This window comes from Caretta caretta, chromosome 17 (genome assembly GCF_965140235.1).
Source record: "Caretta caretta isolate rCarCar2 chromosome 17, rCarCar1.hap1, whole genome shotgun sequence".
NCBI lineage: Eukaryota > Metazoa > Chordata > Testudines > Cheloniidae > Caretta > Caretta caretta.
Window position 1 is genome coordinate 6,276,090 of NC_134222.1, and position 71,028 is coordinate 6,347,117.

The 71,028-nt window shown below is 47.0% G+C and overlaps 2 protein-coding genes and 3 long non-coding RNA genes across 18 annotated transcripts in view; 2 read left to right on the plus strand and 3 right to left on the minus strand.

Moving 5' to 3' along the window:
- Positions 1–7,987: 7,987 nt before the first annotated feature.
- TBX2 (T-box transcription factor 2) lies at positions 7,988–23,502 on the minus strand. Its single transcript, XM_048824548.2, has 7 exons — positions 22,790–23,502; positions 21,086–21,353; positions 17,317–17,463; positions 15,276–15,352; positions 14,831–15,000; positions 12,358–12,917; positions 7,988–9,826 (listed from the first exon to the last, which is right to left on the minus strand). The coding sequence occupies exons 1-7, from the start codon at positions 23,152–23,154 to the stop codon at positions 9,380–9,382; spliced, it is 2,034 nt and encodes a 677-aa protein (XP_048680505.1). The 5' UTR covers positions 23,155–23,502; the 3' UTR covers positions 7,988–9,379.
- A 965-nt stretch (positions 23,503–24,467) lies between these two features.
- LOC125624157 (uncharacterized) lies at positions 24,468–41,743 on the plus strand. 3 transcript variants are annotated; one of them, XR_007353218.2, is made up of 4 exons: positions 24,468–24,749; positions 37,139–37,252; positions 39,852–40,037; positions 40,571–41,743. It is a non-coding gene; the product is annotated as an uncharacterized LOC125624157 (long non-coding RNA). The 3 variants fall into 3 exon arrangements; XR_007353219.2 differs by having other exon boundaries at positions 37,139–37,204; XR_007353217.2 differs by lacking the exon at positions 37,139–37,252.
- On the plus strand, positions 25,830–28,209 carry LOC142069461 (uncharacterized). The gene is made up of 2 exons (XR_012665299.1): positions 25,830–25,882; positions 26,418–28,209. It is a non-coding gene; the product is annotated as an uncharacterized LOC142069461 (long non-coding RNA).
- LOC142069460 (uncharacterized) lies at positions 27,590–30,442 on the minus strand. Its single transcript, XR_012665298.1, has 3 exons — positions 29,393–30,442; positions 28,839–29,013; positions 27,590–27,680 (listed from the first exon to the last, which is right to left on the minus strand). It is a non-coding gene; the product is annotated as an uncharacterized LOC142069460 (long non-coding RNA).
- A 10,482-nt stretch (positions 41,744–52,225) lies between the features above and the next one.
- BCAS3 (BCAS3 microtubule associated cell migration factor) overlaps positions 52,226–71,028 on the minus strand; it is a 510,082-nt gene continuing 491,279 nt past the window's right edge. For 11 of the 12 annotated variants that reach the window (XM_048824521.2, XM_048824531.2, XM_048824529.2 and 8 more), the window contains one exon: positions 52,226–53,156. In XM_048824521.2, the coding sequence (XP_048680478.1) occupies positions 53,008–53,156 (149 nt within the window). In that variant the 3' untranslated portion in view covers positions 52,226–53,007. The remainder of the gene's footprint in view (positions 53,157–71,028) is intronic. The other variant, XM_048824530.2, reaches the window with a different exon arrangement.

Below are 71,028 nucleotides of genomic sequence, written 5' to 3' on the forward strand. Positions count from 1 at the left end.
AACCTTAAAGCGTCTCGACCTACTGACCTTGTCCCTGGATTAGTAATTGGGGAACAAAAGGGGAGGGAGACTCTGCTTTAGCCAGGGGAGGCCACGGTGAAAACAAGTGCTGGGGTTGGGGGCGCTCTGGATCCCTGGAACAGCGGGTTTATGAGTAAAAAAGAAACAGCCCGGCAAAGCGTCTCAATCCGGCTAATGTGCCCACTGGTGTAAATAGCTTTCAAGTGAATTCTCTCCTTCAATCCAGTTTATTATTGTAGGGGTTTGAAAGGATTGCCGTCCCCGCAGAACCCCCCCCCAGGGAAATAAAAATAAAGGGGAGATCCCTAATACACCAGCAGGCCATGAACTTGCCAGCAGGAGGAAGGAGAATTATGACCGGTGGGTACCTCGAGTGCCTGTCATGAATTGGAGTTAAGGCAGTTTATGAACTAGCTGGCCTGCAGAGGTGATTATTGATCAGTTTCGCTCCACGAGGAAAGAACAGGCGTACTTGTGGCACCGGAAATAGCCACCGAAACACCGGCCTCCCTTTTATTCTAGCAGCCTTTACAAAAACAAGAATCCCAATCTCTCTCTGTTTCCCTTTACTCCGGATCGCACATGAGTTACTCCGGATCGCACATGAGTTACTGTTCATGCCGCTCTCTTGAAGCGGTGCCGGAGCGAAGGGAAAGAAAACGGAGCGGTCTCTAAGCCAGGGCACTGTTTAGTGCGTGTGTTATTGGTGATCTTCACTTGACTCCCCTCCCATCCCCCACGAGCTGTGATGTTTATAGGCCGGGTCATGGGGACTCGTGTGAGCAAATGCATGTGCACGCCACTATGCTGTGTGAAGTGCAAATTTTCACAGACAGGAGGAAGTGGATCCAAACCCCTTTTTGTGTGTGTCCATCTGCAGCCTGACCTTGGCGAGGCACGCGTGTGCAATACATACTGCGTGAGCACTAGATATTGCACCTAGATGCAGAAAACTTCTGATTCACGCACACACGTGCTGGAGTGAATGTGTACATCCACACACACACACATCCACACACACACGCGCGCTGGAGTGAATCAGAAGTTTTCAGGCCATAATTTGCCCTGCATCCCCTGGTGTACACACACACTGGGGGGCCCTCTCACATGCACCGACTTGACCTCGCAGCTTTCTGTACACCTATTTGCATTACACGTCCATACCGCCCCTATCCCACGGATCCCATTTTCATGCATAGGCAGGGAGGTGTCTGTCTGTCTAGAGGTGGGTGTCTACCCCTCTGCAAAGCAAGGAGTTATACAGGAAACATCTAAATGTGTCATCAGCCCTACAGCTACACCCCGTGTGTCACATAGGGCTGTGTTTAGGGGGCTGATGGCCCAGGTTCCCTATAATCTAGTGGGGAGCTCATCCCAAAGAAACCCCGTCCGACTGGGCTGTAACCAGGGGTTTGCCTGGCCCAGCAGGCCGGGCTCCCACCCGCCCCTGAAGGGTTAAAGTCAGTTGACTTGCCCTTTTATCCGCGGTCTCCCCGGCCCAGCCCTGGTTGTCTATTGATCAGCGATTGATCGCGGCAGACAAAGGGCTCTTCTCTCCCGGCGTGCGAGCCCCGGCGGCCCGCCTCGCTAATTGGGAGAGAGCCGGGGCTGGGACAATGGCCGGGCGACTCCAGCAGACCGGTGTGAGGAGGGCCCGGGGGAAGAGAGGCTTCCTAATTGGGGGCTGCCGCTGGAGGGATCGCCCCGCGCTGCCTTTGTCCCCGGCCCGGGGAGGCGGTGTGCCCGGCAGGCAGGCGTCAGGCGCCAGCCCTAGGACAAAGAGCTGTCTGCTGCCAGCTCCCACCCGGCCGGCTTCCCAGCAAACCTTAACCCCTTCGGCCCCCGGCGGCGAACAATGGGGAGACTCAGTCCGCTGGGACCCTCTGCAGGGGGGGGCAGGCACCCCCCCCCGCACTCGCCTCTTGATCCGCCCAGAGCCAGCGGTGAGGGGCTTGGTCCCCTTCAGAGCGGGGTGAGGGTGTGGGAAGCAACTCCCCCCCCCAACAGGTTTGTGATCGGCCCTTCGTGGCAGCCAAACCCCCTTTCCTATCCCGCCCCAGCTTCCCATAGGCTTCACACGGAAGTTTATTCTCCAGGGCTAAAAATACAGCCGAGCCCAGGGTAGCCACAGAATCGCTGCAATGCTAACAATATGCCGGCGACTGTGCCCCGATAACCTGCCCCGCTCATGCATTCAGAGCGGAGGGCTCTGCAGGACGCTGCCTAGTTCACCCACCCAGCACCCCTGGGAGGCAGATGGGTAAGTAGCAGCAGCAGGCTTGCCAGAAAACCTCCCACAAGTCATGGCCACAAAGGCAAAGTAACTTGGCCAAGGCCCTGCAGTGAGTCAGTGACAGAGGCAGAATTAGAACTCAGTACCACCTGACCCCCCCAAGCTACTTCTTCCAGACCCCCACTGCCTTCTGCAGGATTATAATTTTCAAGTGGGTAACTTTACCGGAGAGGTTATTAGAACCAGGTTAATCACTTGTAACTTACTCTCCTGGGTTTGTCCCTTGTGTTCACAATCACAAAGCAGGTATGATTTTCCTTTCATTCTTTATCATTCCAGATTACTCAGTGTATCTGGGGGCATTTCCTTGACTCCATGGGCTTGTGTTCAACATTTGAGCTTTTTGCTTTGTTGCCATGGGTTAGAAGTCATGTTCTAGGGTCTGTTGGGATGAGTGTGTCAATTAGATTTCTGGGATGAATACTCCAGGTGAAAAGCCTTTAAAACTCACTTTCCATAAGCAGGTGCAGTAATAAAACTTGATTACATAAGTGTTTGTGGAAAGGGAATAGAGAAAGGGGTGTAAACCAAGTGCCTCGGATTTGTTCCAACATTTGAATAAATATTCACAAAAAGATATTTTTGCAGCTTTTACCCAGTTCTTGTGAATAACTAAACAGCTTCAAAAAAATGAAATTAGGTTTTCAAGCAGGTATGGACAGATCTGCGCCATCTTTCAAATTGAGAGAGGATTGTTCATTTTCTGTTAGACTAGGCCCTGAGCGGAAAAGTCTAGCTCTCCCCCCTTCCCCCGGCAAAAATATACATATTATTCAGTTACAACAAAACTTCTGATTCTACTATTTTATGAAGGGGACCTCTGGCAACACTACCTATTATGGCCTGTCTAAAACCAGTTTACAGTCTCGGTTATGTATGCCTGCACCCTTTGTTCTAATACCACATATAAGTGCAGTCTTACATTAGGTCACTAAAGTTATAATGCTAGTAGATTGCATTTACTAACCACCCCAATCACATAACATTGTCCTCTCCCACGCATGGCCCCTCCCTGGGTTGGCAGCTCCTCCTCCAGGTTTTTGCCAGAATACAGGCCCTGAGTCTACCAACCTGCATGTGTAACTTCAGTCCCATGATGAATAGCTCTATTGAGTTCAATAGGCCTAGGACAGAGTTGCATGTACCGGTGCATAAGCATTTGCAGTGTCAAAGTGCTCGGATGATGGGGCTCTACAGGGATGCAGGAGGATTAGACAGCGAGACCTTCAGGGCAGGATTCTAGTTACATCTCTCTAGTAGAGTCCTGTGCACAGTCGAGTCCACCACTTTCAAGAGAGGTCAGTAATTTTAGGTGCCTCACTTGACACACATTAAATGAGCTTGATTTTCAGCAAGTGCTGAGCAGTCACCCTCTGGAGGGGGTGGGGAAAGGGGAGAAAAATCAGCCCCTTTAACATTTTTCAGGGTTGAGCACCCCAAAAAATTGACACATCCACAGTAACTTTGGAATTTTTCGACCGTATAGCGTGATGTATAGTAAGCATCAGACACAGTATTAACAACTACCAATGTGTCTTACAAATACCTAAATTGGTTAGTCTCTAAGGTGCCACAAGGACTCCTCGGTTTGGTTTTTTGAGGAAGAGGGGATGATCAGTGGAACATACAATGCTTCATTTCCAGGAGCAATGGAACTGCAGAGTTAAGACAAGCAGAGTTTTGCCATGGGCATTGTGATGTGCAGAATTACATGCGTCTCCAATGTCACTTCATCCCAAGATTACACCCACAGGGTGGGTCAGGCCAGAGTAATGTAAGTATCCATTTATAACAAAAAAGGCAGCATGTGGCCAACGGTTACTTATGTTGTTAGTTAAATTGCTTAACTATAGGCTCTATCGATGGCTTCAATGTCTGTCCGGCTGTGAGGGAGGCAGAATTGTTCTTGCTAAAACCCACACCCCCCTTTGGTAAGCAGGGAGCGTCAGGCTGCTCTGGGAGGTCCCGCTTTCAATCCCTGCACGCTCGGCTTCCACGGGAGTTTTGGCCGAGTACTGCGGAACTACTGAGCTCTTACACACCTGGGGTCCGGGTCTGCCTTCCGCGACACCAGCGTGAAAGGACAGATCCTCCTTTCGTTGTGGTCACTGAGAGCCCGGGCACGGATTTCAGCAGGAGGAAGACGCTGGGCGTTTGGATGCTGACACCACCAGACCCTACACCAGCATAGATCTGGCCCCCATTCTGCAGTGACATGGGCAGACAAACACCTGGGCCTATACAGAGCCCATTGGTTTCAGTGGGGCTTTTTTTGAGGCCTTTAACAGTAATGTCTCTCAGGCAGTGAAAGAGCACGGTTTCCTTTAGCTTGGCTCCAGTGGAATGGTTTCTTACAAGGAAAGTGTAAAAGACACCCTAGTCCTTTCCTAGCTGAAGGATATAGAGGAACTTCCTGATATACACAGGCAGTCTAGAAATAGTCTGTGCCTAGCCCTGGAGCTTCATACCCCAACAACAACTCACTGCAAGAAGGAAGCAAACATTTAAACATTTACCAGCCATAGCCTCAGAATAGGTCTGATGGCTCTATTCTTGAATCTGGGGATGTGAATAGGAGAGATTTCCCTATAGATATTTATTTTAAACCTAACTTCCTCCTCTCTCCCTCAAGCCAGCCCTCCTCTAATTAAACATCAATGTAAAGATTGCTTTCTTGCTAGGTATTTGTGAAATGTTTTTCCTTATACTTCCTAAAAAACAGACTCAAGATATTCGGAAATAATTCTGAGAGCCTGTTTCAGTAATTTCGTTTCCCTCCCCATATGAAAGTAGTTTCCAAACTGGGGGATCCATTACTCAGTTTTAGATATTATCCACTTTAGATTTATGTTAACACCATTGCACCAGTAACTTCACCGAGCTATTATCTTAGACCCCAAATAGTCACAGCATCCAGCTTCACCGTTTTAAATATTTTATTAGTTAAGCAACTAATATTTGTTTTAAATAAGAATTTAAGATTATCCCAAATTTAAACAGTTAAACATGACAATACACCAGCGATGGCCAGCACCTTCTGTTTGTGATAGTTAATGAGAGAATATTTTAACCATAATGCACAAGTTAAATTGAAATAAATGGGGGGGAGAATAACTACTTTTAAGGAAAAAGCACCAATTATATAAATGAAACAAATTTAACTAACAATTACCTAGAAACACGTCCCGTTTCCAAGCAGAAAGTTCACCCTTGTGCAAGACTGACCTCATGCGTGTTTGTTAACTCATTTCGCCAGCAGAGGGCCCCCGACACCCGACGCCGCTCTGCGAGTGACCCCGTAAACTCCGAAGTTTCCCCGAGCACAAACAATTTGGCTAATAAATCTTCCAAAGAATGAGAAAAGGGTAATTGGTGGAGAAAAGGGTTGTTTATGTCATCCTTGATTGCTTTACCATAAAGCCGGGACGTTCTCCTCAAGCCAGAGAGACATTAGGACCTCCCGACCTCTTTGGAGATGTAAGGACCGGGGTCGATTTAAACAGATTGCATAGGGGAGACCACGCTTCTGGAGGATGAAGCTGGGGGGGGGGTGGGGGGGCGTGTGCCTAATGCCCGAGGGAGACTAGATCCTTGACCGAAAGAGAGAGGGGAATTATTTGAAAGCCAATCGTGAGATCTCCAATGATCCTAGATCATAAAACCTCAGAAATTAACAGAAAAGCGAAAATGCTCGTGGGCCTCTTTACCTGGTAGCAGTTGGAAGCGTCTCTGGTTTTTTCAGCGTCTTGCCAAACAAGGAGACCTCTGGACAGCACTAGCGGTGTCCAAGCTGCACCAACCGCCTCCCTCTAGTCCCCTGGTCCTTCACACCTGTTAGCAAACTAGCTAAAATTAGCCTATTAAGACAAAGTGTAAGAACGAGTCCTATTTACTGCAGGGGACGGGGGGCGCTACCCGTCGCTCTTCCTGCCTAAAATAGAAGTCGCAACCCGCGTTAAAACAATTCGAACGAGGTATCTTTTGACCGAAAAACGCGAATTGGCTGGACGATTTACTAGAACGGAGCTTGTTCGCAGCTGTTGGAAGGGTTCTGGAACGGGGGGGGTGAGAAGTCACGTCCGGAACGCTTCAGGGGCCCCACTCTGCCATCCTTCACTGGATGCACCTGAGGAGGTTCGCTGGCCTTCCTTGCTCAGGTGAGCAGACTTTCGCTACTCGTGTGATTAAATGCGCGCAGAGCCTGCTGCTTTATGGGGGTCCTGGCTGCAAGAGTAGCAGAGGGGGTTTTGGTTATCCCCTAGGAACCTTGGTTTGATGCAGACTCGCACAAAACCACCCCTTTTTTTACCTTGTTCTCAAAACGTGGTAGCCACAGATTTCGCAGCAGGAACGTTTAGATAATAAGATCTGGCCCTTGGGACTTATTCTGGGGGCGGCAGGGGAATTCCAACAAACCACTGACAGATAAGATAGAAAAATCCAACGTCATAAAGCCAAGTTAAAATAAAAGGCTGTCTTTTCTCAGCCAAGATGATTTTCAAAGAGCAACCGTTTACATGGGCAATAAGGGGGGAATCCGATTTTATGTTATGTGTTTCAGAGTAACAGCCGTGTTAGTCTGTATTCGCAAAAAGAAAAGGAGTACTTGTGGCACCTTAGAGACTAACCAATTTAAATTGTGTGTGTTTTAAGCTTTAAAAAAAAAAAAACCATGCAGCAAAATGTTGCAACCCTGTCGCTGGAAACTGTATCGGTTGCTGTCGTTTTAAATCAAACTCTGTTTCTTTTCGTTTATATCCCAATAATACAAAACGGATGTTTATATGCATTGCAGCATTTTAATCTTTCCTGGTCGAAATTAAACACAGGCTCGCAGGATTTAGAACAGACTTTCTACACATCCTCTAATTGAAAATAATAACGAACATATAAAAAAAATCCGCCGAACCTAATAAAGTCTCCACGTTTAAGAATCCAAGTCTTCAGACGGTAATTGAACTCTCTCACGTCTTCTCCAGGAGCTGTTGGATCCACGAATCTGGGACAAGTACAGTAAGTTAATAGGCATGCCAGGATTTTCATATGTCGGGACTTAAATGCAACCGGTGCTTCATCGTAGACCTGCAGGGAATCGAGGACTACACAAAACACACACGTTTACCCCATTAGTTCGATTCCTTCTCCTGAGCTAATCATTTACTTAAAAACACACACAAACGCATCTGAAGTCAAAGGTGCAGAGAATGAGGGTGATATAGAATCAACTCCCCTGCCCCCCCCCACACCCTTTGGGTTAATTAAAGCAAAATAAAGCCACCTGGCCCTGCAACCAGTTACGCAGATGCTTAGAGTTTAGCAGGTGACTTGTCAGCACTGTTCACGTGCTAAAGTTAAGCTCGTGCCTACCTGCAAGCTCAGTGCAGGGACCTGCCCTACTGTAGTTAACTGAAGGCTCTCACGCTTACTCTTGGTAAGAATGATGCCATCCCAGTTATATTTAGTCCTGACATAAAACCCCCCCAAAAATTGTTCGTGATTTTAATTTCTTAGGGTGATCAGAAGCTCCCCTCAAAAATCGATATGCATGTAGGGCTATTCAAGTTTCGCTGGGGGGTTGGAATTCCCTACTCCCAGAAGTTAGAATAAAGTAAATAACCCCCATCGAATCATTCTGAAATGCAAGGAGAGATGAAAAACGCCAAACTGGCAAAGCTTCTTAGAATATTTTTTATTGAAAGATGTGAGAGAATTCATCAAAAAATGAACAGATAGATACCCGAATAACCAGCACATTTCAAATCCTGTATATTTTTATTTTAAAACAAATATAGCGCACAGTCCATGTGATATTTAAATTTATTATATTTCTTTTTTTTTTTTTTTTTTTTTGTTCTGGAGTGAAAAATAAAAACCTGAGGTTTATTCCTGCATTTCCTATACCCCGCACTGCAAAGATATTTTCATTACCATTTTGGATTTTTTTTCCTTGAAAGAGTTCCTTAACGAATTGAACTCTGGTTTTAATGACTGAAAAGTATATACTGATGGCACATGATTGTCCTAGAGAACAGGCGGGATAAACAACATTTTAAAACACAGATAAAGAAACCAATATCTCCTTCAATCACAAAGAGCTAAATATTTTTTTCATTTACAATATATATGCTCATGTAAAATGAAAAAAAATTAAATGCGATGAGTTAAACTCTAAATATTATGTACACACCAATGTACAACTGAATAAATTAATACCAATTTGCATATTCTGGGATCCTTACAGCTTATTTACACAAATTTTCATTTATTTCATAAATATTTTTTTCTGGTACACAGGTAGATTCCAAACCTGCCATGTCACACTGCCTGTACCAGCTCTGAGTGTCGGTGGCCTTTGAAATCAGTGGTGGATTCAATAGAGCTGACAACAGTTTATTTCCATTTCCCCCCTGACAAATCCGGTTACACACATGTTCGTAGTCACTTGGCTCGCCCAGAGTTATTATTTTCCTCTTAAAATTGTCTGTTTTAGGTGAGGGGGTGGGGTTGAAAGCATCTTCCACCCTTCAGAAATCAGTCCCTATAGAAAGCACCAGTCACCTTTCCCACAGTCTCTTTAAAGGAATGACTGGTTCATTCTTTCACCATCCCGGAAATCGTGTGTGTTCTGGGTAATCCATTGATCAAGAAAGTTACATGGCCGATTGGAGTCCTTTTGCTTTTCCAGATGTATTTTGAGTCCAAACCAGCGGGACTGAGGAGGGGAGGGAAGGAGACTCTCCGTATTTTCTGAACTGGGTTTAGGGAGGGGAGATCCTATCCATTATATTCTCCTGGGTCTGAGTGGAGAGTGGGGGGGGGGGAGGGAGGAATAGTCTCCCATAATTTCTCCTGGCTATGGGATATTTTGCTTGTGGATCATTCACTTGGCCTCTGCTTTGTCTGGGTGTCTGACTTGTATCCCTGTCTTTAACTGCCTGACCCCCTCCCCTTTTTTTCCCTTGTTTTTTTTTTTATTATTATTATTTAAATAAATATTTATACTGTGCTGTACAAAATCCCAGTGCTTCTCAGCCCTCCAGGCTGGCGTGTTGGCAGCTCAGCCAGTCACTTTGGGGACTCTCTGCCGGGTGACACCTCCCTTTGGCTCTCCAAGCAACTGACCAGTCTCTGAATATTCTGCAGTTCATTGATGGAATCTTTCAGGGAGCTTTTGGGAGAGAGGGAGCCCCTCTGGCTGCTGGATTTGTGCAAAGGAAGCTCTGGGAGGGGGCTGGATTCCCTGCTGCTGCCGGGTTTGGAGCCTTCCGAGCCTGGGTTCAGGCTGGCGGGCAGACCGGTGGTGAGGAGGTTGGTGCTGGGGGGGATGGTGACGGGGATCTGGTATGGGCTGAAGCGCAGGCGAGGGCGGGTGCTGCTCAGGAAGGGATTCCGGGACAGGGAGCTGGCCGCAGCCGCACTGGTCGCTGGCAGGGCTGAGGCGGCGGCCGCAGCTGCAGCCATGTAGGTGTACGGATAAGGGAAGAGTCCGCCAAAGGTGGGCATCGGAATTCCCTGCAAGAGAGAGACAAAGGAGGAGAGGTTGAAGAGCGCCTGGTGGTGGGAACTGGAAACATCGCAAGCTGGGGGGCAGGGGGCAGAATCCCAGGCAGCCAGAAAATCCAGGTGAGCCCCCTGAGACCTTTGAAATCAAGGGATTAGGAGAGAATCTACTGCCAAGGTAAGAGGCCAGGAGAGCAGACTCCAGGTGAAAGGGGTTGGCACCTGCGTCCAGTTCATTGGAAGGAAGGGGGGGGGAGCAGGGATGGGGAACCAACCAGTGCCCCACAGAAAGGACAGCAGGCCTGGGACCAGGGCATTTCATCCTTGGGACCCAGGAGGAAGTCGACCTCGCCAAGCTCCTGTGCATCTCTTCAAACGCAGAGCCCAGGAGACAGAGGCTTGCTTGTCTGTCAATTGTCTCTGTGCTGGCTGAGCCTCTCTGTCCTCTGGGAGCACAAATGACCTTCCACCAGCAGCGCGAAATCAAGTCAAACTCATTAACAAAAGGAATATTTTCCTCCAACACTCTCACCCAACCAGCTCAGCACTTTCCATCCCTCTGGGGCAGGAAAGATGCCACCAATGTGTGCCTCCTCTCTGCTAATAAATATATGCCACCTATCAGATCCTGCACTGCTTCATTCTGAATTTCCCACTGAAACAATACACCCCGTACGGGGCAAAAGAGATTTAAACATCAGGGAGCAGTGAAAGGAACCAACTTGCTGAAACAGACCTGGACACTGAAACAATGCCCTCTTAACTAGGCTGGGACATGCTCAAGGAACAGGTAGTGATGAGGAGAACCTGTTGAATTCTTAAAGGATCTTGTAATAAATGGGGAGAGGAGGAGGATCAGACCTGATAAATAGAAATAAAATTCACCAGCCCATCTGCTCCGCAGCCTGAACCCTCTACCAGAGAAAGGCCTGTTAAAAAGCTAGAGCTGGACCCCACAGTAAGCTTCTGCCTTTACCAGATCTCCACCGGCAGCATGTTCCCTCTCTGCATTCGCCTGTCTCCCAGTCTGTGCATCCTCTCACGAGTTTAATCACATTAAGCCACATAGTAAAGTAGGATCGATAAATTAGATGGTTTAAATCACACCTTGGTGTATTTGGGTTGGGCAAAACACACACGCACAAACTCAGGATGCAACAGAAGAAGCCATTTTGAAACCCTAGTTTTGGCCAATAGAAATAGGCTGGATCTTTCTCCCATTGAAGTCAGTGGGCAGAATCGGGCCCTTTCCACTTTTCAGACATGCTCCTTATGCCCCCCTCTAATGGGGGCCTTGAAGGCAGCTACCACCTATACACCCTCAAGCCCTGATCCTTAGTCTTCAGCAGTGCAAGCCTGCTGGGTTTGACTCAGGATCCCCCCTGTTCAAAGCCTGGGAAAGGCACAGAAGTGGATGGGCACGTGCACCATTCCCCCTTATCTCCTGTTTGCATCAGCAACAAGCAAGCAGCTGGAAAGTAGTAACTACACCGGGTAGGAAAGCTCAGCCCCAGTGCGCCCCTGGAATGGAAGGTCCGTCCTGGCTCCTGCACCTTAGAGGTTTTGACAGGCTCACACTGGAGGAGAAACTGGAGCTAGACTCGTTTAATTCTGTGTCAATTCAATTCCACTGTAAGGGGGGGGGTTCAAAATGGGGTCCCTGTCCGCTGGCTGATTTGTTACCCTTCAGATCTGGCTCCGTCTAAACGGATTAAAGTGTTCCAGTACCAAAGGGAGGATGATAGGAGCAATTATTGGCCGGAGACAAATGTCCCTGATAGAACTCAAGGGACCCTCGGGGGGACCGCTGACGAGCATTGCTCCTGCAGAAGAAAGCAAGTGATAACGCCGCTCTCAGGCGCTCCCTCTCCCCTGTCTCCCGGCTGGATTGATTTATTTTGTTTTCAAAAGTCCCATTCTGGCCAGGAACCGCACAGAATCGCTCTCCGGATAGCAGGATCCGAAATATTACCCTACTTCCATGGGACCCCCGGCCGCATTTCTCCGGACAGCGAAACAGCCCGGAGGTATTTGAAGGGGGAGGGGAGCAAGCAAGCAACCTGGTTTCCGATTCAATCAGCAAAGGGGGTGGGATACTGACGGGTAACAAGCCACCGCTGCCCGGGGAGCCAGGAGGGTGAGGGGTTGGCCTGGGGACAGCGCCGACCTTGCAATAAAAGAGCTGCCCCGCTCCAGCCCTGGTTTTCCATTGCGAGCTGATGCGGCCAGCCCAGAGGTGCTGGGGCTCGGCAAATGAAGCCGTGCCGGCAGAAGGGGCTGCCAGGCTCCAGACCCCTTCCCCCGCCCATTTCTAAGCAGGCGACCCAAAAGATCGCGGGGGGGGGGAGAGAAGGAAGGGGGGGTTAACTAGTGCAATGAAGAGGGAAATTAAACACGGAGGCAGATGCGGGATAAGGGGGGTGAAATGGGGGGGTAGATACATTCTTGGGAGGGGAGTAAATCGGGGTCGGGTTGAGTAGTGGGGGGGTAAGGAAGGGGGGTACCGCGGCTTGTCCCAGCCCCTTCCCGGGAGCCCCGCTTACCTGAGAGGCCAGCATGTGCTGGGAGAGGTGGAAGGGGAAGGGGGTGGCGGTCCCGGCTGCCCCCTGGGTCGAAGCCAGGGCCCCGTTCTCCAGGCCCCCGCCGGCCACCGAGGCCAGCAAGTGTCCCATGCCCATGGCGGAGAAGGCCCCGGGGGCCATGGCGAACTGCCCCGGGTGGATGAAGAGGGGCTGGCCGGCGCCCAGCGGGTTGAAGAACTGCTGCCCGTGCAGGCCGGAGAGCGCCAGGCTCTGCAGGTGGCCGGGGCTCAGGTGCGGGGGGCTGTCCGTCTGCACCATCAGCGGGGCGAAGGGCTCTCTGCTCAGCCCGCCGCCCTCCGCCTCCTTCTTGGGCGCGTCCGGCTCTTTCCGCCGCCCCTCGGGCTTGTCCTTCTCCGGCCCCTTGGGCTTCTCCGGGCTGGGTCTCTCCCGGCTGCGCTCCTCCGGCAGCCGCGGGCTGCTCCGCGGGCTGGCCTCCTCCGGGCCCGGGCTGGCCCCGCGAGCCGGCCGCTCCTCGGGCAGCTTCTCCAGCTCCGGGTCGCTCTCCGGGCAGGATTTCTCCTCTGCAAGGAAGGGGGCGGGGGGGGGACTGTGAAACTCGGGCCCATTCCGTGCGCCGGGGGGGGGGGGGCTCGCACAGCTGGGGGCCAACGGGAATCAACACCCCCCCGGCCTTCTGCCGCCACAAACACCCCCGGTGCGGTGCTGCCCAAACCCCTGCAACCTCCCTTTATCACACACCCCCTCCCAACCTGCCTTCCCCAGCCGGCCTGTCTGGGTGGGTCTATTTAAACTCAGAAATAAACTGGGGAAGGGGGGGGGTTCCTATTAAAATCTCCACCGTTTTGGAAGAAAACTCCTCATTCATTGAAGAAATTCAATCTATTTTTATGTGGGGGGGGGGAGAGGAGAGAATTAGACCTTTATAAACTGGTAATTGTGGGGCACGGGGGATTAGCACCGCTTTGCCAAACAGGAGGAAGGTATTTGCTAAAGGCACCAAAATATAAGACAGCATCCTATCAATTAGCTTCATCCTCACACTGGTCTGCCTAGCTCATGACGGGCTCCGCGGGTTAAAACAAAGCAAAAGCCATTCAGAAAGTAAGGAGTATGTGCAGAATTAGAAATTAATTGATTCATTTATTGCATAGCTAGATTCCGTGTAATTGCACAGTCATGTTTATGGACCCATTAAAAGGCGAGGGGGGTTGTTCGGGTTAAATCACTAGTCACCATGATCAAGATATGTTCTGAAAAAGCACTGATAAAAATACACATCATCGTGTAGAGAAAAAATAGTGAATTGAACCGAATTCACAACAGAATAGACCATGCATACAAGCAAGCATCTCTGTAGCCTGAGGTAGCAAAGATCCCATTTTGGCAGGTAACTTCACATCCAGATTTAAATAATATCGGACTCGTTGTGATTCAGAGAGCAAAAAGTTTGAGGCAGCTTACGTTAAATTCCTTAGTTTAAGGTATATAGTCATTGCCGATTTAATGGATTGAGCTGAAAAGCTCTTAAGAGGGCCAGGTGTGTCATAAGCCCTGGTATTAGGTAAATCATATTTCTGCAATTTCATTAATTTTTGCAAGCCAAAGAGACAGACCTAAAATAGAGGAACCGGATTTTTTAAAAAGCAGCAAAGCCAGGGACAGTGTCTCAGTATCAACCACTGTCGCAGAGAGCTGCTGAGTTTTATTTTCATTTACTAGATGTGAGCCTCCAAGTTCAATCCCGATGTTCTCTCCTCTTAAAATTAGGAATTTTGGGGAGGCTGGGGGTTAATTTACCCATTGCAACCACAGTAACCCTCCAGGAAGGAGTTCTGAAAGCCAGTAAGGCTATGTAACATAATGATTACATTTACGCAGCCTGTTGTTTACACAAATTTACAACAGGAAAATGCTAGAAGTTGTAAATAAGCTTTGCATTCCCATTCCCCCCTTTCCAGCTACATTTCTTCAGCTGTAACATTTGGTTCTTTTGTACTGGTCAACCTCTCTGCCTCCTTCTCTTTTTGGTGGTGTACATTCTTCTTCCCACTGGTCTGAACCCCGAATTTGCAATCTGTCCGAAGTGGGACAGAATTCACTCCATGCCTGTTTTTAATCTGTATTTAAAAGTGGCACCTTTGTAATTGCCGAATGAGGAACCAAGACATCCCTGAAATCTGACACCTCAGGAAAGTTACTTAAATTACAATTTTTGAATCTATTCTTTTCTTCCTCCTCTTCCAGTTTGAATTTGACTTACAAATACCTCTAAGTTCTAGTGGGTGGAAAAAAGTAATTTTCCTGTTAACAACCTTGGGGTCTCAGTTACACCTCGGTAAATTCGAAGCCATTCCTAAATCAGATTAGAGTCTGGACCTTTTTGTTCAGAGAAGGCAAGAGAGAAAAATCCCCGCTTTCCTTTTTTAAGAGCTGTCCGAAGAGTCCAGGCTGAGTTCTGGAGTGAACTATTTACCTCGGCCGCTGCGGTTGAGTCTCAGGGGACTAGGGGCTGTACCCAATGGGGAGTGAAGTGTATCCCGCACTGGCGCAGGATCACACGAGGAAGCATCCGATTCACCCCCATCTCGGTCAGGTTTGCACTGCTCCTCATACATCCGCAGGGAGGGGAGAGTGAGCTGTTTCCTTCAAAAAGAAAAGGTCATTACTAAACATTATCTCTGTGGTGCATCCCAACAGATACACTCCTGGTTCCACCTTGTCAGTGGGGACAGGGAAAGGTGGGATCGTTTTACAGCTGTATATAGGCTGAGGTCTTCAATTAATATGACTTTGGGCTAAACTAAATCCCCACTGAAATCTTTCAGGTAACTTTTGCATATCAAAAACAAACGAACGGAAGGAGGAAATATCCAGGTTACCACTAGACTAAAACATTCTAGCTTGGAGAACAATTTTACCTCTTCTCTCGCCTTCCATTCCCAGTGTCTCTGAATCCTTTTGCAAATGGGTTATTATCGATTTTAAGCTGGGTGATCTGAAAACAACAACCACAAACTGCGTAAATTATCCTAGAGACAAGGTTTTATGCAGAAAGGGTTAAAATATTATACACACACACACTTTTGGACTGTGTGGAAAAACATGTACAATTGCCCTTTAAAACGGCAACGATGAGACAAATATTGGTCATTAAAAAGAGATGGGAAATAAAAATCAAGAGCAACCTGGTAGCTGGGTCGGTTGACCTGTGCTCACCTCCACAGTTCAACAGTGCAGAATGTCAGGGTCCCATTGAGGGTCTGTTTCAGACGGTTTGAAACACACCAAGCCCCCGGTTTAACACACCGCATGCGTTATTAAAAATGATGCTGAGGTTTGGCCTGAATTATTAATAGAGTTTTAATGATCGGAAGTTATTTTTCACGGCCCCCTGGAGGGAAGATGGCGACTAAACATTGCTGTGTTGGTTAAAAGCTATTCTTATCTCTTCCAGAGACTAACTTATGGTGCTGGCGACATGAGGGCCCTCAATAATTCATGCTTTTGAAATATGTCCCCGTGATGGTTGCTTTAAAAACGCATGTTTGATCTGCTCCACATCAGTTCTGTAAAAACAAATTGCTTAATCCCCCTTTTACTTCCCAGCTTTCCGGCCAAGCAGGTTTTTATTTTGTGCCAATATGGACAGCAGGCAAGAAGCAGTGCCTAGCTAGCAAGGCAGAGCTAATAGATCTGTCCCTTTCCAGCCCCTAAGTGCCCCTCGCTCTGCTCATCCATCTCCCTTAACCTGCACGGATCAGAAATACCGCCCCAAAGCAGGGTCGAGATGAGTAGCCGGGGACAGCTGGGTATACATCCTCCTAGCTTGCCAGGATGCTACACTGGGTGTGTGTGGGTGTGTTGGTGTGTGGGTGTGAGTGTGTGTGAGTGTGAGTGAGTGTGAGTGAGTGTGTGTGGCAGGACGTTGCACTCGTGCAGGGAGCCCATCATAAAGAACCAGGCTGGAACAAGTGCTGAGTGGCCTGGCTGTAGCTTGCGGCTAGGCTGCAGCCTAAGTGTTCTTTAATCGATTGTGACTCTTTGCCATAAACTTTACGATGGAAACAAGCCCACCAGGACCCTCCGACAGACCTGTCAATTAACATCAGCAGCCAGGAGTGGAGGTGCCGGTCAGCTTTTGGGCAGGGGGGAAAAGAAAACCCTATTGGGAGAGGGTTAGTGGGGGCGCTAAAAAACGGTCAAGTCTGAAGACCAAAACCCAGATAAAGCACCACTGGACTCAAAGATTTCCCTCCCATCTCCAAAGCTTTGCTTGCTGCTCTCCGGCATCCCCCCAGGGGAAAGGCTAAACCTGGTTAATCTGGAAAGATATTGAATTAGCCTGTCTTCTTGGTCATTTCCCTCCGATCCTCAGCAAAAGCTGCCTTTCGAGGGAATTCCCTCCAAACGCTCTTCACCCTTCATCATTTCTATCTCCTGAGTATCTGAGAGCTACCGAGCAAGAAGGTTCCTTCCCCGTGCCAAAGAACCCAAAAGAAAAACCAGGCTCCTGGAGTGGGGGAAAGTGGGGTACTGCCTCCCCATGGGGGGCACCTGTCTGTGAAATCTCTCCCTTCGCTCCCACTCCCCCAGGTACTGCCCCCCGGACTTGTCTGAGCCCAGCCAGCGTGCTTCAGTCGTCTGACTCACACCCCCACTCACAATTAACTCCCTGCTTTGATTTTTATCTCCCTGGCGTTAGCAAACCCGATTTCCAAATAGTTGGACTCTTTAAAACTAACAACCGCAAGCTAAACAGGCTAATATTAGTAGGTGGCAGCCGAACGGGAGACTTATAAGGGCATCGGAGGCCTTGTCCAAATCCCATTGCTCGGATTCCTCCTCGGGGGACCGATCCTGATCCCATCCCGCAGTCAAGGGTTTCAGGGGAAGCAGGATCGGGCCCCTACCTCGGCTCAAAGGTTCATTTGAAGAGCAGCCCCTCTCCCCACCCCTTACCTTGTCGTTCTGGTATGCGGTGACTGCGATGAAGTCTGTTTCAGGGAACACATAGGTCCGGAAGGTGCTGTAGGGAAGCTTCAGGATGTCATTGGCTCGCACGATATGGAACCTGGGCTGGTACTTGTGCATGGAGTTCAGTATGGTCTGCGGGCCAGGGAAAGAGCGAATGGCTGAAATCCGGCCCATTCAAACCAAGCTGCCCCGCGGAATTCCTAGCCGCAGGGAGCGGGATCAACTATTAAGCGGGACTCCCCCATTGCTACCAAAAGGAGGGTTCCCCCCCCCACCCCCTTCCATAAATCACGTTTTACACTCTGGCCTCTAATGATCAGGTCACTCGGAAGAAGGAGGGCTTGTTGCAATCTCTTTGTAAATGCTCTTTAAAAACGCAGGCTGATAAGGAGGCAAAATATCTCTCCCCAGATTATTACAATCCTGAGAATGAAGGGAGAGGCCAGGCGTCATTGCAAATTTCCTAGCAATCTGTATCTATATACAATTATTGCACACCACGCAGAAGCTGGTTATCTGGCTGCAGTTGACTGCCACAGAAAACCATGTTGCCAGCCAGAAAAATATGTTCACGCCCTGATCCAGGTGAATTTTCTGTCTAAGATGAAGCTATTACAGATGAACAAGCATTTGTGCCCCAAACCAGGTGTCTGAAACTGTCGCCAGCCGTCAAATTCTGTATTCCTTATTTTTTAATTGTAGAGCATTTGGGAAGAGTTCTGTACCAGAACCGCAATTTGAAAGAAGAGCATAGTTTACGGTCAAATACATATTTCAATTCGCTTAAATTGCTCTGAAAAAGAACAAAATTGTTGCAAATGCTACATTCCTTCCCCCCCTTTCAAATCAGGCACCTAAAGTGTTTTCTTGCCTGTTCCTGAATTAATCATTCAGTACCCTGATGTGCTCAGGGTTAAATACAATTATTACTGAAGCAAAATTGCTAATGAATGGTGAATTCTTAATTATTGTAAAATGCTATTGCCCAGGCGGCTAAATAATTGTCACTTCGTCTTGCTGCAGAAGACAGTTTAAAAAATCCCAATTTTAACCCCAAAATAGTCACCTGCTGGTGACCTGTCAGATCAGCATTATATTGATGTAATCTAGACGGGATTTATAAAGGAAATGGTGCAAAAATTCCCAATCAGGCGTGTAAATCTGCATTCCTTTTTTTTTAAAAAATCATCCCTTCCATGACCAGATGGCACAGACTAAACCCTGATCTTTCCGATTTAATGCACTCGGGCCTTTTGAGAACAACACACGCCAAAAACATTTAATTGATTATGAGGAACCGTTAAAAATGTTATATCACACTAGCTTTCCTTGAATGATAAAAAGCTAGGGATTATACCCTCTTGCTATTGATTTGCACACTGCATTCTACAAACAGAGCGCAATGTATTATTTAACAGTTCAGGGTTTTTTCCTACCTAGATAAAGTAATCTGAATCCTTATTCATCCCTCACCTGAGAGATTTTTCCTGCCTTATATTGCCCATATTGCCGTTGGTTGCAGCCCCCACCCACCCTTGAGTGGGCGCTGGCTGCCTGTAGCATGGATTGACTGACAAACCAACATCTCCAAATCCCAGTTAATTACCATATCAAAAACACAGGACGATGAACTTTCTCTTTATCGCCCCAAATGCTTGTCCAAAGGCTAAAGACAGCTTGTCTGTTAGCTCTGATTCCCTCCCTCCGCGCCCCCCCCCCCCTCCACCGGGCCTTAATGGCAGAATAAACATCTCTCTCCCTATTTCAGATCCGCTCTGTGCTGTGGATATTTGCAAATTGCTAAGACACTTCGATTTTTTTTTCAGTAGGCGAGGAAGTTGATCAATAAGAAAATAAATAGGGACGTTTGATAGACTTTAAAAATCCTTCTCTGCAAGGAGACACTGCTTCCTGGAACAACAAAATAAGCTTTCCATACTCCCGGTGAAACTAAGTACAGGTGGGTTACTTCAGCCACCTACCCGCTGAAATATACCAAGATCTCTTTTAACCAAGATCCCCGAGATATTGAATTGTGCAGCTGACACCCAGCCTTGCCCATGTGCCGGCTGGCATCTCCTTCAGCTGCACCTGTAAAGCATGGCTTCTTATTTGGCCACCCCCTCTACCCTGTTGCCCTCAGACACCTCTTACCTTTCATTCAAAGGGAGGCGATTCTGCATCCAAAACCAAACCAAACAACAAACCTTAAGGGTTTATGAGATGACCCTCTATTTTCCTTTATTGCTCCGCCAAAAAGTCAAGTGACCAAAAAGGTCATTCAGGACTTGCCCACTCGCACTGAAATCCTCTCCGAGATCACAGTCTCCCCCGACCTCATTTCGGCAACTGTATTTAATCCCAAATCATTTTTACAGATGTAAACACACAAACACACCCCCTCACTTTCTCAGGCGCGCCGTCCCAGTCTCTCCCAGGTTCTGGTGACTAGCCTGCCAAGGAAATTGCCCTGTCGTCCCGCAGTTACAAAAGTTGGAGCAATTATGCACTTCCCTGAGTTTATGCTTATGACACTGCAGGCCATCTCCTAGTTCCCAGTGAGTGAGGACTGGCAGGATCAGGCCCCGGGAAGGAAACTGAGCGGGCATATTTTAAAGGAGGAAAATGAATAGTGAAAGTGCATTCGCAGTCCCCCGCGTGACTCACACAAGAGGCAAACGGCGTAAGGATTTAAACCCACAATGCCATGTTCTTGAGAGTTTTTCCTTGCAAAGCTGATTTACAAAAAAAAAAAAAAAAAAAAAAAAAAGTTTCCCACTTTTTGTTATGGCGCAGAGCCTGTCTCCCCCTGCTCCCCACTGTTTAATGGATTTTACTACACGGTTTTCAATCACTCACCCTGGGATTTAAATAGGGAATATGTCAGGGCCCCCTCCAAATTACAAAACCCATGACATCTATAACATGCAACCACTTAAGTTTACCCTCCACCCCACCTCCGACAGCAGCGGCGGCGGAGTCAGCGTGTGCCTAACACGGCGCGACTCCTTTCCCATTTACACCACGTGGCTGAAATTCGCAATTCAGACCGACTCATGGGGGGTGGGGGGGGGGGTGCGCGCACACACACACACAATCGACACAGCGATTAATCTAAATGAAGAGTGATGGAGCCCATGCATTGTAAGGCACGCTATGTGTGTTACGAATTAAAATGTCGTGATAAGCGCTGGGTGATTTACTATTTACAGATGATAAGCGCACATTCAAAGGGCGCTGTCTTGCTGGGGGAAATATGGTGCCTATTTCTAAAAGGGGCAGGTAAAAGTCATGCCACAAGCACCCTGGTTTTCCTCGTTTTTGGTTAACACATGGGTTCTTCTGTGTCTATTTTGAGAGAGTAAATAGGAACCTTGTAAGCGACAATATCTGACGACTAAGTTCCCAGAGTTTTGAGGCTGGTTGGCTTCGTCAAACAACCCCCGGTGATCAATATGTGAAATGTGCCCACCGGAGCGAGGTTTGTTTCCCTTTGCTCCTGGGTGAAGACAGCAGCTGTTTGTTTTAAACAGTCCATGTATGAAGATGCAGTTTGTGTCTCACGCCGGCCTAGTTTTCCATCTGTCCTTCACACCCACAAACACACAACACTTAACAGGCAGCTCGCGAGACTTTCCTGGCAATGCAAAAAAAAAAAAAAAAACAAAACAACAACCCAAACCTTCCTGCACAATCACAGCCCGCACTAAAAATGACACCCCCCTCCCCAGCCCCCTGTCGAGGTGATACTTACAAATCCGTGCTTGTCCGAGATGTTGTTAGTGAGCTTGAGTTTGTGGAAGGCAACAGGCTTTGCCATCCACTGCTCCCCTGTGGCAGGGCTGTCCGGGTGGATGTACATACGCTTGGGCATCTCTGGATCCGCCTTCCCGGCTACCATCCAGCGGGAATTGTGGAATTTATACCGGCAATCATCCGCAGCCACTATATCCATCAATAAAATGTACTTGGCCTTCTTATCCAGGCCGTTCACACGCACTTTAAACGGGGGGAACATTCTCCTAAGGGAATAAAAGACAATAAAAGCAAGAGAATCTTTTCGTGTTAAAAAGAATCCGAAGCACGAGAGAGATTTTGTTACAAAATATGCCAAGGAAAGAAGCAACGTCGGAGACCCATTAATCCGCAGGCTGCGGGCCCTTCATACCCCCAGCCCTGGGTCTCTCCTTGGGTCTGCACCATCGTGTGCCCACTGCTAGGGAAACCTGAAACGTGCATTAGAGCCATGTTGTTACACCGTCAAGCCTCGACCCTGGGCCTCCGCTTTCCAAACGGGTCTAAACGGCAGAAGGGAGTTTTTAAAATAAGCCCACGCCGAACTATCAACCCGGAACCGATCTGTGGTCTCAGAATTACCACGAAAACCGACCCTTCTTGTTGGAGAGGTTAAATCCTGATTCAGGGGCCTGGCATTTGAATGTACAGGTCCGAAATCTACGTCCTGGGCTCTCTCGTGTGTTGCCGTTTTGGACAAAAGTGCACACCCTGGATTTGTCTTTTTTGCTTTCATCTAACCAGCCGCTTCTGCACCGTCAAAGTTTCGCTTCATTCGCCTGACAGAAAACGAGCCAAGAGGTCGAAATCCCGACTTGGATTTCTCAGAAAAGTGGGGCTAGAGGTAAAAATGTATTCGGGGTACAGATTAAAGCCGTTTCCTTCCCCTAAAAAAAACCCCCAAACCCCAAATATTTCCACGGTGCAAGTTGCTACTGATTTTCGAAAACCAGACCAACGCTGGATTTATAAATATCCTCAATGTAAAATTAAATAGAGCGAATGCAAAGAAAGAGATGAAAGCCAGAGATACCTGCAAGGGGGGGGGGGAAGGTGGGCTATTGTAAACCTATTTTAAAAAATGTACGATGGTTATTTTTCAAAAGGGCTGTTAATATTTAAATACAGGTATACGGAAGGGGAAAAATCAACTCTCACTATTGGTCAGTCATGCAGTGAAGAAAGCTTTGGAGATCTACATATACCGAATTGTTTCCATTTTACGAAATTGAACGAGTAAAAGGTACACCAGTTTAATCTGAGGTCAAGGTGTTCAGTTACTACACACACATTTGATGTGGAATCTTGCTTCTTTCTTTTTAAAAAATGAAAGTGGGGGGGAAAAATCCAAACCATCCACTAGCCCTCTATTTCTTATTTGTATTTAATTCACCGCATCAGATTTTCTCAGCAGCAGCTTCCTCCCACCCTCGGGGAAAAACATTGGTAAATAAACAAAAAGAAATGAAGAAAGAAAAATCCCCACTCGGGCTTGCGGGCCCCTTAATCAGTGAAATCGACTCGTCCTGAATGTGCGTTCTTTTAAAAATGATCTAAGTCACAGGTGCAAGGAGGGGGTGGAAGAATAGGGGGGGGGGAATCACTTTTAGTGGCCCTTGTGTAGCGGTGTGTGTGTGTGGGGGGGGGGGTGTCTTGTTCATACCTTCCTGACTTGGTGATCACCATCTCTGTCCCCAACTTGTGAAACTGGTCCCAAAGCTCCTTGGCTTCCAGAGTCACTTTGGGGTCGTCCTCGACCTCCTCCTCCGGTTCCAGGCTCTTGAGAGAGCGCAGATGGGCTGCCTGGTGGTGATGCCCCAGGGCCGAGACGTGCAGACCAGCTTCCGCGGCTCCAGCCAAAGTCGGGTCCGGGATGGGTTTAGCCAGCGCCGCCGGGGGCAGAGCCAGAGCCGGGAAAAAGGACGGCTGAGCCGCCGCCAGGAAAGCTGACATGGGGAAATCGGCCGGTCTGGGAGCGTGGAACGGGTGATAAGCCATGGCAGTCCCTGTGAAGGCTGGATCTCTCATCGGTGCATCCACAAAGCCAGGAGAAAAGAGGGGGGTCCCGTGCCCTGGTTTTGGCCCAGCGAGCTGCTTCCAAGTCTCTGCAGGAGGAAAAGGCAGAGCTGGGTCCGAGCAGCTCCCCGCGGCAGACGCTCCCCGGCCGCAGTTGGAGACAGTGACAGCTCCTTGTATTTTCTGCTGTTCTCGTTGCAGCGAGGCGAGCGGGCGCTGGGCGCAGGGAAGCCCCTCGCCGGACTGAAATAGAAACAAAAGCCGAACCGCGGCGGTGCCCAGGGTCCACGCGGGGCCTTCAAAGGGCTCCCCACCGCAGCGAGTCTGGGGGCCCACGGCCACCGCGGCACCCCCGGAGAGTCAGACAGGCGGGCGATCCGGCTCCACCTCCGGCCAGGCTGCGCTGGGCGAAAGGACCCGGAGCGGAATGGTTAGATCTTGTCCTGATCTCTGTAAAACTGTGACTCTCTCACATGTCCTTCCTGCGCTGATCCCCTCGCTAATGAGCCAAGCCCCCTTGATTGCTGATTTTACGCGTTTCAGACCAATTGTGGATCTCCATAGGCGTGGTTTTGACAGCTCCGGCCAAGATCTGGGGTAAGGGGGGGAGGAAAGGGAAGGGAGGGAGGGAGGAAAGGAAGAAAAAAAAGAAGGTGTCGGAAGCACCGGCAGTAAGAAAACATGTCAACAGAATAAAATATTAACCAATGACAGAGAAAAGTGCTCGAAATCCCACCCCCAGCTCCTTTCCGCATACCGGGTCAGCGCTGAATTTGCTGCCGGCGGGGAGCGCTTCGCAGGCGGGGAACTGCTGACAGAAGCACGGGGCAGCCCAGAGAGTCGGGTGGAAACCTCGGGAGAGGAGCGAGCCCACATCAGAAGTGCAAAGCAACACACACTCACACTCACACACACCCGGCTTCGCCTGGGCGGGAGGAGGGAAGGAGTCGCCCAGATTAAAAAGTTCTAGATGTGATGAGAGGGGGGATATTACATGTAAATGTGCCGTAGGCATATACAAGCCGGAGTGTGCCCGTGGGCTTTTTTGTGTGCATACAGAGGGCGGCGTGCGCGTACATCCGTGCATAGTTCGTGTGTGTACGTGACGTGTGTACAACGATAGAGAAATCTCTGCCTCCCCAATACAAGGTTGTGATCAAGTTGTGTTGATTTAACTTGCCTTGCAAAGGGCATGCGGGCTCAGTACTTTAACGTGGCTTTGGGCTGTCTGTTATGTAACAGGCTCACTTCAAAGCCCGGACTCTTCTTTGCAACCCCCTAATTTTATAAGACGTGGAGGGGAGACGGGCGGGCGGGGGGGGGGGAAACTCTATGACTCCAGCCCTACGCCAGTTACTGGCCACTGAATCTAGGTGGGGCCCACCACCGCCAGCGGTGCTTGCCAATCCATGCAACTGCGAAGCGCGCCTGGACCTTAGCAGACCGCGAAGGGCGTCAGAGCCGGCAGCTGCGGGGCGCGGGGAGGCTTGAACTATTTGGGGGCGACCCGCGCGGCGCATCGCCGTTTTAAATCCCTCCCCGAGGTCCCTGGCACGCCGGAGCTGGACGGGAATGGAGTTCCAGAACCACACGCCAAAAGCCCCGGGGTGAGTGATGGCCAGCCTGGATCACGGCACCGCGTTCATTGCTTCCCCGTTGCGCCGGGGTGGGTGTTTTGCAACTCACTGAGTTCGCTGGGGAAGTGACACGGCGGGGAAAGCGGGCGGCAGAGAGGGAGGCGCCGCTTTGTGCCCGGGGATGGGGCTGATGATGATCCAACTTTGAAGGGGGACCCAGGCAGTCACCTCTCGGTTCTGGGGGAGTCAGCCAGGCGGCGGAGGGGGGGTTCCGTTTTCTCAGTGGGGGGCGATCTCAAAGCACCGCCCGCTGTTTCTCCTAGCGAGGTGGGTGGGGGACATGGCAAAGCCCCCAGCAGGAGAGGTTGGTTTGATAACAGAGGGAATTTAGGGTGTTGCAGAGGGACAATGATACTCTTTTTTTTTAAATTCCGCACCCTCCTGACTGCTGAGGTTTACATATGATTTTAACTAACCCCCTGACAAGTTATTCATCAGCTTTGCACGTTAAAAAGCCCCCCGGTCTGCATGCTTCAAGGCTGGTTCTCCCCTCCCCGGGAAGACTGATCCGCAGGGTTTGTTTACTAGGAGCCTAGATGCAGATAATCTTGAAGGAAAACCCTGGGTCTGTTTGCAAAGGGATTATAGTCGGGCAACCCCCCCCCCCCCTTCCCCTTGATAGATAGTCTGCTAGAGGGTGTCACCCGGAGGGGTTAAAGGCGCAGGAGCCATTGTTTGGGGGTGGGATGGGGGTGTGCTTGTCCCTTTTAAGAGGTCCATTTGGAGATCTGTTCTGATTAACTGGGGGCTCCGTTTGCTGAAGAGGGGCTTGGCGCCAGGCGGCTGAGACTCCACAATAAAGACCCGTCTCTTGTCACTTCATATTTACCCAAAAATCTTCAAACAGCGCCCTGCAAAATCCTCCCAAGGCTCCTGTCCCAGCCGCCTGGTCGTCGGCCCAGACGCTTCCCTGGGAGATTGGGGACGGGGGGGCGCCCTCCTCCCACCCCAAGGAACTGCCCCAAGCCCCAATAATCCCGAAGGGCGCAGTGCAAACGCTGGTCCTCGCCCTCCAGAGAGATGCCAATGCCCTTCCCCTCCCCTGCACGCATCAGGCTGGTGAATAGAAGCGTGTGACCCCTAGATGGCCGCCAAGGCAGCCTGTGAGTGCCCCTGCGCGGGGAGAGCCCGGAGGGGGAGCGAGATGCCGCCGAGCTCGGGGCGGCTCCAGGCTCCAGCTTTTTACGCCGCTCCTCCGCGGCGCGCAACAACGAGCAGGCCGGCTGGAGGGGAGCTGCCTCCCGCCGCGGCAATCTGGGGTCGCGGCAGACTGGAGGGGAGGGATGGGTCCGTCTCACTCGCCTTGTGCGCCGGGAAACAGATCTCGCCCTCCGGGGCAAGGGCTGGCCCCGCTGGCCTTAAGGCGCGGTGCGTATAATGAACCCCCAGGGTACCGGGCACCAGCCCGTGCACACGGGTCATGCCTCGCTCTGCATCATTCAGACACCCCCGGCTGCAACCTCTGGCCCGCGGCGAACCTGGGCCCGGCTCGTCGGCAGTTTCGCTGCCCTGTCTGCCCCCGGTGTGGCGCTTTGATCCTGTCACTTCCCTGGACGCTTGTGCGGCTTTTCCCTCCTTCCTTCAGGGGTGGGGGCGAGTTCGTTGCTGGGGTTTTGACCATGGTCTGTTCTCCCTTAGGCCAGCCAGGTGAGGACACAGGCGAGGGGCTGATGGCGAGCTGGAGCAGCAGGACCCTAAAGCCAAACCAGGGTCAGCTCCCCCGTTTGTTGGTACATTTCGCTGGGTTGCTGAGGGCAGCCCCTGGCGCCGCTGGCGAAACCGAATCAAAGCCTAACACTTGTTCCCCAGGACACTTCACAACCTGCGGGAAGGTTGATGGGCTAGGATAAGAACCCAGCCTGGCCCACACCGGCGTCTTCCGGCTGGTAGCCCGGGAGCCCCTTACAAAATCCAGACCCACAGTCTGGATCTTGCGACCAGCTGCTGGGGCCCAGAATGCGCTGGAGTAGGGAGAAGGGAGTGCGCAGAGCGGACGGGGATTCGGGAGACCATTTAACTCCCCAGAGCACAGGAGATTGTTACAAGCTGCAGGGGAAGGTGTCAGCATGGGGGGGGGAGGGGGTCAGGATGTGTTGAAATTTAGACACAATTTGGACTTTGGATTTTCGCCTCCGCGGCAATGTGCTGACGGCAGCGGCAGTCGAATCCAAACAAAACGGGGCTTTTGCCGCAACGCAAAATCGGTGCCTTTTAATCCGGGGGAATTGCAACCACCCCCTCCCTGGACGGGCAGCGCTGGTGCTGAAAGTCCTGGCGACTTTCAGATCTTGTCTGAAGGAGGAAAAATGCAAACTTAAAATCTGGCTGATAATAAAGGCAGCTGTTGTGAATTAATGCCGACCCCTTTAAAAAGCAGCTACCGTGCAATAAATAAATCATCTAAATCATCCTCTTACTTCATATCTGAAAAATCCTACAGAGGATTGTTTGGGGGAGACATAAATATGTGTACTTCTCTGCTGCCTGAAAGAGTCCAGGGGGGTTGCATGCCGCAGTTAAGAGGACGCTGTGACTGTAAAAGTGCTTCGCCTAAAACAGAAACGAAAGGCCAGTCGTCTCCCTGAAATTCGGCGTGACAATCATATTTCGGACTGGGTGTACCGAGGACATTCACTCGAGGAAATCCAGGATCCTTTTTCACAGGATACCGAGTGTCCTGGCCTGGTGAAGCCTAGGCTGATACAACCGCACATGCAACCTGCAACAAGTCAGTCTCAGCTCGAGAAAAAAATCGCAGCTCCCCTGATAGCACCCAGAACAATTTACTCCATAGTTTTCATTACCTCTAATGGGGGCAAAAAAGTGCTCCAAAAATCTGTTTGCATCCACACGTCTACTGAGTGTTCCAGAGAGCAGGCTGCTCCGGTTCGCTGCAGTCTCCTAATTCGTTTGAACAGGATCAAGAATAAATAATAAGAATTAATATCTCCTCCTCCGCCCACCCCAAAACCACCACCAGATCCAAGCCGCTATGTTAGATAATAACAGACTAGCAACAAGGCAAAGCAAGAGGTGGATTGTGCCAAAAGAGACTCAGATCTTTTGATCAAAATTTGATCAAAAATACCTTTCTCCTTATTCACCTAGTCAGCCGTAATTAACAATCACCATATTCATTAAATATGTTAACACGCCCTTCCTCCTTAAGACCCAGAGTTACTTACTCTCTTTTTATTGCTACAAAAATTCGATTGCATGACTGACTTTGTTAGCTGCTAAAATCCCACACACAAGAGGGGGGCTTTATATTCCTTCTTTGGTGGATCTCCTACAAAGTGCAGGGCTACCTATGCAGAGGAGAGAGCAGGAGGAATTGCTGATCTTGCTAAATGTAAACCGCGGGTGAAAAACTCTTCTAAAATAATTTGTAAAAAATCAGCGTAAATAAAAAGAACGGAGGCAATGCAAATGCGTACCCCAAAGACAGTGGAATTACTGAGGCGTGTGTTTCAATGGTAGCCGTGTTAGTGTGTGTGTGTTGCGGGGTGTGTGTGTGAGGCACTTGAGATCCCCTTTACAAAGTAATTACAAAAAAAATCCCTCCCCCTTGTGATTGTGTGAGATTTTTGGCCTACTTGATTTTATATTAATTACAGCCTTCTACAAGTAATGACGGCCTTCTACGAGAGAGGCTGGGTGGTTAAAGTGTAAATGGACGAGTCCTTTATCTTACCTAAGACAACTCCGGGGGACTGGGGCAATGGGGTTAATGGAGCACTGTATGGGGGTTCAATGGGGTCTGTATACAAGTAGGGCTGGGCTTGTATCACGCTGGACGCAGTTCAGTCTCAAGCCAGGGGAAAGATTTGGATTCTCTCTGCTCCACAAATACGCAAGAACACGCTTCATTTTGGCCTCTGCGTTTTGATCTAATAATTTCTCTGCCATTTCCTTCTCCTGTAACCTTCTGGGACTCGCTATCTTTTTTAATGCTGACTTATCTTATATAAATAGAGACGATTTCCTAACAATAACCCCTATCCTCGAGGTGAAACAGTGGTGGTGGGGGGGAATCAGGAGGGGAACAGGGCCACTTACGGTTGTTTACAAGGCATGGGTTTCTTTGCACGTCTTCTGTTTGTAGTCCCCCCTCTCCCTCTTAGCCTTGGGCTTTACCATCAGGATTGCAGATCGGGGAGCTAAAACCTGACACTTGAGGAAACATGAAACAGATTCCCAGCATTAAGGGAGGCGTCCCTTAGATCACCAACCACTGCAGGTTCATTTCAAAGAGGAGAAGCCGGGGAGGAAGAGGAGAAAGAATAGGTCATTTACAGTGTATTACGGCTATTCAATATAAAACAATATGTTGAGCTTACATACAGTGCTTGCAAAACCTCTGCCAGTCTTTTAAGGAGATGCCTCGCCGGTGCCCTCGGTTAGCCTGGACAAAGCCCGCCCCCCAGAAGTTTAAGCAAACATCTAAACTTTCAACCGAATTTCCCATTCCATTTTCCCTCTGCCCCTCTTTCATCTTTGCCCATCTCCACTCCTCGCTCCCCTTTCTATTTTTAGCTTGTAGACTTAGGCCTTGGCGCCAGGCCGTTTAAGACCTGTCAAAGTCCTTCATATTTCCCTCATGTCACATGGACCTTTCGCTCTCTCCCCTCGTCATGCAAAGCCGGTCGTTTGGATCTGGGAGTTCGGGAGCGAACGCAATTTGCTCTTCTCCACGGCTGTGTTGTCTCCGTGACCTCAGCCAGCAGGGCTGCTGGTGTCCTGTCCTGTGCACTTAGACAAATTGCGAGTGATTGATGAAAAATAACAATTCTCGCAAGCAGCAAGTCCCCCTCGCCCCTGCCCTCCTCCCAGCCGCAGCCCGGGCTCGCCAGGAAATGAATGGAGAGCTCACATGTAGCAAACCAGGCGCCCTGAGCTCGGGGCACAACGCAGAGGAACGCCACAGGTTGAAACAAACAAACAGTGTAGACAGAGGTGGGTCCTGTCATTCACCAGCCTCTGGAAAGGAGAGAGAGGCACGGGCGGCCATTGCATTATTGTTGGGGGAGAGAGCAATCCGTTTTCAGGAAAGGTTTTCGAAAAGGGAAATTGGCAAAATTCCCCAAATATCCCCGGAGACAGAAATCACGGGTAGTATCTTGTTCCCCAGGGCAAAGGAACCCAGCGTGTACCGACCTCAGCTGGAGGCATGGGATGTAAGGGGCCAATATTTCGAACAGCCTGAGATGTCAGCAATAATCGATCTGAACTTTCACTGGGGGGGGTCTCCTATCCCTTACCCCCCCCTCAAAAAAATCCAGACTAGGTGGTGGTGTCCTCCCTGTATTGGCTCCAGGGAGCGGCCCTTTCTGCCTGGATTTTGCAGGATTTGGGAGAAATTTGATGTGCAGGATCAGGGAGAAAACAGATAAAAGTGGAGACAGCTGCGGGATTGCCGTGGCTAATTTTAAGACAAATCTGGGTGCCGTCAGCGCCTGGGCTGAAAAGCGAGCTTCTGCGGACACTTCACCCCTAAGGGAAGGGCCGTGTAAATCCTCCAGAAGCAGAAGGGGAGGGGCGGGAAGCGCAAAGAGGGAAACTCAGAGCTCGGGCGTGGGGTGATTTTTAGGGCAGAAGTCACGAGGGAGAGCCGGGCAGAGTCGGGACAAGTTCTTCCCCGCATGGCTTGGTGGGGGGGGGGGGGGTGAGGGGGGCGAGCAAGCGGCAGGTGGGCGTGGGCTTGAATCACACGCCTGCCCCCACCCCGCTCGCCCGCACCCCCGGAGCACGAAGTGGCGTTAGTAACACGGAGCAGCAGGGCCGCAGGGAATCCAGGTTAATTGCACCCCGGCCTGGGCCGGATTCCGAGGCCCTTTGGCTTCAGTGGGAATATTGTGTGTCTGTCCGTCGGTCCCGCTTTGTAGCGAGGAGAGCCGGGTTGGGCCCCGTCACACGCCTGGAATGGCCCGGGGTCCCGCCACCCCGTGCACACGGGGCTCCTGGCCGGGCGGGGATACTCGGTCACCTGCGCTTCACCTGCGGACGCCGCGTCTTCGGGGTCGCGCCAATCCCAGCGCGGTGAGCGGGGTTGGCTGCGGGGGTGACCGGCACAGAGCCGCGGGTGGCTTTGTGTGTTTGCTTTGCAAGCGGTGGCCAGGCTGTTTGACGGCGAGGGGGCTGGGGAGGGGCGCAGCTGCTCAGGAGCAAGCAAGGGCGGCTTTCCGGGTCCCGAGCTCCGTCCTGCCGGCGGGACTCCTGCTTTCGGCTCTGCAGCCTGCGGCGGGACCGTGAGAAAAGAGGGGAACGCGGGACTGACCCTAAGGGGCGGCCCCCAAAAGGACCCAGGGAAGAAAATGGGAACGAGTTGGCAACGACCAACAGATGCGCAGAGTTACCGTCCCCCGTCCCCCCCCAGTCCCCCAGCCCGGCTGGGTCTCCAGCCCCCCTTCCCAGAGAAACCAACGGCCTGGAGCCAGCCTGGGGAAGACATTGTCCGCTCATCAGATACTGTTAGATTGTCCTGTCAAATAAACACAGCAATCACCGTCTCTCCCTTTGTGCGGTTTCTCCACCTCGCGCTTTCTTTTCGGTTGGATTTTAAGGTCACCGGGCCACTTCCTAAAACAATACGAGATATTTCATTTGGCGAACGGTCTGTGAAAAGGTACATTGGAAACACATCTGGAATGAACTGTAAATGGATCCTATTCTCCTAATTTATCTCGATATATCGGAGTATAATTAGTGTGTGTGAACACACACACACACTAATTAGAGAGATTTAAATATATCCACACACATGCAAAGGGAGAGAGATCCACTTCTAGACAGATTAGAATGTAATCTATATTAACGATACATCTCAATTCAAGGGCTGTTTATTACCCAAGATACCCTCCGGGGATATACGAAGGGCCCAAGCCCCAGACATGTATATTTTATGTGGAGGCGATAATTCCACAGAAGTAACCATCAAGGTTTCGCCCTATGGCTTCGCTTCGCAAAAAGCCAAGCCGCGAACCCGTGGCAGGCGAGGACAGATTCACCCGCTGAGCTGCCGTGGAGAAGACACGTGTCCCCCGAGAGAGCGGACCGCTTAGAAGCCTCTTTTCTCTGCAACCTCGGTCGGGGAGAGGGACCCAAAATGGGTCACTCGATGCAATGTTGTCCTATAGCCCAACAGCTCAGACCCAGAGAGTCTCAGGAATGAATGAAGGCGGATCCAGCCAGCAAAGCCGCCCGACCCCTCCATTCAACACCCGCCGTGCAATTAACCACCCTTGTCCCAGCGCCCCCGCGTACCGGTTGCGCCATTCTCCGCCCCGGGGAAGGACATTCACTTGGTGCAAACCCTTCCTCCCAAGGGAAGTTCTCCAGCGTTTTGCCCGGCTCGGAGGCAGGGCAGCGCTGAGCAGAATTTCCCTCGCCCTCCAACTCGGGCTGGCGAGAACTTTTATTATTCATTAGGAAACCTGTCTAATAGTTTATTCTTTGTCTCTGGCTCGGGCTGAACACTGTGTGGTTGCTTTTCAACAGTCGGATTAATTACCTGAGCGGCCGCAGACTCCCTCTTTTCTGCCACTTGATTGGGCACTGCTTTGCAACATGTGTTATTTCATACTTCACACAGGCGCCGCGAAAAGCACTCACATTATTTGACGGGAATCAGACAATCCGCTCCCTGCAGGAGAAAAGTCTCTTTCCTCAAGGATCACCCCCCAGAATTGCCGGGGTTGGTTGTAAGGTGTATGGCCTCTACCACACGCCTTTTAGCTTGGCCCTGGCCAGGATTTTCCCTCGCACAAGTTGTTACCCCCACCCCACCCCACAAGGGATGGCACCTGGGCCCAGAGTGGTCTGGAAGTCAGTGTCTCGCTCACAGAAATAAAAGAAAGGGGTCGGGGGAGGAGAGTTACGCAGCATCGGAAAGAGGGGGAAGGCAAAAGGGGAAGACAAACCACCACAGAAGATGCTGTCGAGGCAAACTGAATGGGGACCAGAGAAGTTAGGCAGCGTGGCCTATAGATTTTTGTGGTGGTAGGTTTTTTTTCTCCCTCAAGAGGTGACAACAGCGGTTGTAACTCGGATCAGATTTAAATCCAGGGAAGAATGAGTGTGGAACGTGTCCTTGATAAACACCCATGCAACGAACACCCCTGCAATATATCCATATCCACACACACGCTTTAGCCTCCCCCCTGCGAACAGCCAGGCTGCGAACTCCCAGCCACCGGGGTTTAGACTCACGCTTATTCTTCTCTCTTTACGTGTTTCAAGAACTGCCCCCTTCCCACCGGGACGCCTCCCTTCTCTGCAGCGCTTGGGCTGGCAAACGCCCTCCCCTCCCATCCCTGCAGAGGCGACGGAGTTGGAAATCCAATGACCACCCTCATTCCAGTTTCAATGAAGTCCTCCGGCCTCCCCAGCGCCCCCCGGCTCCTGCCCCGGCCGCTTCTGCGTCCTGTCGCCTGTCGGGCGGGGGCGCTGGGCCTTGGACCGGCAGGGACACCGCGTAATGTGCCATCCCCCAGCACCAAGGCAAGATCCTGGAAGGGCGATTCCTCATCCCTAAGGGGCGGGTATTTACACAGAAGCACCGGCGATTTGCTCACGACCAGAAGCCTCTCTCCTCCCCGCAGCGTTTGCAGGTGGACTGGAAGAGATTCCTGCTCCCGGCAGCTTCCAGGGGCATTTCTGCTACTCCAGCACTGAACAACCTGGGGTTTAAAGGCAATTTAGGAGCATGCACATAATATAGTGAACTATGTTCTTTGACACGTACGTATCCCCCCCCCCCCATTTACAGCTATGAACCTAGATTCTGGATTTTCCCCTTTCCCTTAACTATATATTTTATGTCAGTTACGCCCTGAATTTCGTGCAGAAACACACACACACCTTAAGAGATGCGAATCCACATGCTTTTATAATCTATCCACTCCCTGTCAGCAGCTGGAGATTTCACACTGACCTACCTAGAGATCTATTTTAGGGCCACATGTAAAATGGACGGGTGCATCTTTTCTTAGCATTTGGTTTAATCTTTTCAGGAAGAACTGCGAGGAATCCCTTTAAAGTGCCTCGTGTTTTTAATCCGGCGTCTCTAGCCCCTTTGCCGACTTCCACGATCATTTCCCACCAAGTTTCTCAGACTGTTTAGATTTCCCTCCGCCTTTAAAGAAAATATTTCCAGTAATCCAGATTTCTGGGAAATAACAACACGCGGGGAGACAGAGACACAAACTCCACTGAACTTTATTTATTCAGAGTTGAACAACGTATAAACACAGTTTCCAGGCTGTTTGTCGGGAAAAGTTGCGTGTAAACCTATTCCTTCGGCGCCTATCCCCCGGGAAAACCAAGCCTCGGAACCTCACATGTAGGGCGCAGTACTGTCGGCATTCTCAGCCCGAATTTCGGGCAATGCGGTGCGCGATTTAGACATCACTTCTGGCTTACCATAGACTTGAAGTCACAATGACTCCTGACGTGCTCATATGTCAGGGCTCTGAATCCTGCCAGGAGAGATGCGAGAGCTTGCAAAAGTGCAGAAGAAGAGGGGGAGGGAGAGACAACAGCACCCCACAAGCCTAATGGAGCAATCCGAGACGGGCACCAGTGTTTGATCCCCCTGGAGGGAAGGTCTCCACCATTCCTGGAAGGGAGAAATGTCACCAGGAAACACCGCATATACCCTGTAACAAGGCTACGTTAGAGTGTCATAAGGTGGTGTGGGTACGAGGGTGGGAGTCAAATGAAAGATTCCCCCCCCCCATTTCCCCCAATCACACGGTGCGTACAAAACTCAGATCAGCCTTTACTGCAGCCAGGCACATCCTCTGGATTCTTTCTGGCCTGGAGCGCGCGTGTGACGCGGTGTGTATCCAGATCTAGCCCTACAGACAGACTGGATGTAACGGTCAGAGAAGAGATTTTTTCCCCCACCCTGTACAAAAGCCCCCTCCCCCCTTTACCTCCACTATTTTCTAACGCTTTGATCGTTGAGCTCTGACCTTCTTCTCAACCGTCCAGCAGGTTGATTGATTTTCAATTACAAAGGTCTTCACTGAGTTGGGACTAAATTGACCCTTTTTAGTGTATGTACCCCCAGTAGGACTCCAGCTCCGGGACTTCATTAACCCTTGCTGCGCGCACACTTCAGAAACTAGCCTGACGTATAAAAGACAACTCCATCTATTCCCCACGTTCGGTCAAAAACCGGGTCCTCAGCCATACACCCTGATCTGGCTCATGTTCCGTTTCCTTAAAAGGACAGACACGACTTTGCCCTGGCAGAGCTGTGGCCGCTTTTTCGAAATGCTCTGAAGGCTCTGGGCTGGGGGGGACCAGCTTTGCGCGAAACAGGCGCTGGCATTTAAAAATCGTTTAAACCCCAGTGTTTAAAAATTCCATTTGGAAAAGTATGTCAGAGCCCAATACACGGGGATATGCGGCACAATCGGACGAGGGATCATGGCATTACCCCTCTCTTCATTATTCTAATGGGATCTGGGCACGACTCATGCAGTAACCTCGCCCTAAACCACACATGTGTGTAGCTATCTGCGTCTACCCTACGCACAGCGTCTTTTGTACACACCTATATCGGCGTGTATGGTGTATATTTTATAGAGACACCAGACCTGTACCCAACCAGCGTTCTCAGCCAGTTTTGAAACATAGTTTCACCCTCTTTTCTTCCATGGACACCAGCTCCTCTCAATGTATTTACACACAGACATAAACACGATTTTGCGGACGCTCACGATTACCAAGATTTTGTTGGAGCCAGGGGAAAAAAAACGTGGAGTCATTTGGGGAGTCCGATGGTGTGTTGTGGATAAATGTTTCGACATCGGTTCCTTAGCAACCGCACCGGTCTGCGACACAAATCCATCACACTCACACACAAAGCCAAACATGCAACTTACTTGTGCGTGTAAGTTACAATAAACAGCAACTGCCCACTTGCTTCCCACCCTACAGTAGTGACAAAAGAACCATCGGATCCCAAATCTTTTACACATACGCACAGCCGAACAGTGTACATGTCACCCTTTGTCAGTCTTTTCTGCGTGTGTAAACCGCTACACACACACACAGGGACGGTGCCAGGTGTACCAACATCGCTGTGCAGAGTTATCAGACAGAGAGGTGGATAGATATGTATTCAACAACCGAGCTACATACATAAACCTGGACACTACAGGATCGGCAGCCCTTGGGAGCTAGGGAGACCTGGATACATAGATCCCGAGGATTTTCTCAACAGTGTGGCTTGTCTGGGTCTAAAAAACCCTTTGATTTTTAGCGTTCCTTTCTTTTCGGGAAGTAAACTGCAGATTATTGTCTCAAAACTTGTTCCACTGAGTTTTGGGGTGGGGGCCCTCTCAAGGGAACGGGGACACAGAACAATCTCCCCGGTTGCGTTGGGGAGTTGATCTAGTGCCGGAACGGCGGAAGCCGGAGTTTGTGTTTGTCGGTAGTTCATCGTGTAAATAAAAGAGATTAACAAACGACGCGATTTGCTCAAATCTCGCTGCTGGGCTCTTCCCCCGCCCCTCCTTTTCGGGATTAAAAGTGAGGATTTGAGGCTGTAAAACAGTCTGACCTGGCTCGTTACAATAGCAGCAGGGGACACCCCCAACTCATACACCATCATGTAAACCCAATAGCTCACTAGAGAACGAATGGGAAGCATCAGGAGAGGAGACTTAACAAGCGGCGAAGTTTCTGAAAGCATCTTTTGGACGCGATCAAATTCATGAATGACCGGGGAAAGGGGTGGGGGGGGCGTGTTTTGAGAGAATTGAAACGAGAAACAAAAACAACCGTTCCCAGCATTGTTTGCAAAACACAACCGCGATCGCTGGCCGGGAAGCAGCCGCTGACTGCCCGAGATCGATTTTTTTTTTATTATTCACTTTAAAAAAGACCCCTGAAAATGGGTGCCTACAGATACAGACCCTCCCCCTCCCACACACACCCCGTTTAAACACCTGTCTGCTGAAGACAAGACCAAACCCCAGCAGAGGTCAGGGTGCGAAGACCCTGGGTCTCACCGTCTGCTCATCTCCCCCCCCAGGACCCAGGCTGCTCCCCCAGGTACCTGGGCGCCGGGTCTCTAAATCCTGATCTCCAAAGCCATCGAGTGCGGCCTCTCTCCCTGCTCCTCCTGATCAGGGAAATATGAACCTGCTGCGTTTGAACTCTCCCCCCCCCCCTTTTCTAATTCGGATGGTGGGTGGAAGCAGTTCCAGATGGGCAGGCTGCTCCCACGGAGAATAAATAAGCCGGTAAACTAGATTCCGGGGTGAGGGTTGACTCCCAGGGTCAGTCTGCAGCCCGGCTGGCTCTCTCTTTAGTCACCGTCTTCCCCTTTTTCTTTTATCCAACAGACTGAAAGGAGCAGTTTAAACCAAAAAAGCCGCCCCAGCTGTACAAACGGGGGATAAAGTCCACAGGTGACCGAAACTGCTGAAAGGGAAAATATGGAGCCCACAGGAAAGCTGGTAGCGAGCTGTTTGTGTCTGTTTGTTTTAATAGCCGGGGAGGGGGGCTAAAGGAATCGAGCTGATCCCGACACCGCGTTCAGAGCGGGCTAGTCGGCGCAGCAACGGGGCACCGAGAACCCACCTGCATCTGCCGGATTTAGCAGACATCGCAGAGAGGAACCCGGCCAGCTTTGTGCAAGAGACTTGTCAGGAGCCCGAGACAGGGCTGGAGAGGTTGCAAAATAAATTAAAAAGCTCAGGGGGGACAGTGTGGGGGAAATGGGTCCTGTCTGGTTGAAATGTAAGTTTCGGCTGAGAAAGCCCAGCGGGTCATTTTTGCCTCCGTCGCTTTCAGAGTTTAAATCCGATTCTAGCGGAGACAGGAGCCAAGCACCGGAGTGTAAGGGGAATGCATCCGAAACTCTGATTTCCGGGGCTGAGCAATGAATTCGGTTCAGCTCTGTAACGATTTCATTAGCCGAGTCTCTCAGTGGATCTCCTAATTCTGTGAATTGATCAGGAACATTTTACGTGCCAGGTGCGTTGCTTTGTTGGCAGAGGTCAGAGAAAGCACCCTGTTCCCTGACCGGATCAGCGCATAAAATTCGTTTTCAATTTGATTTCCACCAATAATTGTGTCAGCATACTAGATCCTGGGAATGTTCGGGAGGGAGATGCGCATACCCTGCCGCGCTGAAATCATTTCCCAGCTGGGCACACATCAGATTTTGTGGCCCAATTTTAATAATGGCTAATATGAGAATTTTAAAAGTGTCAGGAAAATACCGGGCAACTTTCTCTGTGCCCGTTGCCGGGTTTTTAGAATGGGTTTCACTCCAGCCCCTTGTGCCTTCGCTTCCCACAAACATTTGCACCACGCATCCAATCCGGGAACAGAAGTCACGCCCTAAGGCATCTCTGGCCATGCAAAGCCGCGCAGATCGCACGCGTCGGCATCAAACACCCGCGAAGCGCCGGCGATCAAGCCATATAACAATCCGAATTTCAAACCACAAGTACACCCGAGGGAATAATGATCCGCTCCTAGAGACTGTGTGAGCAGGGTTTAATTCATGGGACCGATTATCAGTGTGAATGATCTGAGCTCAAGAAAATTAACCCCCCCCTTTCTACAAAACCAGGCTTCCAGACTAGCCGCGCTCCCAAGGCAAAGAGAGGGCGCAAGGCAAACGTGGCGGGTCTAAAAGCAAAGGGGAGATAAACGCTCCGCATCGTGGCGCAGCGGTGTGAACACAGGGGCACCTCGCTGTCAGCAATGCGCTGGGCTGGCGCAGTGTTTGTGGGGGGATGGAGACTGGAGGCCAATCCAATACCAGTGGGGCGGTCTGAGACCACAGGAGTGCCCTCCAAGTGCCCATCCTCCTCCCCAAATCCAGTTATCACCCGGCTCCAGAAAGCTAATGGCTGCTCCAAGCACAGCTAGACAAGGGGATGCTAGTGCTCCCTGGCCTCCTTCAGGGGTCTGCTCCCTGCACCCCCATACAAAGAAGTGTGTTTAAAAAGCTACTGGGGCTGCAGGGGAAGCCAGGGTTTGCCAGCTGTCCTGCCCCACCACTCCCAAGCTCAAGGTTTCCTTTCCTTCCTCTTTTTGGATCAGACTCCCTCCTCCCTGCTCAGCTGGGTGAGGGTAACAGAGGGAGCAAGCCAGTGCTTAATTGGCACCAGGGTTTGCATTTTTATGCCCACTTCTTCCCTGGATTGGCATTTCATTATGGCAATTTCAAATCCAAAATTCTACTAGTCTACAGCTGGGATAAGGCCCCCTTCCATACCCTAGTAGTGGCTGTTTGTGTTTTAAAAATGCCTACAAACTCCCACTGAGATTAGGGACCCATTGTGCCAGGGACTGTCCAAAGGCCTGGTGAGAGACAGGCCCTGCTCTGAACAGCGTACAGTCTAAACAGAGGAAGGATGTGGCCAGGGGAACACAGAGAAGTGAAGTGGCTGGACCAAGATGAGAAACCTGGTCAGCAGCCAAGTCAGCAACTAGAACCCAGGTCCCCTAACTCCCAGTCCAGTGCCCTAGTCATTGGCTGCCTCGCTTATCTGTTAATAAACATTGTTTATCTGAAAGAAATGAAACCTGATTTTGAACCATCCCTGATCTGGATTTTGCAAGCAGCCCCCCCATGTGTGATATGGCTGGACACACAGAAATAAAGACAGCCCCTGCCGGAAAGAGCTTACATTCTAAACGCCGTTCAGCGAGGTGGGAAGAGGCTTCTCCTTTATAGAATAATTCATTTTATGTCTTTTGTTAGCTAGGGATTTCCATCGGAAAAGCCCCGCACTAGGACAGTTGTGCAGCCAGAGCCCTAGCTGTGGGCTCAAGTTGGACTTAAATGGCCTCTAGGCCTTCTGCTGCCCCTCTGCCTGGGGGCAACTTTCACTATCCAACTGCTAGGTAGCATTATTACTGCTTTATTAAGGCTGTTTTCTACCAGTGGCATTTTCAAAAGCACCTCCATGGCTTAGGTGCACAGCCCGAGTATTAGTCACACGAGAGTATGGAAAGCAGGATATGGCAGATAAGGGTAAGTGAACCAGGTGCATTGTGTTTCACGATGTTTTCTTCCTATCTGTTTTTTCCCCTCAGCTTCCTTGTATGTACATGGATCTGCCAGTTGAAGATCCACGCCTATGGATATTGGCATCAACATTCCCTCCGCACTAAGGAGAACTTTGCTCAAAGTATCTCGCCGCTGAATGTTTTGTCCTCCTGTGTTGAGCGGCATGGCAAGTTGGCTCTTAGGGTTCATTTCCTTTGGACCCCAAAATCCAGGTAATGCCGTACCACGCACTATGCACAAATCAAGGGCTTGCCTTCCCCATCGGGCGCTAATCTCTTGGGCGCATGGTGCTTTAAACCCCATATCAAGGAAAGAAAAGCCGAAAGGGAAGAAGAGGCAGTGAGCACCATGGCAAGGCGGTCAGTCAGTTCATAACCCTCCTCGCTGCTTTCTCTGCACACACTCAGCGCCAGATAGAGATCAATTCGTCTCGACAGAGAAAATACAGCCACACGCTGTAAAGGGCCCCAGTGTCTGCAGTTGATTCTGACATGGACTTGAGTCTCTCTGGGGTTAAGGGAAACCTCTAAACATTGCACGTAGTAACAACCCCCATTTTATAACCAACGGTAATTGGCCTCCCTATTATTCTCTTCCTCTGTGTTGAAAACAAACCCTGCCCTTGGTTCAGTTGGCCTCTCTAGTTACCACGATCTGTCTCATATCCTTCAAATCTCACCTTAGGACACTACCTATTCAGGAAATCCCTCCTCCATTTGTCTAAGCTCTGTCTTGTCTTACACAGGGCCTGACACGGCAAGGATCCCGGATGCCTCTTGAGATGAAGGGGATTTCTTCATGAAAGTGCTGAGAAAAGGCCAGAGTAACATGACTTTCCTGTTGAGATTCTCTCAGAAGTTCCTCCGCTTTTCTTGGGGCTCCTCACATGTGAACCATGCAGAGTCAGCAGCCGTGTGACACAGCAAGAAATAATCTGCCCAGCTCTGGGGTCAAAGACATTTCTATCCCACGAGGCGAGAAGGACAACAGGGTTTATTTTCCCCTTTGACGCATCTCGGAAGCAATATGCATCCCATCTTCTCTGGAAGAACTGTTTCATGCTAGCAGGTTCAAACTTCTTCGTTAGCGACTGTGGCCATCTTTCCAAAAGCTATGCTCTTGTTCAGCCACTTGTTCCTGGGTGGAACTTTATGGCCTGAATTACGCAGGTCCGATTCGATGATACTAATGGTCCCTCCTGGACATACATGGAGGGATAATATAATAAATTCTGGCTCATGTTGGCTAACCTCCCCCAAATTGCCAGGCGCACACACTAAGGTGTAGGCAGTGCAACCTAGTGGTCACAGCAGAATCAGCAGGCAGAGCCAGACAAGCCAATGGCTGGAGCCAGACGTCAGAACAGAACCAAACGGGATAGCCTGAGTCGTGGTCAGGAGGCAAGCCAGTGGTCAGAGCCAGGAGGCAGGCGGGGCCTAGGCTGGAGCAGAACAGGCAAAGAGGGGAGCATGGGCTAGACAGGAAGCAGGTCTGGTGCAGCTGCAGGCATGGGGCACATTGAGCAGCCACTGTGTAGCTGTTGCTACAGGGTTTATATAGTGATCTGTTGGCTCTTCTGACCAACCAGGAAGCACAGTCACTTAATGCAGGTTTATTGGACCTAGCCCAGTCCGGAGGCAGCTGAGTTCCTGGCACACACGTTGCAAAAGTGACAACATCATGTGCTCATCTGCTCCGATGTCACCAACTCTCATGGTTTTAACATGCGTCTCACAATAGTTGGTCTTTCTCTCAAAGCTCCAGCTCCTGGAGTCATGGGGTTAAACGTTCATTACAAAATCAAAGCAAGTTTCTAGCTCTCAGTTTTGTGCAGAACAGCTTGAAAATATGACCCAAATGCATCTAAAAGGCTCACAATCTAGCAGGCAAATAAAAAGAACCTATTTAAAAAAAAGCATGAATTTTATGCCATTCTCATGATTTTAAAGCGTGTGACTTATGATGTGTGTATATTTGGGGTTGGCACTAATGGCCCAGCCTGACACAAAGCTCACTTGAACACTGTAATGCCAAGAGTAGGAATAATTTAAGGAGCAGTTGCATGCTCCAAGCAATTATATATGTGGGGAAATGACTTTCCCCCTTCATTGGTTAAGCTGCTGGACTTTCAGCATAAGGGAGTTCCATGTAACCAAAGTTCAGCAGCGATTTGTTTAAAAAGGTGAGGGACATGAAGGAGCAGAAAAGGCTCAGTTTCATCGTGGTCCAGTTCCTTCCATGATGAAGCCACAGACTACCCACAGAGGAGTTTCCTCCACAACTTGGGGAGGAAGTAGGATCAAGGCCACTTGTTTTCTGCTATGCATGGCAGGTGCTGCAGTCACCCGTCAGAATCTGGCTCAGAACCTTCAGGCTGTAGCTAAGTCTTGCCAAAGCATTTTCCAGATTGTCTGAAAGTTAATGAGCTCTCTTACTTTTTTTTCCCTTCTTTTTAGCATATTGGCTTAAACCATCAAATATCATGGGAAATGCTGAGAATTAATGTAATGTAATGTAACTATTGGCCTTTATCCATCCAGGGTCTTTTCCTGGGGTTATTAATGCCTTTGCGAGGGGAATTCAGGGACATATGCATTCTCTTTTAAAACATCTACGTGGAATTTTCACAGAAAAGAGAAGCAGGTATTTTAATGATTTTGTACAATGACTGAATCAAAATCGAAAATACCATGGTCTCATTTTAACACTGTATTCTGGTTATCTTATGACACAATGAGGAAGTAGACACAAGCCAGCATTTTTCACACGTTACCCATGAGGAGATGGCGGACAGAGATTAAGTGACTTGCTCCAGGGCAGAGATCTAGGAGCCAGGATCCAAACTCAGGAGTTCCTGGCATTCAGATCTGTGCTCAGCCCACCCGTCACTCTAGCATTCTACGTCTGTTTTAAAATTGGTTATAGATGCAGGCCAAGCAGTGAATCAGCTACTATAAACGGGATGGTGTGCTGTTGGTAAATTGTTGTCATTATATTTCCAGCAATGGTAACTACCTGAAGGAAAGCACTTAGATACTATACAAAGAAAAAATATTGTGTGTGAGCCATTACCAGTTCATGGTTTACGAGCCCGAATTAAAAAAAAAATTCTTCTCCTGTTTATAGATTGGCTTTTAATGTGATAGTGTTTTTTTGTTAAATTGTATTAATTAGAAATTAATTTCAAATTACCCTTACCCTGACCTGCGGCTAGTCTTAGTATTTGTACTTAGGAACATTAAAACCAACTTTGTTATCATGCATTGCCTCAGTCAATTCAAAATCTCCTCGCTGATTTATGTGGGCCTTTATTAGTTATTATTACATGGCATCAGCAGCCAGGGTCCCTAGTCAAGGAGCACCCCTTTGTGTCAGGTGCTGTACAGACATATAGGAAGAAGACTGCCCCCAAGAGCCCACCATTTAGGTTATGAGAAAGTGTAACAGGCGGGTGAGAAAAAACAAATGAGGGAGAGGGACAGGCAGTGCCAGGTACCAGGAAAGTAAATGATGTTGCATCGTCATTGTGATGCCCATCATTTATACCATGGGCAGTAATAATCATGCACACGTGATAGCCAGATTCCCTGATCCGTTGTGCTAAACTTTACTGGAGCTAGGCAACATTTTTCATGCAAATCCTTTTTTTTCCCAAAAAAACAAAAATAAAAATTGCAGAGTTGGGTTCACTGAACCCATTTGTGAACTTTGGTCAATTTTGGCAGTGTTTCAGTTGAGAAAAGAAAAAGAAAAAAAAGAAAAAAGTTTGGTACTGGTTCATTTGGGTATTTCCAAAACGAAATGTTGAAACTTTTCATTTCAGAAAGATGTATTATTTTGAAGTGTTCTCAATTTGATTTAAAAACCGATTAAAAACATTATAAGACCTTCAAAATAGAAACAAAATGTTTTGTTCAACACAAAACAAAATTTTTTCAACTTTTTCAAATTTTTTATTTCAGCTCGACCTGAAACAATTAAAAAAACCATATTATTTTTTGATTTGACCACTGATCCCCAAACCCCCTGGTCATTCGCAGGGCTCTGTTAGTAACAATAACAGCCAAGGTATCCAGGCTGACCGGTGGGTCAGCACCTTTGGAAGATAAATGCAGTGGAGATAGTTACGTTTGTTTCCTTTGATGAGAACAAATGGTTATTTTGCAGACATTGTTCAGTGGCCTTATCCATTTCCCAAGCTTTCTTTCCATGGTTAATATAACTCCACCCTTTACTATTTGAGGCCCATCGCTTGGCTGTGATTGCTGTTACTTCACTGATTACAAGGGCATGGGCTGTCACTTCTAAGCTATTCCGTGCTTGCGGGACTCAGATAACCCAGACTCCAGAAGGCTCTCCATGGAGCAAGGTTTATCACTCAGACAAAATTTTCACAGTATGTATCCCTTGTGATGAAAGCTTTATGTTGGCTGTCTGTTAAACAGCTGATCCATTACAAGCCAGCATGGTCTTTTTCGGTATGAAAGACTGTCTTCCTGATGGGCCAAATACTGTCCTGGTCAAAGGGGCACAATTCCCATTAACTTCAATGGGTGTTTTAGCTGATTAGGCCGCGATTGGATTTGTTCCCCGGTGCCTTGCCATACCCTGATAACATGTGGCTCTATCTCAAGATTATAGGTGGCCTTAGGACTTGTATCTGTTATACTGTCTGACTATGGAAGCCTTTTTTTCACATCAAGAGCTGGATTCTGCAAGGTACCGAGTGCCTCCTACAAAGTGCTGAGCATTCATAGCGTCCAGTGTCTTCAGAGACGCTCTGCACCCTGGGCCCAAGGTTTGCCATAGCACGTTGCAGGGCAGGCCTCATCCTTCACATTGCTTCCAGCAAAGGTGAGGCCTTCAACTGCCAGAAGTGGGATGGAAGAGAGGAATTCAGGTCATGAGTTTCCTTCCCATCCAGCCCCATTGCCAGGAGAGTTACTGCCTTTCATCCCACTGCAATAACTTCCACCCTGTCTCCCAGGAGGATGAGGAGACTGGTCTGACAAATGAGTTACAAGTCAGCATGGGCGCCTAAGCAATCATCTGTGTTGCTTGTGCTGGAAAGTCCACTGATGATTAAATACACTGGGCCAGATCCTCAGCTGGTGGACCATGCTCCATTGGCTTGGAGGATCTTGTCCTACACTTGCTTGCCTTAGCTCTTGGCTGATTAGAGCAGAAGTTCTTCCTGTGTTGTCCACATCCCTCCTTTCTCTCTCTCCCTCCAATCTGCAGAGAGGTTTTATGGATTTGACTTTGCTTAGGCTGGCCTGTTATCCTCATGTGTTACATGGTTATTAATTAGCAAATGCCCTGGAAAAATTAACCCCAGCCCAACCCTGGTAGGGGGCTTCAGTGCACTTCTTGGTGGACATGTGTTCACATTACAAAATCAACTATTACAAATGGTATTAGCTGGCACCTTTGTTCGCATTCTCAGCAGAGGAGCTAGGGATTAAATGTGCCTCAGAGACTAAACTCCCTAGAGGTGGTCTCTCCAGGACAGGGCTGAGACACATTGTTAAGGAAACAGAGACCAAGAGACTTGCATCAGTTCTTGCTGTGTTGCACTTGTTCTGTGGCCGGAGGACTTGAGTCTCTTGAGCTGTGGAGTGTATGACTGAATCCAGATAGATCCGCTTCTAAGCCTTGATCCAAAGCCCGTTTAAGTCAATAGAAGGACTCCCACTGATTTCAATGAGCTTTGGATCCAGAAAGATAAATATTAACTAAATAAGAAACAGTAATAAATAATCTGCTGCTTAGAAACTCTGCCATGTCTGACAATATGTTTTATAACAAAAAGAAAAGAAAACAATTCATTTCCACTTTCTGCTGGTCCTTGTTTAAATCTCTCCCTGTTTCTCACACAGAGAGCAGAACAAACCACAAATTTCAATTTACCAGGGTTACTGGCCCTACTTTTTCTACAGACAACATCATCCAAGTGAAAATTATCTGCCCAGTAACCTACAGAGAGGCGCACCCAGGAATTAACGTAATATTAAATCCAGGAGATTTTTGGTTGGTTGGTTTTGTCACAAACACAGTCATTGTGATTTATGCAGTTTGATGCCTCTAACGCTCTAAGCAGAAAAATAACCTGGGATTTTTAATGATGCATTAAATGTCAGTGAAAGTAAGTGATCAATGATGAACAGAGACTGATATGTAAGCTCAGGTCCCAAATGACCATGGCAACATGCTATCAACACAGACAACACCACAAAACAATCCTCCAATGCCTGTAGCTCTCTCAGTAACTAGTGATTGAATGGTCTAGTTCTTATAATATAGGACTGGGAGTGAGGACTCCTGGATTCTAACTCTGATCCTGCTGCTGACTTCCAGTGTGACTTTGGGCAAGTCACAACATTACTGTGCCTCGGTTTACTCATCTGTAAAATGGGAATAATATTCATCTACCTCATCAGGGTATGGCTCAAGCTTTATGCATGGATAGTTGTAAAATAACGGGAGATTTTAAGATGACAAGTGCTTTAAATGTGTAAAGTTAATAGAGCCATCACTTTCCATGAGAGAGGGACACGAGTTAATATCCCAGATCTGAATTTCCCCAGTCTGAACCTCCATCTCTAGCAGGATTCTGAGGCTGATCCATACATTTGTGGAGTGCCCGAACCAAAACACGCCCACACTCTGACAGTGCCACAATCCAGCTCAGGGGGCTGCAGTTTGGACCCATTTTTAACATGTACACTTAGCGTTTGTTGGGGTAATGTTATTTGCTGATATTATTGTAATCTGCTCCCCTTAAACATCTCCACAAGACCAACCTGGGGGGCAGGAAGAGACAGAATTAGCATCAGTTAAATACAGAAGTTTATCTCTTAGCCTTAGGTTTGGAAAAGTACAGTCTGGGCTACTTGATTCAGAGAAGTGATGCATCATCGATGGACCTCTGGCCACAGCTTTCCCCTTTATTCAATTAATGTTTAAGGAGTAACATTGAATGTATTGACCACGTGCAGTTTTCTAAAAGGGTTAGGATGAATTTACAAACAGCTTTGCATAAAATCCGTCCCCCAAACACAGGCCAGACAGACAGTGCGAATTTTACTTCATTTGAACTTGGCAGCAGCTTGGCGACTTTCCAGCTCAATGACCTGATTGACAAGTAAATCTGCAAGATTCAGGCTTAGCATGCACACTGTATAGATTATTCAAAGGGTGATAATGTACACATACTAAACCAGCCCTCAGCCCTGGGAGGTGTCAAACCAAACTTGATCCTTATCTGTCTCATTTGCCCCAGCAATCAGATTCATCAGACATGTGCAACTTTGCTTGGTGAATAGCTTTTTTCTGGCAATGTGATGCAAGCATTTCTTCTACCCTCTTTCCCTAGAGAACTGGCAGTTCCATTGGAATGTAGCACCTTGATTTCCTAATTCCTTATTCTTATGCATTATGGAGAGGATTTAACAACACTTCTGTAGTCTGGTACTGCGGCAAGAGAAAAACCAGCCTAACACAGTACCAGCCCGTAACGGGTGTAACAGTGGCATGAAAAATGCAATCCAACAGTCTCTGCCCCTCAGTATTATTAATCATGGGATCAAAAACACTCTGAGGAAGGGGCAGGTGACAAGTACAACTGAAAACAGGGACTAAGTCTTTTAATTACGCTTGGTGACAGTGATGTGGATTGAAAGCAACATCGGTCAGAAAGCATAATTTTAGTGCACGGTTACTGAAGGTGAGAATCTGCAGCTAGATACACACAGACTTAACCCAAAGTCTTTTTCTTCTTTTTTTCTTTCATTTGCGTAAATAAACAAACCGTGGATTTTGTTTGGGCATTTTTGTTGGTTTTTTGTTTTGTTTCATACTCCACACAATTTTAGTGGCCTCACAAAGAAGGAAGAATTTCAGCTCCAGAACTTTATTCCAGTTTTGGACAAAGTTAAAAGCAACTTCTGTTGCTGCTGTTGTTTTAACACTCAAAACAGCTGTAGTCCCAAACCCCCCATTTCGCTTGCTAATTGCAAGTGTTCAGATGGTGCAGTTTAAAGTTACCCGTAGCAGCTGTGAAATATTAAGGTGACGTGCTTACAACCTAGAAGAAGATACTGACCACTTTTACAATAGCTCAGGAGCACAACGGAAAGCCAACAGGAAATAGTGCAAGCCCTGCATGATAACAAGCCACAGTCTCTCTACTTTCCAAAGCAGAGGTATAAGAAATCCAGGAAAAGAGTCACATAGATAGTTTTGCTACTCCAAAAAACACCAATCACAACCTAATGAAATGGTTATCAACACACACATTTATCAGGGTGCTGATGGGCATGGGGTTTGTATTCATTTATTTCACAGCTCTCCCCCCTAAAAGCAAAGATCCATCTTCAGGATGGCTTTTGGTGGGCTAGTCACAACTTGTGGCGTACACCTTTTTGAGATCTTTTGTACGTGGTCAGTTCATTTTGTCGGCTGAGCTGCTTGAAGCTCCAATGCCAGGGATCTTCGTGTTTAGCTCAGCTTCATTGATTGCGCTTGGAGCCATGTATTTGGAGATCACCATTTCTCAGAGCTGAATATTCAGGGCCAGAGTTACTGGTTCTCTTTGGCAGCATTGTGCCATTCCAGCAAAGCAAGCAGCCGTACACATGGTTTAACCACCCAGTTAAGCTGGGTTTATGTCTGCTTCGCTGTGCCAGAGCAGAGCAAAACAGCCAAAGCAAATCTGCGAATCTAGCCCAAACTATTGTCTACTCTAAGAAACCACTTTCTGTAACTATTGGCTGTGTTTTGAAATCCTACAGTTTCCAGCACTGGCTCTGCTCATTATGCCCAGGCCTCCGTCTCTCACTGACTCTGAATCATTGTGAATTTGAACTTCAAACTGCCACATTTGGAGGATCTTTTTCTTTCCACTATGGCTGCAGTGAAATGATCCCCCGATATGATTTACGTGCAATACACGATCGCGTTTATTACAGAAACCAGGGTAGAATAAGAAAGCAATATTTCATGTTAATTCATGAAATCCAAGCCCAACTTTAATAGAAGGACTTCACTTTATACTAAGGATGATATACAGTCAGCCCTGCTTTAAATGAGACATTTTGCCTTTTGAACTCAGCAGGAGGGCCACTAGTTACTACTACTGGAAGCAGTTTAAAAACCTGCAAGTCCAGCAGGTCTTTGGGACTCCTTTAGAAACAGCATTTTATATTGTGGCACGGCATTTCTGCATGTTACAGTCTGCAATCTGCACTGTCTGACAATACAGCCCTTCTGAAACATGCCTTAGATTATTTATACTTGCGCTGTAAGGCTCCGATCCAAAACCCATTGAAGTCAATAGGAGTCTTTCCACGTTACTTTAATGGACTTTGGATCAGGCCCTAAAAGTGAAATTCTGACTCCACTGAAGTTAATGGCAAAGCTCCCATTGACGTTGATGGGGCCAGGATTTCAATTTACAGGCTCAGTCATCCAATGGATCAAATGTGCCAGCCAATAAGAGTCCCTGTCCTTAAGCGCTTACAGTCTAAGAGCCCCATGCAGAAAACTCTTGAGCCTGATCTACATTTAAATATGTAATCGACCTAGCTAAGGGCTCACAAAGGGCTGTGAGCAATTTCACACTGAGGTTGACCGAAGCCCCTGGTATAGCTGCAGCTAGGTCGATGCGAGAATTCTTCCATCCGCTTAGCGACTGCCTCTCAGAGAGGTGGATTAACTGTATCAATGGAAAAAAACACCCTTCTGTCGCTGTAGGAAACATCCACACTGCAGCGGTGTAGTTACAGCTTTCTGTGTCACGGTAGTGTAGACACAACCATACAGGGTTGTCAGTAGGCCGCTTCACAGAAAGGACTGTCCTTAAGGGCCAAATTCTGTTCTCATTTACACCGGCTCAATACGCTCAATGCGGCTACACCAGTGCAAATGAGAATGAAAGAGCAAAGCAGATAGGACTTGTGGACGTCAAGCAATGTGGCAATGTGGACGTCTAGCCATATGCTTCCTCCTTGGCTAGACCACGGATATCCCTCCAAGGGTAAATGAGAGGAGGAGAGGGGAGGAAAGGTGTTGTTCCATTAAGACACTTGGCCCCTTGTTCAAAGAGGATATTCTTTGTAACCCTCATTAAGCAAGGTACTTCAGCATGTGACCTCAATGGGAGCTACTCATGTGCTTAAAATTAAGCATACGTGGAAGTACCTTGTTGAGTCAGGGCCTAAGAAGTTCCCCTTACAAAATACTCCGGTTTCTATGGCACGTACCTGGAGAGCTGGATCTTCGCGGCTACTCTGCTAGGTCATCTATGAATGGATCAAATTAATCCTAAATTACTAGAGGAAACAGGCCACCTCAGCTGCAATGCATGTGGGTAATTTTGGTGATCTAGCCCTTCTTCCGAGCTTGGGGAAGAGGCTAGCGGCAATGGGACGTTCCCGGCAATCTTTTCAATAAACAAAACGGACAATATTTTGACCCTGCCCCAATCTGTAACCACCCCCCGCTTCCCCTTTTAAACAAAACATCCTGATTCAAAGGCGCTTCTTACAGCCTGGGAATGTCCACATGGCTGGATTGCAGCATTTATAAAAAGGGATTTAGGGCCTGCCAACAACAAACCCTTTTCCAGTGACACCAGTCTGAATTATACACTCGCCTACTTTGTGTGTTCAGACAGAGCTAGCAACCAAGCTGCGTGAGGCTTCGCTAATATGAAGAATAGCAGTTGCCTTCCTTAAAAGAACCTTGTCCCTTATGGCCGTTCCTTGGAAAGACTGAAAGGAAACAAGAATCACGGTGACAACACAATCCCTTCTGTATGTGTTAATCTGGATTTTGTTTGAACGTCTAGAACTGACCTTGCCTTGAACTGTGTTAAAAATCCTAACTGGTGTGGACTGACTTGACCTTGTGGTTCCATTTGTTCACAATGCCAGGCCTAGCCTAATTTGCTTAGTTCAATCCATTATTTCACAGACATAAAAGAAATGCAGCATTACAGCAGAGCCTGTTAGCACAGCTCTAGCCATTGGGCCAGATCTGCAAGGACTTCCTCCCCAAAGATGCAGGCAAATGCCTATTGATTTCAAGAGAGAGTTTTTGCTTGAAAAAGGACTGATTACAGACTGAATAAACACCTGAAATTTTCCCGCAAACTCCCATTGTTTAGTGGTTTCTAAGACAGACAGAAAAAAATACTTCTGTGAATCAGAGGTTTGGCAGAGTCGGGGAAAAAAAAAGATTTGAGCCTGAGTGTGTATTTGATTTTTGGCATTTGGGGACTGGGGCGAAGGAAGACGACGGTCAATTTTGCCTCAGTCAATGTGGTTGTTTTTAAGCTATAAGAGTGCAAAAAGATTTGTGGGTTTAGATAGTTTCCTTTCATTTCCATGACTCAAAATGGGTTATATTAAAAAGAAGTCAGAAGGAAATTTCATAAGCTGTTAGTCCCTTCTGGGTTTCTACTTCTTAAAAAAAAAAAATTAAAAAAAAAAAGCAGCTGAAATACTGAGGTTTATGTGGCTACTGGGATGAGCAGTCACTAGAATGGTTTCCTACTAATATCTGTATATTATATGGGTTTGCAGCTTCTTTCATTTTATAGTTAACACTTTATTTAATGCAATAGATGTTAACGAATGGCTGTGCAGTCAATGGTCCAAAACCAGAGGGTCAGGCCCTCGCAGCTAATGTAAATCAGCTTAGCTCCATTGAAGTCAATGGGTCAAATCCTCAGCTGGTATAAAAGTCATTGGAGAGAACAGAGGCTCCTTGCAATGATCTCGTGGAAGCTTCTTGTCACTACAGTCTGTAAAGATTGGCCGGATTGTTCACCCTGCGACCTCTTCGAATTCAATGGAGACTCCACAAAGGTCTCGTTATGGAGGTTCCTGGGCTGTGTGTCTCGGATCTTACTGAAGTGTGAAAGAGGTACAAGTAGCCAGCGCTGGATGTTATCTCCATGAATAACAGATTATCAGGTTGTAACATGCGTCCACTGAGATTATTTTTTAAAAATAACTACTTTATAGAAAAAAAAGAACAGAAAAATGAACTTGCAAAGAACTATGGCCAAAATGTTCTTACTTGGGAGCCGAAAGTTAGGCACCTAAACCCATATTGAGGCATTTAAATAGTTGGCCTGGTTTTCGGAAGTGCTGACATCCATTTATTTTGATGCCAGGTGCCTAATTTAAGCCATCCATTTTGAAAAGTTTGGCCTGGCATCAATGGCTGACAGTTAAGGATGCAACAGATCTAGTTTGGTGCTCTTAGGTGGGTTTAATTAAGGCCTGGAAGATCTCAATTCTTGGTAAATAAGCACATACTATTTGATACAGGAATATACATGGAGCATACACACGTCCTACTAAAACGACAGGAACACTGACACTAAAGCAGGTTGGTTTAAACTTAGATTTATTCAATGACACATGCACATTCGGACAGCTAGTAGAGTTCCAGTGAACAATTTTTATAACTGACTATGAGATATTTATGACTTCTGTTAGTCAAGTAAGTACATTTCTAAAATACATGACTAGAATCAAACTGGAGCAGTAAAGATAATTCTTCCCAAGAACAAAAAGAAACTTCTTCATTTGTAATACTCCTGTCATCAATTAATATCAGCAGGGAACCAAAGGAGGACAGCAAAGAGATGCATAAATGAAGTAACAACATATCAGTCCTATTCACCATCTGTCTCGTAGACAGTCCTCAAGTTTTCACTTCCATCAGTTCGTTTTTCAATGCTCCTCAATTTGCAAACAGCTAGAATTCACCGGCTGGATGGCTAATTCACCACTCAAGTTATGCAGATGCCCTTTTTTTAAGCACGGAAAAGCAGGTAATGGTTGTAAAATCATGGGCTCAGCCAAAAAATGGTTTCAAAAGTATTTCTCCTCTAAACAGTCTCTTCCTGGACACACCAAAAAGAAGCCAACAAGCTGTAAGGATTGCAGAAAGTGTCTCTTCTTATCAATATTGCACAGGAAAACAAACTCAATAAATTGCCAATATATTTTAAGAAGACTTTAAGCAGAAGAGTCATCAATATTTATTAGTGTAACGAGAACCATCCAACACTGCAGCTAACTGGTGGGTGAAATACACATCAAAATTGTTTAGATGGAGCGACATTGGGCTAGCCTGTCTGAATCTCTCCTCGTACGTTTGGCTAATTTAAGGGAATCCTGTAGGGAAAAGACTTAGAGGCTGGTTTTCGTTTGTCGGGAGAGGTGATCTGTAACCATCAAAATTGCGTGGAATGCTTCCGCTGGTGGAACCAGAACTGTTACTGAGAGTCTCTATGCTTCCTTCTCGCTGAAGCTCTGAAATGGAACGAGAAAACAGGCCCTGGTTAATGTTTCAGATAAAAGAAGGACGTTTGCCATTAGAAGGCCATTTTACTGACAAATCTGTTTATTGTATCACTGTTCTAACATTGCATTCACTCATCATCCACCTTTTACTGGGTGATTTGACGAAACACTCCCGAGGCATCACATCTACTTCTTCGCTAGGCTTATATTTCAGTCTGAATAAAAATGGAGTTTAAGACATCTAAACCTTGTATTTCAGTTTCAGATGTGGTGTCTAATCTCGTCCTTGGGGACGAGTATATTGATTTGCAATATATTAAGATCCAAAATCAGAGATTTGCAAGATTGAACTAAGGAGAATTATAGAAGTCCTATTGACAAACAATGGCATAACTTCACTAAACAGGCAGAGATGGTGATATGGCTGGACTAGAAAAGGAGTTCAGTTGTGATACTCGCTAACAGTGACCTGCAACAACCGCACTCAACCAATGCAATTCAACAGCCTATTTAAAAAAGGATTTTCCACAACTTCTTTGTGCTGTACATACAGTGGGAAGCATCTTTGTGTTTTCTGAGGCAAACAGAAACAACAAACTTTCCTGGGTGCTTGTCTGCTAGGGCTAATGTCTCAAAGCAAAAGAAGAAAGCAGAAATGATCATGGTTAGTGTCTATTTAATTTACATCATCAAAAAGGTGATGAAACTGTACTGATTGCAGAGGGCTGGAAGAGTCTGTAAACAGGCCCAGGGACCTAAGGTTACTACCATTTGGACAGGATTTATTTCCCTCTTGCAGTCATGCACATATCATTCCTCCCATGCTGGTCTTAACTCTCGAAACACTCATATTTTTGTGTGGGCAGAACATCATTTCTAACTCTGACTCTGCGTGAGCCACTTGAATCCAAACATTGACTCAGTGGCAGCGTGCAGGCAATGCGACTGGGCAGTATCACACTCTCCAGCACTCAACGATGGCACGCAGCGGTGATATTAGGCAGGACCACACGTACAGCACAAGCATCCTCTCCCAGCCACTCAGTGACAGATTATAACAAATATTCTGGTGAGTTGCAAAGTGAGAGCCAAAGCCCACGCTCCGCACTCTGTTTCTACTCAACCTTTACTCAAGATGGATGGATAAAAAGAGTTAAGACCTCTGATGTAAAGCCCCTAATAATTCTGCTATGGGAAAGGGGGGGATTGGAAAAAAAAACCCACAGTCTATCTGTAGGCCATTGACCGGATTGGTATAATGTTGACAGGCACTTGTACTACTATGGTGATGGGTAGAGGATAAACACAGGGAGCCCACAGATTGACAGACAAAGAGTTTTTCCTATTGACTTCAATGGGAGTTTTTCTTGAACAAGGACTGGCTAGGAAGTGAGTAAAGGACTGCAGGATTTGGGAGAATGATTTTAAACGTTGTCACTGCCAAATATTACTGTATCTCTGCCATTCACGGCAGTGGGATTCTACCTCATTTATAAACACTACGACAGTCCCTTTATTGCACTGAGACTCAGAGACAAGGACAAGCGTATAAGTAAAATGCACCGCCCCAGCGACAAGCTTCGTCACTAAAACAAAAAACACCCCACCCAAGTACCTTTCTAACAGTGCACCGTTCCTCTTAGCATTAATATGCGGTACATGTGCATACATGGGATCATAGATCCATTTGAACTGACACCTGGTCTAGTAAGATGTGGCAAATTTAGTACTTGATCATGGAAGTAGTTCGCAATGGAGATAATTGGAATAGGTTACACCAAAAAACAAATCTGCAGTGACAATGCCCTAATCATGGTTTTCTTGCCGGTGTTTTGTTAAGGAATGTACAATGTATAAATGTCTTCATATTCCTTCATTTCTTAACTGTCCCAGGAGTTCAGGAAGTAAAAACAGTCATTTGAATCAGAAATGAGTGGTGAATCCCACAAGAACACTATGCTGCTCCTGGCTGATTTTGTGCTTTTATCTCGCCTTGCACACAGCTGGCTTGGTTAAATGTCTCATGTCAGAGCTTTCACTCACTGTGTAGCCATCACCAATAAGATAGAACACGGGTAGGCTCCAATCAAACATCATTAGGGCTGTTGAACTCCTTACGAGGTTACTTTCCTCTCTCTCTCTTTCTTTCTAAAACCATAATTGATTTTCAGGCAAGTGCTGCATTTTCAGTTCCATTAAAAAAAAGGAGGATGCAGCAGTACTGTAGATTCCCAAAGCCCAAACGCTGAGCAGCAAAATGTCAGCTTACAGGTGGGGGGGAAGAATGCATGAGATTCTGGCTGAGGTGTTACATAACTCCAGCCTTTTTTAGTAACAGTGCCTTTGTATTAACCATTCCTCAGTGATTTACTTAGTACCTTAAAGGGGATTTTTTTTTTCCTGAGAATCAAAGCCTTATGGCTTTTCAGGGGTGCTAAGCAATGATCGATCCTGCTCTTCTCAGTGCAAGATGACAGTGCTCAGCACCTCTAAAAATTAGGCCACTCATCTGCATGTATTTTACTGCTGCTCTGAAATGGAAAACCTTTCCATTACAAGCCAGGATACAGTCACTGAAGAAGAGCGCTCTCCGTGGCAGGCTGCCTGCATTACTTCTCGCCACCATTAGGGGAGCCGGGGGGGCTAGTGCCAAGGAGTAAAATAGCACTGAGAAAAACCCAAGAAAATTGGAGAGAAGTTGAGATTTAGTGGATGGGGCACTGGACTGGGAGTCAGGAGACACTGAGCTCCTGGTGTGATCCTTGGGCTGCCTCTCTCTGTCTCCGTTCCCCATCCCACCCTTTGTCTTGGCTATTTAGACTGTACCCTCTCTGGGGCAGGGCCAGGCTTGCTAAGTGTTTGTACAACGCCCATCACAATGAAGCCTCACTCTTAGCTTAGGCCTCTACAGGCTACTGTAACGCAACAATGCGCAAATCAGGTTAAAAATGAGAATGAACTGTGTGACTAAGTTAAAGGCTAAAGTAGAAACAAAGACCCAAGTTCTGGCCGCATGTAGGCACACATCAAAAAACCAACAGGCCTTGGGTGGAAGTTTTCACCCTAAAGCCTATGTGTGTCTCCTGGCAGAGTTCCTCCGAGCGGCTCCCTGGACTCGTTTGAGGAGCAGTGGGCACTGTCTGGGGTTCTTTGCTCTGTGTCCCCCTTGGAAGCCCTGATTTTAAACCTATGACCTACGCTACCTTCCTGTATTTTCATTTGTTGTCTCCTGGATTTAGCTGATCCCCTTGTATTTCTGACCCTTCCCCTATGCAGAGGGGGAGGTCTTTTTGGTTTCATCCAGAACACAGGGACCAAAGAGACCGAAAGCCTACGGACATTCTGCTCTGTGCTCCACTGAGAAGCAGTCTGGGGATCAGGGGACATGCTCTGCATCTTTGTGAGTGTATGTCCCCAGTCCCACTGATGCAAATTCCGCCCTACAGATTAATCTGAGTTCACTCAAACGTTTCAGCATTATGTGTACACTTGTTCTGGAGCCAGTTACACAGCAAGACTGAGGTGCAACATACTTTGATATGTAAGGTACCATTGCTGAAATCCCAAGTGCTACATTATAAAGCACCACTAAGAGGAACCCAGGCTCTCTACCCCTGCATGCACCTGGGGAGGCTGCTTCCTATTCTGCCCCTCAGAGCAGCTACACAACGTGGGCTTAGGCATTTCATGGTCACCGGAGACCAACCCCATTGTAAATATGGCAGTCAGGCTCATGGCTATTACATCAATGGACAAAGTCAGCATGGTCATTATGTCCCTGAATGTCAATCAGATAAGGAAGCATTTTAAAGGGGATAGAATCATAGAAGTGTAGGAATGGAAGGGACCTTGGGAGGTCATCTAGTCCAGTCCCTGCACTCAGGGCAGGACTATGTAATAACTAGACCATTCCTGACAGGTATTGGTCTAATCTGTTCTTAAGAACCTCCAGTGGTGGAGATTCCAGAACCTCCCTAGGCAAAAGGATGTGTGGTCCAAAGTCAACGTAAGCTCCATTCTGAAGCTCTGCCAGGGACAAAAGAATGACCCAGTGTCTTGAAGACTGTCCTCCAGCTTTTGGGGTAGAAAACAGGGGACAGGCTCAGGATAGGTTGTAGTGGAGTAAAAAGTGCTAATATCCTGTAAGCAAGCTGTTTCACACCACCCAGCTGTAGGGAGGGAAAGGGGCCAGATGGCCAGTCTATTTTCTGAAAAGACTTGACAGAACCAGTTTCCATGTCCTTCTGGGGCTTGTGTATGTCAAGAGATGCAGGCTCATAGAAAGGCTTTGTTATAGTTAAAAGACAAATCATTTATTTGTATTGTATGGGTACAGAAGTAATAACCTTTACAGTAGCAGTACCCTTGATGGCTAAAAGGAAAATGTCCAAGGGTGAAATCCTGGTTACACTGAAGTCAATGGGAGTTTTGCCATTGATCTGAATAGGGCCAAGCTTCCACCCAACATTTGGCCATCTTTCTTTCTCCTATATATCATTGCACAGTCCCTGCAAGCCTTTCAATACGTCTATCGTTCTCAGAGCAGCTTTTTCAATATTGTTTTCCTTAAAGGCAAATCAATTCCAGCAGCACTTCTTAAGAACCCTGCAGTAACAAAGCAACATGCATGTGTGCTAGAGACGAAATTAAAATTTGGTGAGACAACCACCTAAGCTTCCCAGGAGAATACTATCAACCCTCATGAGAACACAAAAATCCACCTTCAGACGATTGTCATACAATTCTTAAGAGGTGTCTATTTAAACACATTTCAGCATTTCCAGTTTAAACCACTTCTTTCTTTCATGTATGTACAGTTCAGAGAGAAAAAAAATCTCTGCCAATTGAAACCCTTGAAACTAGGCATTCGCATGGGACTTCATTTATCAAAGGACAGACAGATTTACAGAAAATAAAGGATTCCTAGTCCAATACTGTTTTACACTCTCAAAAATTATAATATGATCATGATCAAAACAGGGGAAAATGTTAAATGGTGGAGATTTTACTTCCTATTTCTTCCCTTTTCCATCTTTTTAAAATCTACTGTTTTAAAAGAATATAAAGGAATTGAGACAAAAAGCTCCTTTAAATAATGTTAAGTTTGTGACATAAACCAAGCAAAGCCAGTGAATTTGGGGGAGATTTCCAAAGGCACAGATGGGAACTGGATATTTTTGGACCTTTGAAAATCTCCCTCTTAAAAGTTCTGTTCTTCACTATTCCATTTATACAGTGGGGGTGGAGGAGGTGCAGCACGCATCTAAAATATGCATGGACCCCAAAAGTGACATCATGCCGGGGGCATGGATGGCTCAAGGGATAATGAGCTTTTTTGCTAGGTTGCGAATTCAAATCTAGCCCAGATTGGCAGTGCCCAAAAGTCTTTAATATCGTATGGCTCATGTGAAGTATATCTGACAATCATACTGCGGATGCTCACATAGAAACACCCACTTTCACATGTGGATCTAGCTGGCAATTTCAGCAGGCAGATGAAGGACTGAATGCTGAAGAAAGAGGACTATTAGTGGACTGGGAGTCAGGAGACCTCTGTTCTACTCCTTACTCAGCCACTGCCTTCCTCTGTGACCCTGGGCAAGTCTCAGACCTACTCTGTACTAGGAAGTTAGGCTGGTATAACTACATCACTTAGAGGTGTGAAACATCCACACCCCGAAGCCAACCTAACCCTCGGTGCACACAGCTCTAGTCAATGGGTCGACCTAGCTAGCGCCTCACAGGGAGGTGGAGCACGTTTGCCAACGGGAGAGCTTCTCCAGTCAGTGTAGGTCATGTCTCCACTGAAGTGCTGCAGTGTTTTAAGTGTAGACAAGCCCTTAATCTTGCCATGTCTGCTTCCTCGTCTATAGAAAGGGGATAATTCTACTAACCCAACTTTGAAAAGCACTCCGAGATCCTTGACTGCCCAGCGCTATGGAAGTGTAACGTATTATTACTCTAGTGCCTTCTCAACTCCAGAGGTGAACCCTCCAGGTCATTGGCACAGCTGTAAGGAAGCTCACACAGCTGCTGCCCGTGCTGTACCTGTTCTGTGGATAAGCAGAGGGCTAAGTTCACTCAAAACCAAAACCAAAGTCCACCTGCAGAAGGAAGTGAGTGAAAGGCAGAATGGCAGCCTTAGCTTAGAACATCCTTGCTTATGTTGGCTGTGGGAGTTGAGCGTTGCTCAAATACTGGGAGACCGATCTGTCCCTGGTGTAATTCTGTTGGCTTCAATCGTGTGTTACGCCAGGAATGGACTTGGCCCTAGGTTGTCTGCAGGTTATTTCATCTACATTTCCACAGGTACACACTGCCAAGATGTATTAACTTCCTTAAACGTAGCAGTAAAACAACTTATGATGCACTTTAATGGGCCTGTACGCTAGCCAACAAATCGTGTCTCACATAAAACACATTCCATTTTATAGATTTGCTGGCTATTTGCAATACCTTCAGTTTGCTTCTGCTGAGGCAAGAAAACCAGGGTTGAGCCTTCAGGGTCTGCAAAATGGAGAGGCGAAGGAAGAAGGGGGCCTCCAGGAGCTATTTATGGGGTCAAAATAACACAAGAACTGCTCTTCTCATAGCATTTCCACCATCAAGGAAATGAAATACTGTGAGAAGACCAGCACTTGCATTACTTTGGCCCCATAAATGGCTCCCTGAGGCATTAAAAAGCCTGTGAAAGATAAACACAAATACAAATAAACACTAATACTGGAAACATAGATACTAAAACCTGCCCGCATCCCTAGAGGAAATGACTCACAAAGTTCTGATTGGCCTTAAAAAAAAAAAATAAAAAGGGGCAAAAATGTCTGCTGAAGAGATGAGGAGGAAGCCAGTTCAGGAGAGCTCAGAGAAGCCCTCTTCTCAGTTATGACACTCACTCTAACAGCCACCAGCAGATGAAATGGGAATCACAGAATAATAGAGGGCTTCAGGGCACACGTGAGTTGAACTGTGTTGAGGAGAGAAACAACAAAAAACTTATCTCCAGTGCTGCACATCTACCAGATGTCAAAGGAAACAGGCTCCGTGGGGCTCAAAAAACAAGGGAAGAAAGACAAAACTGTCAACAATTATTCTCTACTTGCTAATGTGCAGATTTGTGTCAATGTGGCTCCGTGGCCCTGGGAGGCTGGGGGACTGATTCTCATCTATTGCTGGTGCAAACCAGGATTATGCTCCTCTTAAATCAATGGAGGCATGCTAGTGTAGAACAGATCAGAACAAGGACCATTATCTCCCAGTACAGAAGGAGTGAAAGAATTCGTTTCTCCTGAAAACGTCTCCAGGACCGAAGAGGCAGGAGGGGAAATGCTGCAGGAAGCCGTGTTTCTAGTGGCTAGAGTAGGGAGGTGAATAGCTTGCAATACTTATTTCACTGTACGTTTCAGAGAAGAACCCTATCATATTTCCTCATGCTCAGTTAACACTATCAGAAAATACAGACCACTCCTTAGACCGATACTACTGCACCCATTCTAAGCCTGGCAGAGGAGGTTCACCCAAAATGCTGACAGCAAGATTTGGACCCGAAGAACAAGAGACACATTGAAATAGCAGATATTTTACCAGATTTGGCAACGACTCGCTCATACAGTGGGATGATGTGTAAACTCTGGATGCCCACCGCGAAGGTACTCATTTTATCAGTGGTTGTTTGGAACAGATTGTAAGTTCCTAGGAAAAGACTCATGCTCATATACTCATAAAGCATTGCACACAGATGAATACATCCCTCAGCCTCTCACCGTCCTGTGTATCTATTCCTCCATCCCCAGAGTATATGGTACAAAGCCTGGCTATTTGTTTTGATAGAAGAGGCTTCTTTCTGCTTTCACTCTGGCCACGCTTTTCAAAAGTGACAAATAGTTTAGGAAGACACCTTAAGGAGGCCTGATTTCCCAAGGGTGGGGGCCCAGCACTTCCTGGAAATCAGGCCCCTTTAAGGAGTTTCACATTGGCCACAAGTCACTTTTGAAAATCTTGGCCTCTATCCCACGTGTAAACAAAATGAACTCCCCACCCTCATTTCTATACAGGCCACCTAGATTGAGGCCCCACCCTGCCAGGGACTGCAGGCACTCACCAAGTAGCTGTCTCTGTGCATGTACACGTATACATAAGGTAACAGCCCAGTGATGGGTGCCCCAGAGAGGCATGTAACTCTAATAATAATGATTTTCTTGTGGCCTTCTCTAGGTCCCAGATTTTTTCATCAGACCATAATCCTACCACTCCTGTTGTCACTTTGTTGCTCTGCTGAATCACAGAGCTGGGGCGAACTGGGGACCTGTAATAAGAGCTGTGGAATGTCTAGGGAGAGGATGACCACTGAGCCCACTGAGGCTGAATGACAGCTGCAGGGGGTGAGCCAGGTTTAGACGGGAGGCACGCCTTCCTCTGTGCTTGGAAAGTGTGGAGCACATTTCAGGTACTACTGCAATCTAAACCCGATTAACAGAGCAATAGGAACTCAAATGCATGGCTCTCTGTGTTCCGTAACTCCCTCCCCATGCTGTCCTGTTTTCATCCCTGCCAAAGGCTGAAAACAGCATCAGTGATATATTTCCTTCAGTGCACACAGCACATGCCGTATTCTGTTGCATTAGTGAGCTAACTGCCAGAAATTGGTAGGAAATACTTATTTCTGTTAATATTTGCCTTCAGTTTTCAAATACCAAGCCTGATCCTACCTTGCAGTCCCAGCGTACTGCAAAAATAATCCTCTGCTTTTATTAACTTTCGTGCCAACGATGGGGGCGGGAGGAATGGCGCTATCTCAAAGCTTGTGATCCTCAGGTATGTGTCGGAGCAGAACAAGTTACACCAGGCACCAGTCCAAGCCAGGTTGCTGTACATTCAATTCAAAAAAGCTTCAGGAACTGTCAAAGGACTACAGCAAATCTAGAAAGGTATAAAGCCCTGCCAAGCCTAAATGTGAAGCCATTTTATATGGCACATTAATTCAATGCCTAAAGAAAATCTATATAGCCCTCTTTTGCCCGGAACACTCATAAATTATGCTGCCTTTCTTATTTGTGCTCTCTCGGTAGTGGTCCACTTGAAGCCATGGTATCTCCTTTATGTCTACTCAAAAATCTCATCTCCAGTGCATTATTTCTTCTAATGGTTTTTCCTTTCTCTCTGTTTGACTTCCCCTACAGCAGGCTGTTAAGCACAGTTTCAAAATATCCTCAAAAATCATTTGCTGGAAGAGCTGACCCTTTACTCTACCTACTGAGAATGGCACAAACTCCTGTACAGCATGGCAGAGATGCAGCCTGGATAAATGATACAATGACAGCCAGCCTGATGTGTCAGGGTAGTGGGGAAGCAGCAGCAACTCTGAATACTAGAATTATTCTTCATCAACTCAAACTGTCACAACACATTACACTCAAGCCCTCAGCTTGCTGAAGGAGTGACCCTGGACTGAATGGAAGAGTGCTTGGGGAAAGAACTAATTGTAGCTTCTTTTCACACGTCAGTCACTTTTCACAGCACCAAACCTTTCAAGCTCAACTAATGTCAAGTTCCCTTTTTCTTTTTCTGGGCTGAACATTTTTGAGTTATACAGACGGTATTTTTAAAGGAACAAGGTCTCCAGCAAGGGTCTGAGTTGTGGGGGAAGGGAAGGAAGTGCAAGAATTAGTGCACATTGGAAAGTCTATCAGACTTCTGAAGATTCATTAGGAATTCCTCCATGAACAGCTAGGAATCAAGGAAGCGGTATGGCATATTAGCAACTAATGTTTGAAGCTCTGAGTTCCATTTCTGTCATTCACTGGGATTATTTCACAGGGTCCTTTACAATCCAAATTTAAATTGGAAGTGCTTAGAAGCACTAGAATCTACTCTCTGCCTTTTTGTGAAACTAGGATGCAAAACTGGTATTTGATCATACCATAGGACAAGAGAAATAAGATGTCTCTCTTTAAAAAGGCCGGGTTAGATGACACTTCACTGGGGACACGAGCAACTTTTGGAAGAACAGTTCAAAGCAAAAATTAGAACTTCATTTAACAATCAAAGCAACTTCCTTTTGTTTTGAAGAAAAGCAAATAGTCCCCCCTGCAGCTACATTATTCAGAATCAGGGCACTGTATATGTCCTCTTGCTTAGAATATCCAAGTATTAGGCAGTAGGGATGCTCTATATCTTCTTGTTATTAACCTAGATTGTAAAATCTTCGGGGCAGGGACTGTTTTAATGCATGTTTGTACAGCGTCTGCCACAATCGGTCTCCAATATCTGAATTCTAAGGACGGTTTATTACAAATAATAAATAGTAATTATGAAGATTCTGCCATCTGGATTCGTGTCCAAAAGGGTCCCATGTACAATGAAGGGTAAAAGGCAAGCGGCAGTCTTGAGGATCTGCTTTTCCAGATGTTTATGAACTACACGATTCTTCCTAACACAAGGATTAGTAAAGCATTTTTATTGTAATGTTGCTACAGTTACTCAACGGAACAGGATGTGTTCACACACGAGAACTTTCATGAAGCTCCAAAGACCAAAGTCTGCTCTCATTGAAGGGGATGTCTACGCCTCAAGCTGGAGGTGCAATTCCCGTCTCAATGAAACATACTGGCACTAGCTCTGACTGAGCCAGTGCGCTAAAAATAGACGCGTCACTGCCCCACGTAGGATCCTGTCCAAGACACCAGGGACACACTTGGGAAGCAAGCTCCTCCAGCTGCTCACGTCGCCAGCTCTACATTGCTGTTTTTAATGGCATGTATGTCTCCTCTATCTGGAAATTAGAGGGCTGGTCTCATTTTCGTGTTCATACAGCTGCTACACAGCCAGCTGGGGGCACACCATTTTTTCAGACCCATTCATAAAAAGAGCTACTTTGTCTTAAATTTATCAGCAATTAAGCAAATGGAAGGATGTTTCCCATCAGATTACAAAGTTTGATCGTAGTTAAACTTGGTGTCCTTCTCAGGTGTTAAAATTTTTCTTCACCGCAATGAATTGGGTAGCATATAGGTGCACGACTGCCCTCTGTTGGACAGCATAAGAATTGCTTAGATGTGTGTCAGAGGCCTGATCAAAGCTAACGAAGATTCTCCGTGAGCTCAAGTTCGAGGGGCTGTGCTTTGGGAGCAGCAGAACCATAGTCTGACTGTTAATTTCTGATTTAAAGAAGCTCCAGTGGGTTGTGACAAATTTGAAGTTCCCAGAAGCACTAAGAATTGTAGCAATTTTTTTTTATCAGCCGTTTGAGTAAACAGACCTTAGACAACTTTGAAAAGAGGAAATGCAGAGATATGATATTTTAATACTGAAAATCAATCGCTGTATGAATTTATTTCACACCATTCCAACAGGAAAGATGCTGAGACCCAAGAGAAGGGGCTACATTACATTTTCAGAGTAGAAAAGACATGCAAACACTGCCTATGAAATTGGAAATCAGTGGCCTATGCAAAATATTCATGACAGTCAAATTATCTTACAACAACTCTAAGGCTGAATCCACATAGAATTCTCTACAATGTAACGCATTGGAGATGAAAGCTGGCGTGTCAGGAAAAAAGGGTGGTAGGGTCTAACAACTTGGAGGAGGAGATATTGAAGATAACACGTACCCCAAGGGCTGAAGACAGAGTCTTTTGAACATCAAAAATCAACTGAGATTGTGCAATTACTCTGTAGTGCATTATTTCAATGCTAAAATGCCAAATGATTAACACTTACAAAAATTAAGAGGGCATCTGAATTTACATAAATGTCTGGACTGACTTCAAGCAAGATGAGATGGTTGAGACAAGAATAAAACATTTTCATGTGTGCACCTTTAAAGCATTTTGTCTTCAAAAAATATTGAGCTTGTTGTGTTTTCTTTAAAAAGAAAAACCCCAAACACTCCCAACAACTATGTACATAAACAGTAAGATACCCAAATCTTTGGCATACAGCCAGGCTCAACTCTGAACATTTTATGGAAGGTTAAAAGTGCACCAGATAAAGGATCTAAGCATTTAGAGAGACAATATTCTTCATGATAGGCACTTTCACGATGACTGTAATGCTTTAAAAAATAATCTCAAATTTCATACAGCTGTATATTTTTATAAAGAGGTTTAAGACGTTTTGCTACTTAAATGGCACTTTCAAAAGACAAGTTGCTCATTTTAGCTAGTATGTGAAGTTTCAAAAGCTAAAAGAACAATCTAAAAGTTATAGAAAACATATTTCTGTAGCCGAAGTACACAGTGTGAAATGTACTAACTGTTCATGCAAGATTTCCAAAAGTGTGTGTTCTTCCCCCACCCCCCGTAAATGAAGAAGCAGATGTAATTGTTTTGATTTAAGAGGAGGGAAAAAAACAACCCTGAACTTCAAAGTCACAATATGTTGCTACTAAAAGTTTACTCTTCAGTCTCCCAACTGGTTTCATTTGCTTTCAAATCTTGAGATCTACAATGTACCTTCTCATATTTAATATATGTTTTCCTGCTGCAAGCCAGTGTGCATATATGTTTTTCATGTATTTAAGCAGAATTATCTTTTATCTTCAATTACACAAGCAGCCCATCTGTGTATTTGAGACCAAAAGCATGTACAGAGAAAACACTATATTAAAATCCCTAGTTCTGGTCTCTTGTTCCTAGGGTTGTGGGAGTGCCTCTGATTGCTCATTAGAGACCCCTCTGCCAAGGAAATTCAAATTCAAATGTTATTTTGTATGGTTCACAACCCTTAACAACTCCATGCTGTTAAATTTTGTTCTGCCACTTTGCTGGAAACAGAACTCCAGGTTGCCTGGTCCTGCCCAAAAGTTTTGGAGGAAATATACAGGCTTGAATCATAGAATATCAGGGTTGGAATGGACCTCAGGAGGTCATCTAGTCCAACCCTCTGCTCAAAGCAGGACCAATCCCCAACTAAATCATCCCAGCCAGGGCTTTGTCAAAGCATTGAGGCCCAAAGCATGTCTATTCAGTACGATCCTGATCCTGAAAAGCGCAGGGCACCCTCAATTCCCACTAACGTCAACACGAGCTGAAAGTACTCAGCCCCTTGTGGGACTGGGACCCTGCGTCCCCCAGCAATACTACGGCACATCTTATTTTCATCTGGTCACAGCAGCTCAAGAAGATGAGCACTGCCTGCTTTTCCATCCCCAACTCAACAGTCCTAGGAAACAATCTGATCATGGAAAAGCTTCCTGAATGTCAACATAATAAATATGGTGATTACCTCACAGTCTGGGCATCATTTCACTGATACGCTGAACAAGAGATTTCAGACATGCCTAAACCTCAAAACCATCGCAATTTCTTTTATGTCTAAAACTTGCTTCACCCCTCGTTATGATTGGATCCCCTAACATCCTAATTTAGAAAAAGAAGGTACTGAATAACTCAGGAAATGGACACATTTTGTGCTGTTACAGTTTTGTTTTCTCTGTGTGTGTGTGGGAGGAGGGGTATGTAAAAGTGTGTACCTCTGCCAAAAACAGTACTGTTGAGTCCCTCATCGCTGCAATTCATTTTGGAGTACTGCAGACCAAAATCATCCTGGTATAGATTCTAATATCCTATGACATAGTGACCCTTTTGTAAGGAGAGCTACAGAAGGACTCTGTGCCCTTCTCCTGAGGGAGAAGGATGCCCTGATGGTGAAAGCTCAAATTATTCAGTGTGTGGCTTTGGTTTGGAGAAGCAGATAAAAGTTTGGAGGCCAGATGATAATCTGGCGAGACTCAGAATAGTTCTTGAAGTCAATGGAGTCACAACAATTCACACCAGCTGAGGATCTGGTCCCAGATGCTTATTAAACTATCTGAGCCTCTTGTATCTAAAAAATGAAGATAGAAATCTCACGAGAGGAGGCTTTTTTTTTTTTTTTAAATTGTATGTCCACCATCCTAGTTCCAGTCCCACCCAGGAACTGGAGGGTCAGAAAACCCCAAATGTGTATCCAAATATTTCACGAACACCTCAAATGGGACTCTGTTTGAGATTGGTTCTAAAGCGGGGCCCAGAGGCAGAGATGGCTGGAAAGGTGGAGTGTATGAATACTTTGTCCAAACAAGTTTCCCCATTGCTAGAAAGTGAAGATAAGTCATTGAGGTTGGGAGGGGGGGAATGGCAGAAGAGGGGTGAACACCTGTGATCCACCAGGATCTCAACATTTTTCAAATTAGTCCGTTTTTACAAATTAAAGTTGATGACGTTGCTTTAAGCAGCTGAGTTTTTCAACCTTGGCCTGATTTTCAGAAATGCCCTTTAATTTTTGCTGACCCACAAATAATTGCACCCACAATAAACTATTTAATTAGTTTAACTGTTTGATTGTGCCTGCCAAAACAAACACACACCCTCTGGATTCCGTTATTTTTAGGCACTAACTAAAAGAGGGCTCAAGACACTTTTAAAACCAGAATCAGGCCCTATCTTTTTCTTATTTGTTGCAGAATGTCTGACCCGTACAGTACTAAACTGACCTTGGAAATACATGTGCGCGGGCGCCCTGATGGAAGCTATAGGTGAAGGCACAATTTGGCCCTCAGTTAACTCAGATGCATCTGTGTAGCATATTCGTATTTGCTCTCCTGAAAGCAGAGAGCAGCTATCAACTGCTTAAAATAAGGATCCATTTTAATTAGAAAACCTTATTTTAAAAATCATTAAATCATTTAAAAATAATAGATTTTAACACATTAGGCTTTTTTTTTTTAAGTTCCACATTTTAAAACGTTGCCAAATGTGTGAATGTACTGCAGACAAATAAGCACGTAGCTCTTGCATGAAGTCTAGAAGAGTTAATGTAAGACCAGGGAATTCTTCTCCGTGAACAAGGGACTCTATGGGAAGATCTCCCTCACCAGGCTAAGGCATGCACAAGGTGTTCTGGCAGTGGAAAGGGGAAGCTGTGGGGTGTGTTTTGTGGTCTGATTTGGGACAGCACTGGGGGAATGAGGAGCATTTAGGGAGAGACTCTCTGGGACTTCCTATTCAGCACATGGGAGAAGGCCACATCTGGATTCTGAGGTAGGCATGAGGGCTCAGCAGCTTTCCATTATCTCACGCTGACTAGCAGACTGCCTTTATCTCTCTCTCTAAAGAAGTCACCCACATTTTAGTCTCCTCTGGACAAGAGTTCTGTAATGTGCTCAGCTTTTATAGCTCCCACTGAAGTCTTTTCATACCCCTCCCCACACCACGTGCCATGCTGGAGCATGTGGGCTGAGCTGAGGGAGCACACGTCTTTGCAATGGGTGGGAGCAGTTGCTAATTCTGTGTCCTCTCCTTTAGTGGCCCCCTGGGCACATTCTTCCTGCCTGGAGTTTTTCCAGACAAAACACCGACAGGAACGGCTGTAGGTGCAGTGTCCGACCCCAGCGGGCCCTTTAAAGACCACAGTATAGTCTTCAACTTAACAGTCAAAGTTCAACTATTGGGCAGATCTTGAAAACGCTTATTGAACAATGGACATGCCAATAAACCATTTACTATGGGAGTGCTCCGGGGAGAAGGACTCACGTGCCTTTTGAGGCAAAATACTACAAACAACTTCCTTGGTGGAAAGAGACATTTCTACAAGCATGTGTTTCCAAATGCTGCCTATGCCAATGGCATTAATAGAATTTCCTAGATGTTCTAAAATAACCAGTCTAGCCAATTCTAGATGCTGTGTTAGATTCACATGGCTACTATAGTTGCTGGAAATCATATGCCTTTGATTAAGAGGTTTTGGGACATCCCACACACTGAACTATGAATGCTGAGGGAGCCTTCTCTAAATTTCCCAGAACTGAAACTGCTGTAGTATTACTCTCCTTGCTGGTCAGCCTATAAAGCAGCACTGACAAGAAGGCACCAATTAGGATTAATATTGGTAGAGATGCATGGATACAAACCTAGGCCTCATACAAAGCCCACTGAAGTCAATGGGAGTCTTTTCATTAAATTCAAAGGGCTTTGGATCAGGCCCATAGGATGAAATCTTGTCCTCACTGAGGTAAATGGCAAAACTCCCATTGACTTCAAAGGGGCATGATTTCACCCCTACTCTCCTTATCTAACAGCTGTGAATGATTGTTTTAAAGTGTCCCTCCACTGTCCTACCTAGTTCTATCAGCAGGGGAAAACCAATTCCCTCTCTATTGGGGGACACAATATGAAAAGTGACATGGTAAAGAGGAAGATTTTGCAATTTATGAGGAAAAAGTGCCACTGGTAACTGAATGTTGATGAATCAAAAACCTGCTAATGTATGAGGAACCATAAAGTGAAACATTAAGAGTTGGCTAGCCACAAAAGAAAAACAGACTTGTCTATTTTCATTGTTTAAGATGAAGTGTAAAAAGGAAATAAAGAGCAGAAATGGGGGGGGGGAAGTCATTTAGGTTTTAAATTTTGTTAAAAGGTTTTAATCTCTCTCTAATCTATTCCTTATATCATCATGGAATTTGGTGTAATTTAAGGAGGTGCTAGCAAAAAAGGTCAAGATTATTTTAAAAACAACATCTATTTTATCCTGGTGTCCCTTTAACCCTTGGCAAAAAAGTTGAAGATCTCTGAGCTAACCAACTTTTAAAAAGAACATTTCGTTTGATGATTCCCTCTAAAACACCTGTATGGAATTATGCTACAGACCTAAACAAATTCTATTTTTGGCCGAGTGTCACTTTGGCTTGGCAGATTTTTCCATTTGCAAAGAATAGTGCCTGCAAAATTATATCTGCATTATTTTTGTCTAAGGATAGTAGCATAGAACATTTAGCAACTATAAACAGAGTAGGATGAAAAATGCTACAACATGAGAAGAGAGATCAGGATATAATCTCTTCTGACCGGATGCCTGCAAGATATCACTGAATTCTCTCTCTCTTACTGCAACCCGTGTGGAGCCAATATGAACTCCCAGCAAAGTGCTTAAAACCCCATTATTTATAATATCTGTTAAATGATGAGACATTGTTTACCTAGATCGCAAGATAAATTCTCACTTACAGAATGCCCGCCTGAGTGTCCTGAAAGTCATCTGTTTTTTATTTAAATGCAAAATGCAATTAGACTCTCAATAACACAGCAGAAGAATTCAATAAGATATGGCTTTTCACTTACAGTTTAATATTAACATTTCCCCATAAATGTTAATGAATAAAAGTCTATTGTTTTATTTATTATACATGGCAGAGGGTAGGAATGGAGAGAAGGATAATATTTCCATACCATGACTGCAACACTCTTTGACTTCCAGGGGAGCTTAGCATCTCCCAGGATTTGACTTAGAGACATCACCTCCTGCTGGTTACAGACAGAAGTGTTGCCGCTAGAAAAGACAATTCCAAGCATTAGGAAGTAGCTGAAGTAATACGCAAGGGCTGAATCAGCTGATCTACAATAAGGTCTTCCATTAAGATGAATCACTTTCTTCTTTCCTCCCCGTTGTCTCTGTCCTCATTTGGCGGTCGATCCTTCCTTACTTCCCTTGCCACTTCCCACTCGCCTCCTGATTAGTTCCCCTCGAACTGCTAGCTATGCCTGCTGAGCCAGTGTGCCAGGGGTGGAGTGAACAAATACGGGTCATCAGAGTGGGGCTGTGGGCCCAAGGCCGTGAGGTTCCTTAGACACTATGGTTAAATGCCAGGCTTGGATAGCAAGTCCAGATTTTCAGAAAGTTCAGATTATTATTTATCTGATAGCCTTTTCGAGAAACATATTAGGGAAATGACCGGTGTCCTAATTAATAGTGAGGCAGCAAACTCTATGAAACGGTAGTAGAAAAGGGTCTGTGCACCTATGAATGGAAAGTGGGGTCTTCTATGGAACGTCCCGCTATTTCACTCCATGCCACAGACTGATGCTGCCCTCCTTTGGCACAGGAGGCTCAGATGGCACTT

Coding starts and splice junctions, on each gene's coding strand:
- TBX2 (XM_048824548.2), bottom strand. CDS start 23,154: ATGAGAGATCCAGCCTTCACAGGGACTGCCATGGCTTATCACCCGTTC. Junction 21,354..22,789: donor GTGATCACCAAGTCAGGAAG/GTATGAACAAGA, acceptor TTATTCCCTTAG/GAGAATGTTCCCCCCGTTTA. Junction 15,001..15,275: donor AATGGAAGGCGAGAGAAGAG/GTAAAATTGTTC, acceptor TTCTTTTTGAAG/GAAACAGCTCACTCTCCCCT.